Source organism: Hordeum vulgare, chromosome 4H (assembly GCF_904849725.1).
Source record: "Hordeum vulgare subsp. vulgare chromosome 4H, MorexV3_pseudomolecules_assembly, whole genome shotgun sequence".
Lineage (NCBI taxonomy): Eukaryota > Viridiplantae > Streptophyta > Magnoliopsida > Poales > Poaceae > Hordeum > Hordeum vulgare.
In genome coordinates this window covers 32,523,740-32,594,645 of record NC_058521.1, presented here as the reverse complement: position 1 = coordinate 32,594,645, position 70,906 = coordinate 32,523,740, and the positions used below count along the sequence as shown (strand labels likewise).

At 46.6% G+C, this 70,906-nt stretch overlaps 5 protein-coding genes across 6 annotated transcripts; 4 read left to right on the top strand and 1 right to left on the bottom strand.

Moving 5' to 3' along the window:
• Positions 1-28,886: 28,886 nt before the first annotated feature.
• LOC123447737 (probable E3 ubiquitin-protein ligase ARI1) lies at positions 28,887-34,526 on the top strand. Its single transcript, XM_045124383.1, has 5 exons — positions 28,887-29,126; positions 29,717-29,749; positions 30,160-30,463; positions 32,966-33,449; positions 33,556-34,526. Exons 1-5 carry the CDS (start codon positions 28,986-28,988, stop codon positions 34,205-34,207), a joined length of 1,614 nt encoding a protein of 537 aa, XP_044980318.1. The 5' UTR covers positions 28,887-28,985; the 3' UTR covers positions 34,208-34,526.
• Positions 34,527-42,790: 8,264 nt separating this feature from the next.
• Positions 42,791-44,385, top strand: LOC123451107 (DIMBOA UDP-glucosyltransferase BX9-like). The gene is made up of 2 exons (XM_045128117.1): positions 42,791-43,339; positions 43,505-44,385. The coding sequence occupies exons 1-2, from the start codon at positions 42,814-42,816 to the stop codon at positions 44,383-44,385; spliced, it is 1,407 nt and encodes a 468-aa protein (XP_044984052.1). The 5' UTR covers positions 42,791-42,813.
• Positions 44,386-49,900: 5,515 nt separating this feature from the next.
• On the top strand, positions 49,901-52,420 carry LOC123447736 (mitochondrial import receptor subunit TOM6 homolog). The gene is made up of 2 exons (XM_045124382.1): positions 49,901-50,222; positions 52,179-52,420. The coding sequence occupies exon 1, from the start codon at positions 50,028-50,030 to the stop codon at positions 50,196-50,198; it is 171 nt and encodes a 56-aa protein (XP_044980317.1). The 5' UTR covers positions 49,901-50,027; the 3' UTR covers positions 50,199-50,222; positions 52,179-52,420.
• Positions 52,421-58,309: 5,889 nt separating this feature from the next.
• On the top strand, positions 58,310-60,343 carry LOC123447734 (type IV inositol polyphosphate 5-phosphatase 11). 2 transcript variants are annotated; one of them, XM_045124380.1, is made up of 8 exons: positions 58,310-58,484; positions 58,594-58,747; positions 58,824-58,954; positions 59,048-59,124; positions 59,220-59,345; positions 59,511-59,698; positions 59,775-59,909; positions 60,012-60,343. In XM_045124380.1, the coding sequence occupies exons 1-8, from the start codon at positions 58,459-58,461 to the stop codon at positions 60,174-60,176; spliced, it is 1,002 nt and encodes a 333-aa protein (XP_044980315.1). In that variant the 5' UTR covers positions 58,310-58,458; the 3' UTR covers positions 60,177-60,343. The 2 variants fall into 2 exon arrangements, with proteins under 2 accessions (XP_044980315.1, XP_044980314.1); XM_045124379.1 differs by having other exon boundaries at positions 58,311-58,484; positions 59,772-59,909.
• Positions 60,344-60,780: 437 nt separating this feature from the next.
• On the bottom strand, positions 60,781-63,674 carry LOC123447733. The gene is made up of 9 exons (XM_045124378.1): positions 63,415-63,674; positions 63,258-63,319; positions 63,078-63,139; positions 62,124-62,979; positions 61,940-62,029; positions 61,750-61,842; positions 61,592-61,651; positions 61,339-61,499; positions 60,781-61,231 (listed from the first exon to the last, which is right to left on the bottom strand). Exons 1-9 carry the CDS (start codon positions 63,581-63,583, stop codon positions 61,150-61,152), a joined length of 1,635 nt encoding a protein of 544 aa, XP_044980313.1. The 5' UTR covers positions 63,584-63,674; the 3' UTR covers positions 60,781-61,149.
• Between the last annotated feature and the right edge of the window lie 7,232 nt (positions 63,675-70,906).

Here is a 70,906-nt window from a genome sequence, read left to right as displayed (position 1 = left end):
GTCGAGCTGTACGTGTGCTGAACGCGGAGGTGCCGTCCGTTCGGCACTAGATCGTGGAACTGATCGCGGGACGGTTCGCGGGGCGGATCGAGGGACGTGAGGACGTTCCACTACATCAACCGCGTTCACTAACGCTTCTGCTGTGCGGTCTACAAGGGTACGTAGATCGAACATCCCCTCTCATAGATGGACATCACCATGATAGGTCTTCGTGCGCGTAGGAAAATTTGTGTTTCCCATGCGACGTTCCCCAACACCATCGTCATCATCAACCTTCTTCCCTCTCCAATTCCATGAAGCTCTTCATCGTTCGTGGATAATCTATTCGTAGGCTCACTGGGCGGTGATGAGTAGGATGAGATCTATCATGTAATCGAGTTAGTTTTGACGGGGATTGATCCCTAGTATCCACTATGTTCTGAGATTGATGTTGCTACTACTTTGCCATGCTTAATGCTTGTCACTAGGGCCCGACTGCCATGATTTCAGATCTGAAACTATTATGTTGTCACCAATATATGTGTGTTTTAGATCCGATCTTGCAAGTTGTAGTTACCTACTATGTGTTATGACCCGGCAACCCCGGAGTGACAATAACCAGAACCACTCCCAGTGATGACCATAGTTTGAGGAGTTCATGTGTTCACCAAGTGCTAATCCGTTGGTCCGGTTCTTTATTAAAAGGAGAACCTTAATATCCCGTAGTATCTTTTTGGATCCCGCTGCCACGGGAGGGATGGACAATAGATATCATGCAAGTTCTTTTCCGTGAGCACGTATGACGACACACGAAATGCATGCCTACATCACATTGACGAACGGGAGCTAGCCACATATCTCTCCGTGTTATAACTGTTGCATGATGAATGTCATCCAACAAATCACCAATCCATTGCCTACGAGTTTGTCCCACTGCCACTGTTACTTGTTTTGTCCTCCTGCTGCTGCCACTACTGTTGCTACTACTATTACTTGTTGCTGCTGTTACTCGCTACTGCTGCTACTTGCTACTACTGTTACTCGCTACTGCTGCTACTTGCTACTGCTGTCACTACTGATGTTCCTTGCCACTGTTGTTACTCGTTACACTGCTGTTACCTGCTACAATACTTTTCTGGCGCCATTGATACAACAGTTAGGAATAGTCTGCCGTCAACAGATCGTTTTTGGAACCGTTGTTATCATACTACTTTGCTACTGATACTTTGCTTGCAGATACTAAGCTTTTAGGTGTGGTTGAATCTGACACATTCAGCTGCTAATACTTGAGAATATTCTTTCACTTCCCGTGGCGCGAACCAACAAATTTGGGTTGAATACTCTACCCTCGAAAACTGTCGCGATCCCACGCACTGGTGGGCTATTGCAAGACAATTTCTAATTGTTGAGAAATTGGGACGAGCTCTTTTCTAGCTCCGTTGCCGTGGAGGCATCAAGTCAGGAATAGTTGCATGTCAGCAGCATTTTTCTGGCGCCGTTGCCGGGGAAGGATGGCTATATTCTCTTAGTCACTTGGGATTTATATCTGCTGATCACTATGAAGAATCTGAAAGATCCAAAAACCAAAGTCTTGCCCTCAACTATTAGGGGAGGTAAGGAACAGCCATCTAGCTCTGCACTTGATTCACCTTCAGTTATGAGTAAGTTTGCGACACCACCTCCTGCTAGAAATCTTGATATGTCGCATGTGCTTGATGATGCTTATGATGCTACTGCTAGAGATACTATGCCTGATACTGCTAGAGATACTATGCCTGATACTGCTATCCATGATGTTATGCTTGATACTGTCTTGCCTGATACTGCTAGAGATACTATGCTTGATACTGCTTTGCCTGATGATGCTAGAGATGCTATTTTGCCTGATGATGCTATGCCTGATACTGCTAGAGATGCTATGCTTGATACTGCCTTGCCTGATGATGCTAGAGATAATATTTTTCCTGATGATGCTATGCGTGATACTACTAGAGATACTACTTTGCCTGATATGCCACTAGGGGTATTCCTTGATGCTCATATTTCTATAGTTACTGCCAATGCTCGTGATGCTTCTGAAACTGCCGATACTATTGAGATAGAACCTGCTTTTGCTCCTGCTAGATCTAGCTCTCCTAGATATGAATTGTGTGATATACCCGAGGGTTATGTTATGGAGGGAGAGATAGCTGAGGATTTTCTTGCGTGTAAGGATGCCTATGACGCTGAGAAATTACTTCTCAAGTGGAAGGAAAAAATCTCTGAAAGCTAGGATGAAATACGACCCGAAGTTTGCCACTTCACCTATCTTTATCACCGATAAGGATTATGAATTCGCTGTCGACCCTGAGATAATCTCTCTAGTTGAATCTGATCCTTTCCACGGTTATGAGTCTGAGATGGTCGTATCCCATCTTACCAAACTACACGATATAGCCACCCTTTTCACTAGTGAGGAGAAGATCCGCTACTACTATATCCTTAAGTTGTTTCCTTTCTCTCTAAAGGATGACACTAAAGCCTGGTTCACTTCTCTTGCTCCTGGTATTTAGTCAGGGTACTCGAGAGACTATTACTTTGCCTGCTCCTTCTTTGTTTGATCTTCATGCAGGCAGGTACACTACTATGTCCTCGGACATCTATGCATATTGGGGCTTAGCCCAACCACAGGTGCCCGTGCCCGAGCTGCTAGTCGAGTACCAGACGCCAGTTTATCAGTGGGAGCCACAGGAGCTCACACAGCAGTGGCATCCACAGTCCGCTCCGGAGTATCCCAGAGCTGGTTATTTCCTGCCTTGGGAGTAGACCAAGCTAGGCCAAAAGCCTAAGCTTGGGGGAGTACGTGTTCTCACCGACTTTACATTCATGCTTATGCTTTCACTTTGTTAGCCGGTGTTTACACTTTGCCACTGTATTATCCATGCTAGTTTATTTACGTTTTCTTGTTTTCTTGTTTTGTGTCCTTTTGAGAAAACCCAAAAAGATTTTCCTTTCTTCTTTTGCTTGTTGGGAACTTTCCCGTGTAAATAGTTTTCTTTTTCTTTAGGTCAAGGTAGAAGATATTGGTTACAATGTTTAGTGGCTCTTGCATGCATACCTGTTTAGCTTTCAAAGAGCCATATTACTTTGTCTTCTCCTTTGTGTTTGCCTGCAGATTCAGCTTAGTCCAATGCATGAGCACTCTTATTATTGTTCACATCGTTCGATCGTGCAAGTGAAAGGCAATAATGATGATATATCATGAAGTTACTGAGACTGGAAAAGCTGGTATGAACTCTATCTATTTTGTTTTTTGTAAATATGACTAGCTTGTCATCCCAGATTCAGCTTTGTTGTGAGAGAACCATGTTTGCAATGACAACTTAGAGATCATAGTTTCTGATGCCATGCTTAATTAGCACAAGAAAACAAACTACCACATCTTTAGGTACTGTAGCAATCTTGATTTCTATTTATATTGGTGTTGGGCTACTGTATTCTCACTTTTCCATGGCTAGTACCTGCTACTACAACAAAATACCTTCCAACGGCGCCAGAAATAAGCATGTTGATGGGAGACTATTCTTGTCGTGATACTCCTCAGCAACGGTGCCAGGAATCCTTCTGCTACGGCTACGCCTTTAGGGACTTCCTTGGCAAATATGCAAAGTATTCCCCCGTGGCCTTGGAGCCTTGCGTTGGTGTTCCCTCGAAGCGGAAAGGGTGATGTAGCACAGCGGCCGTAAGTATTTCCCTCAGTTTTGAGAAGCAAGGTATCGATCCAGTGGAAGGATTGCGTCAAGTCACAAGTACCTGCACAAACACAAAGAGCTTGCACCCAACACTATGAAGGGGTTGTCAATCCCTTATAGATTGTTTGCAAAGTGAGAGCTGAAAGCAAAAAGGAAACAAAGCAAAGTAAAAGTCAAAGTGGAAACGATAGTTGTGAATAGACCCCGGGGCGTAGTGTTCACTAGTGGCTTCTCTCATGAAAGCAAGTAGACGGTGGGTGAACGAATTACTGTCGAGCAATTGATAGAACCGCGCAAAGTCGTGACGTTATCTATGGCAATGATTATATCTATAGGCATCACGTCCAAAACAAGTAGACCGATACTTTCTGCATCTACTACTATTACTCCACACGTCGACCGCTATCCAGCATGCATCTAGTGTATTAAGTTCATGAGAACAGAGTAACGCCTTAAGCAAAATGACATGATGTAGATAGACAATCTCATATCTACGATAAAAGCCCATCTTGTTACCCTTGATGGCAACAACACGATGTGTGCCTTGCTGCCCCTTCTGTCACTGGGAAAGGTCACCACACGGTATGGACCCAAAACCAAGCACTTCTCCCATTGCAAGAATCATAGATCTAGTTGGCCAAACAAAACCCAAGACTCGGAGAGACTTACAAGGATATCAAATCATGCATATAAGAAATCAGCAAAGACTCAAATATAATTCATATATAATCTGATCACAAATCCACAATTCATCGGATCTCGACAAACACACCGCCAAAGAGGACTACATCAGATAGATCTCCATGAGGATCATGGAGAACTTTGTATTGAAGATCCAAGAGAGAGAAGAAGCCATCTAGCTACTAACTACGAACCCGTAGGTCTGAAGTGAACTACTCACGAGTCATTGGAGAGGCGATGATGTTGATGTAGAAGCCCTCCAACTCCAAACTCCCCTCCGGCAAGGCACCGGGAAGGGTCTCCAGATGAGATCTCACAAAAACGGAAGCTTGCGATGGCGGAAAAGTGTTTTCATGGATGCCCTAATTTTTTCTGGGATTTTAGGGAATATATAGGCGAAAGAGCTAGGGCAGAGGAGCTCCAGGGGGGCCACAAGCCTGGTAGCCGCCGCCCCCCCCCCCCCTGGTGGCGGCTACAGGGCTTGTGGGCCCCTTGTGGCTCTCTTGCCTTGGCCCTCAATTCCCCCGATCTTCTTCTGTTCTGGAAAATTTTATTTCGGGGATTTTATTCCGTTTGGACTCCGTTCCAAAATCAGATCTGAAAAGAGTCAAAAACACACAAAAACGGGAACTGGCACTTGGCACTGAATTAATAAGTTAGTCCCAAAAAAGAAATAAAAGGTATATAAAACATCCAAAGTTGACAAGATAACAGCATGAAACCATCAAAAATTATAGATACGTTTGAGACGTATCAAGCATCCCCAAGCTTAACTCATGCTCGTCTTCGAGTAGGGAAGTGATAAAGAATGAATTTTTCATGCTTTCATGCTACCTAGCATAGATGTCCTTCGTAACTCCTCTTATGTGACGTGAATGTTCGGATCCATTAGATTCAAAACAATAGTTTGCTATTGACGTGGAGACAATAATAATTCAAGCAAACTAGCAAGGTAATCATGAACTTTCAAAATAACAAGGCCAAAAGAAAGTTATCCCTACAAAATCATATAGTCTGGCTATGCTCTATCTTCCTTGCACAACGAATTTAAATCATGCACAACCCCGGTATTGGCCAAGTAATTGTTTTCACACCTTTACTTTCTCAAACTTTTTCAACTCTCACGCAATACATGAGCGTGAGCCATGGTTTTAGCACTATGAGTGGAATGGAGTGCGGTGGAGGTTGCAAGACAAACAAGGAGAAGATGGTCACATTAACTAGGCATATCAATGAGCTGCGGAGATGCTCATCAATAGATATCAATGTGAATGAGTAGGGATTGACATACAAATGATGCACTAGAGCTAAGAGTATGTGAAAGCTCTTAAAGAAAACTAGTGGGTGTGCATCCAACTTGCTTGCTCACGAAGACATAAGGCAATTTTGAGGAAGCCTATCATTGGAATATACGAGCCAAGTTATATAATGAAAATTTGCCACTAGCTATATGGTGGTGACAAAACGAGAGACTCTCAATCATGAAGATCATGGTGCTTAATAAGCACAAGTGTGGAAGGATAGTAGCATTGTCCCTTCTCTCTTTTTCTCTCATTTTTTTGGTGGGCTCTTTGGCCTCTTTTTTTATATGGGCTTCGCTGGCCTCTTTTATTTCCTCACATGGGACAATGCTCCATCAATGATGATCATCACACTTACAACTCAAAACTTAGAGCAATGATGACCCTATATGGGATGCCATCGGTAGTGTACCGTGACAATGATCTAGCATGGCATAGACATTAATGGAAACATCATGCTAGCTATCTTACGATCATGCAATGGCAATGTAGATGTGGTGGCACATGTCATGGTGGTAGTTGCATGGTAATATATCTCGGAATAGCTTTGTAAAAGCCATAGTAGGTAGGTATGGTGGCTGTTTTGAGGGAGGCTATTGGTGGGTTTTGTGCACTGGCGAAAGTTGCACGACACTTAAGAAGATAGTGATGGTGGAAGGTGAAAGTGCATCTAAACCATGGACTCAACATTAGTCATGAAGAACTCATATACTTGTTGCAAAAGTTTTAGTAGTAATCAAAATAAAGCATTCAACGCATACTCCTAGGGGAAGGGTTGGTAGGTATAAACCATCGCACGATCCCGACCGCTACACAAAGGATGACAATCAATAAACTAATAATACTCAAACTTCATCACATAGCGGTTCACCATACGTGCATGCTACGGGAATCACTAACTTTAACACAAGTATTTCTAGATCCACAACACCATACTAACATAACTTAAATATTACCACAGCCACATCTCAAAACTAATTGAGAGGAATCAAACTTCTCTAACTATTCAATGCACATGGAGATGGAAGTTTTCATATCCCTTTGTATAACTACCCCTTTTGACACTACTTTCTTAGCATAGATAAACTACCAAGCCACGCGCTTCTGTGCTCTAAAAGATATAAGTGAAGCATATAGAGCAAAATCAACTAGCTCAAAAGATATAAGTGAAGCACATGTGAGCTGAATTGTCTAACCAAAAGATATAAGTGAAGCTCGACAAAATCACGGTGAGTGCATGTCTATCTCTCTAGGTGTGCAGCAAGGAAGATTGTGACACAACAAAAATAAAAGACTCCTACGATACAAGACGCTCCAAGCAAAACACATAACATGTGGTGAATAAAAATATAGCCCCAAGTAACGTTACCGATGGATTGAAGACGAAAGAGGGGATGCCTTCCCGGGGCATCCCCAAGCTTAGGCTTTTACGGCATCCTTGAATCAACTTGGGGTGCCTTGGGCATCCCCAAGCTTGAGCTCTTGCGACTATTTATCTCTTTGTCCATAAGAACTTCACCCAAAACTTGAAAACTTCACAACACGAAACTTAAACAGAAACTCGTGCTATCATTAGTATAAGAAAGCAAACCACCACTTCCTTAGGTATTGTAGCAAACTTAAATTCCACTTATGTTGATGTTGGGTTACTGTATTTTCAATCTTCCATGGCTAATACCCCCCGATACTATCCATAGTTTCATCAAAATAAGCAACCAACTCAACAAAAACAGAATCTGTTAACACCAGACCAGTCTGTAGCAATCTGTATACTTAGTATACTTCTGGTACTTCAAAAATTCTGAAAAATTACTAAAGCCTGAAGAATTTGTGTATAAATCAGGAGCAAAAAAGAATCAACTCAAAATCTCTTACTGAAAAAAAATGAAAATTATTTTCGTGAGCAGAAAGTTTCTGTCTTTTCCAGCATGACCAAACGATCATCCCCAAGACTAATCATAACGGTTTCACTTGGCACAGACGCAAAAAGAAACACAAAAACACAATCATAACAGAATTATGAAACTGTGGAAAACACAAAACAGACAGAAAAAGGATAGATTCGTTGGGTTGCCTCCCAACAAGCGCTATTGTTTAACGCCCTTAGCTAGGCATCAATGATGCTCACACAAAAGACAAGAGTTGAAGCACAACGAGAGCATCATAAAGCATGTGAAAATCACATCTAAGTCTAACATGCTTCCTATGCATAGGCATTTTATAAGAAAACAAATTGGCAAGACAACCAATAGTTACCATATGCAAGGAAGAAGAAAGAGACAATAGCAATCTCAACATAACGAGATGTGATTTAGTGATACGAAAGTTTCTACCACCATATTTTCCTCTCTCATAATAATTACATGTGGGATCATATTCGAATTCAACAATGTAACTATCACATAGGATATTGTTTTCATGATCCACATGTATGCAAAGTTGACGCTCTTCAAAAATAGTGGGATTATCATCAACTAAAGTCATGACTTCTCCGAACCCACTTTCAATAATATTGCAAATATCATATTCATCATGAGGCTTAAACAAATTTTCAAGATCATAAGAAAAATCATCGCCCCTCTCATGATCATTGCAACAAGTAGTGGACATAGCAAAACTAGCATCCCCAAGCTTAGGGTTTTGCATGTTTTTAGCATGATTGTCACTAATAGAGTTTATAGTGAAACCATTGCAATCATGCTTTTCATCCAAGGAGCCCTCGTGAATCACTTCATGAATTTCTTCATCACGATTTTCAGATTCACGCATCTCAAATAAAACTCCATAAAGATAGTCAAGTGCACTCAATTCACTAGCAATTGGTTCCACATAAGTGGATCTCTTAAAGAGATTAGCAAGTGGGTGAAGATCCATATCACTAGATTTTCAGCAAGCGAAGATGCAAGCATATTGAAGGCAGATGGCACACAAGCAAACATAAAGCAAGCGAGAGAAAAGGGCGAACGAAAAAGGCAAACGAAAAAAGGCAAACGAAAAAGGCAAATGAAAACGGCAAATGTGAAGTGGGGGAGAGGAAAACGAGAGGCAACTGGCAAAAAAGGTAAATGCAAGAGATGAGTTTGTGACACTTACTTGGATAGATCTTGACTTGATCTCTCCTTCCCCGGCAATGACGCCAGAAATACTTCTGCTACTGCACCAAAAGACCTTCCAACGGCGCCAGAAATAAGCGTGTTCACGGGAGACTATTCTTGTCTTGATACTCCTCAGCAACGGCGCCAGGAATCCTTCTGCTACGGCTACGCCTTTAGGGACTTCCTTGGAAAATATGCAAAGGATTCCACCGTGGCCTTGGAGCCTTGCATTGGTGTTCCCTCAAAGCGGAAAGGGTGATGTAGCACAGCGGCGGTAAGTATTTCCCTCAGTTTTGAGAAGCAAGGTATCGATCCAGTGGAAGGATTGCGTCAAGTCACAAGTACCTGCACAAACACAAAGAGCTTGCACCCAACGCTATGAAGGGGTTGTAAATCCCTTATAGATTGTTTGCAAAGTGAGAACTGAAAGCAAAAAATGAAACAAAGCAAAGTAAAATTGAAAGTGGAAACGATAGTTGTGAATAGACCCGGGGGCTGTAGTGTTCACTAGTGGCTTCTCTCATGAAAGCAAGTAGACGGTGCGTGAACGAATTACTGTCGAGCAATTGATAGAACCGCGCAAAGTCATGACGTTATCTATGGCAAGGATTATATCTATAGGCATCACGTCGAAAACAAGTAGACCGATACTTTCTGCATCTACTACTATTACTCCACACGTCGACTGCTATCCAGCATGCATCTAGTGTATTAACTTCATGAGAACAGAGTAACGCCTTAAGCAAGATGACATGATGTAGATGGACAACCTCATATCTACGATAAAAGCCCATCTTGTTACCATTGATGGCAACAACACGATGCGTGCCTTGCTACCCCTTCTGTCACTGGGAAAGGTCACCACACGGTATGAACCCAAAACCAAGCACTTCTCCCATTGCAAGAATCATAGATCAAGTTGGCCAAACAAAACCCAAGACTCGGAGAGACTTACAAGCATATCAAATCATGCATATAAGAAATCAGCAAAGACTCAAATATAATTCATAGATAATCTGATCACAAATTCACAATTCATCGGATCTCGACAAACACACCGCCAAAGAGGATTACATCGGATGGATCTCCATGAGGATCATGGAGAACTTTGTATTGAAGATCCAAGAGAGAGAAGAAGCCATCTTGCTACTAACTACGGACCCGTAGGTCTGAAGTGAACTACTCACGAGTCATTGGAGAGGCGATGATGTTGATGTAGAAGCCCTCCAACTCCAAAGTCCCCTCCGGCAGGGCACCGGGAAGGGTCTCCAGATGAGATCTCGCGGAAACGGAAGCTTGCGGCGGCGGAAAAGTATTTTCGTGGATGCCCTGATTTTTTCTGGGATTTTAGGGAATATATAGGCGAAACAGGTAGGGCAGAGAAGCTCCAGGGGGGCCACAAGCTTGGTAGCCGCCCCCCCCCCCTCGCCCCTGGTGGCGGCTACAGGGCTTGTGGGCCCCCTGTGGCTCTCCTGCCTTGGCCCTCAAGTCCCCCGATCTTCTTCTGTTCTGGAAAAATTTATTTCAGGGATTTTATTCCGTTTGGACTCCGTTCCGAAATCAGATCTGAAAAGAGTCAAAAACACAGAAAAAACAGGAACTGGCACTTGGCACTGAATTAATAAGTTAGTCCCAAAAAGATATAAAAGGTATATAAAACATCCAAAGTTGACAAGATAACAGCATGAAACCATCAAAAATTATAGATACGTTTGAGATGTATTAGTACCCCCCCGATACTAACCATAGTTTCATCAAAACAAGCAACCAACTCAACAAAAACAGAATCGTATACTTCTGGTACCTCAAAAATTCTGAAACATTACAAATGCCTATGAAAAAATCATATCAACCAGTAGAAAAAGAATCAACTCAAAAGCTCTTTCTGAATAAAAATGAAAAAACATCTTGTGAGCGAAAAGTTTGTGTCTTTTTCCAGCAGGATCAAACAACCATTACCAAGACTAGTCATAAAGGTTTTGCTTGGCTCAAACACAAAAAGAAACAAAAAATACACAATCATAACAGAATTATGATGGTGTGGACGCAACAAAACAGAAAGAAAAATAAATAAATTCATTGGGTTTCCTCCCAACAAGCGCTATTGTTTAACGCCCTTAGCTAGGCTTAACGATTTCAATGATGCTCACACAAAAGACAAGAATTGAAGCACAACAAGAGCATCATAAAGCATGTGAAAATCACATCTAAGTCTAACATACTTCCTATGCATAGGCATTTTATAGGAAAATAGATTGTCAAGACAACCAATAGTTGCCATATGCAAGGAAGAAGAAAGAGACAATAGCAATCTCCACATAACGAGAGGTAATTTGGTAACATGAAAGTTTCTACCACAATATTTTCCTCTTTCATAGCAATTACATGTGGGATCATAATCAAATTCAACAAAATAGCTATCACAAAGGATATTCTTTTCATGATCCACATGCATGCAAAGTTGACGCTCTTCAAAAATAGTGGGATTATCATCAACTAAAGTCATGACTTCTCCAAACCCACTTTCAGTATTATTGCAAACATCATAATCATCATGAGGGTTAAACAAATTTTCAAGATCATAAGAAAAATTATCACCCCAATCAAGATCATTGCAACAAGTAGTGGACAAATCAAAACTAGCATCCCCAAGCTTAGGGTTTTGCATATTTTTAGCATGATTGTCATTAATAGAATTTATAATGAAATCATTGCAATCATGCTTTTCATTCAAGGAGCCCTCATGAATCACTTCTTAAATTTCTTCATCACGATTTTCAGATTCACGCATCTCAAGCAAAACTCCATAGAGAAAGTCAAGTGCACTCAACTCAATAGAAAATGGTTCAACATAATTGGACCTCTTAAAGAGATTAACAAGTGGGTGAGGATCCATATCACTAGATTTTCAGCAAGTGAAGATGCAAGCATATTGAAGGCACATAGCACACAAGGAAAGGAAAGCAAGCGAAAAAGGCAAACGAAAAAGGCAAATTGGTGAAGTGGGGGAGAGGAAAACGAGAGGCAACTGGCAAACAAAGTAAATGCAAGAGATGAGTTTGCGACACTTACTTGGATGAGTTTTTGACTTGATCCTCCCCGACAACGGCGCCAGAAATTCTTCTGCTACGGCAACAATAATCCTTCCCCGGCAACGGCGCCAGATATTCTTCTTGCTACCTCTTGAGCTTGCGTCGGTTTTTTTCCTTGAAGAGGAAAGGGTGATGCAGCACACGAGCAGTAAGTATTTCCCTCAGTTTGAGAACCAAGGTATCAATCCAGTAGGAGAATATTGTCAAGTCCAGAGTACCTGCACAAACACAAAGAGCTTGCACCCAACACTATAAAGGGGTTGTCAATCCCTTCAAGATTGATTGCAAAGTGAGATCTGAAGGCGGAAAGTGCAACGAAGAAAGAGAGTAAGGCTGAAAATATGGTGTGGAGTAGACCCGGCGGCCATAGTGTTCACTAGAGGCTTCTCTCAAAATAGCAAATATTACGGTGGGTGAACAAATTACTATCGAGCAATTGATAGAACCGCGCAAAGTCATGACGATATCTAAGGCAATGATCATACATATAGGCATCACGTCCGAGACAAGTAGACTGATACTTTCTGTATCTACTACTATTACTCCACACATCGACCGCTATCCAGCATGCATCTAGTGTATTGAGTTCATGACGAACAGAGTAACGCCTTAAGCAAGATGACATGATGTAGAGGGATAATCTCAACCCAATGATGAAAACCCCATCTTTTTACCCTTGATGGCAACAACACGATGCGTGCCTCGCTACCCCTTCTGTCACTGGGTGAGGTCACCTCACGGTATGAACCCAAAACTAAGCACTTCTCCCATTGCAAGAATCATAGATCAAGTTGGCCAAACAAAACCCACAACTCGAAGAGAATTACAAGGATATGAAATCATGCATAAGAGAGATCAGAAGAAACTCAAATAAGATTCATAGATAACCTGATCATAAATCCACCATTCATCGGATCTCGACAAACACAGCGCAAAATAAGATTACATCGGATAGATCTCCATGAGGATCATGGAGAACTTTGTATTGAAGATCCAAGAGGGAGAAGAAGCCATCTAGCTATTAGCTATGGACCCGTAGGTCTATGGTGAACTACTCACGCATCATCGGAGAGGTCATAGTGTTCATGAAGAAGCCCTCCGTATCTGAATCCCTCCTCCGGCAGGGCACCAGAACATGCCCCAGATGGGATCTTGTAGAGACAGAAGCTTGCGGCGGCAGAAAAGTACTTTCGATGATCTCCTGATTTTTTCTGGGATTGTAGGGAATATATAGGTGAAAGACCAAGGGCAGAGGTGGACCAGGGAGCCCACAAGCCTGGGAGGCGCGGGCCCCCTGGCGGCGGCTAGGGGGCTTGTGGGGTCCCTGCAGGCCCCCTGCCCTGATTCTCAGGCTTCCCGATCTTCTTCTGTTTCGGAAAAAATCTTTTTGGCAGTTTCGTTCCGTTTGGACTCCATTTAAAATCCTCCTCTGAAAGGGGTCAAAAACATGGAAAAAACAGGAACTGGCACTTGGCACTGAGTTAATAAGTTAGTCCCAAAAAATATATAAAAGGCATGCAAAACATCCAAAGTTTGACAAGATAATAGCATGAAACCATAAAAAATTATAGATACGTTGGAGACGTATCACCCCTACATCGACGAGACCCTACGATCGGCGGGCCCCACAGTCGACAAGACCGCAAAACCGACGGGCCCCATGACCGGCTAGAGAGGTTGCCAATCGGGGCCCACCCCCATTATCCTCGCATATTGTAAGCCGGGGGCTGGCCTATAAAAACACGTGGTAATCTCCATGTAGAGGGGTTATTCTCCCTTTACTCGATCACACACACACACAAGAGAGGTAGAGAGATAGAGCCAGCTCCTTCCTCCTCATCCGACAAACAGCTCAAGGAGCACCATTGTATTGCCTACCCACCATATACTTGATCCGGCAGGAATAGGGGTGTTACCTCCCTCGGAGGGCCACGAACCCTGGTACATCGTGTGTCACGCACCGCTTGTCCTCAATCTCGCCTCCGAAAACCAGCGACGCATTTTGGCCGCAACCACACTCGATAATCTATCTCATGGCATTTTCCATGAGAACACCACGACAACAAACATGCACAACGCAGCCTAGAAATCTCCGCCCGGTTAAACTCCCTCCAAAAGCAATTGTCTTCTTCGCCCTCTTAGCATGGAGCATGCACCTTGGCTTGGATTACAGTAATGAGTCACAGAAAGATAGATCCACTACAATGTCATAGGTGTCCCGCAAGCATTGAAACAAAACGAGGAGTTGAATAGGAGCATATCGGTCAAATTTCCCAGGACCTAACCCTAGAGATGAACTTGGCGTACAAAGAGCTCCATCTCCATGCCTACCATGGACACGTCGTCGTCCGTGCTCGCCTCCTCGTCCTTCCACGCCTACATATATAGCTCAAGGACAACGAGCAGGAACGGCGACGACAGAGCAAAGAGAGAGAGAGAGAGAGCGAAAGAGTGAGCTACGAGGGAGTGAGGGCAACAGGGCGATTTGTGAACTAGGGTTCGAGACAGAGAAGGTGCGGCGCGGTGCGCTCCAGGCTAGGGCCAATGCAAGCTGGTCCGTGCTGTTATGAGATAGGACAATCTAGTCAAAGACAAGGGCAAGAAGAACAGACCGGGCATTTGCCATTTCCGTGTCCTGCCGCTAGAGCCAGAGACAGCGACCGGCTTACCAACCTTCCCCGAAAGTACCAAAGCAAGAAGTAGTCCCCCGCCCTGACTGAATGGGCCTACAACTTCATGCTCGATGACTTGGAAAAACACATGACAACGCTTTGCTTTTGAGATCTTTTGGGTTTCTGAACAACCGAAACTGTATGCAATCAGGACAACTCCAGCCCGCGACCCCATCCGGACGTCTGTCTGGTCCGGATTTTGTACGTTTGGGACGACAATGGGGCTGCCCACGTACGGATCGGTCCGTAGCCGGGTTGGTGTGCCCAACGTGAGGCCGCACCCCAAGTCGTCTCGGACGGACAAGGCATTTAGAAAAACTAGAATAAACAAAAAAAAATCAAAAAAATGTAAATAAAACGCAAGCATTAATACTAATGCATTAATAAAAACATTGTTCAACGGCCCCACGACCCATAGTCCTTAATTAACATAATTTAAAAAACAGATAAAATGTGCTGCCCCGCGTTGTTGTCGTGTCGTCGCCGTCTTCAGGCGTCGCCGTTGTTGTCATCGTCTCCAGTGAGGTCGATGTACGGCGGCATCGTCCAGAGATGGGTCAGCGGCCCCTGGAAGTTGGCGGCGCCTGCACCACCTCCCTATGTGGCGATGACTCGCGCTCCGGTTACCGCGCCGGCGTGGGGCACTAAGGCTCGGCCCCCACTCCCTGGGCCATCTCCATGGCTGTGCACGACCACGTCCAGCGCTGGCCCACCAGATTCAGGGGGAACGCGGCCACTGGCTGCTCCTCGTGTAGCTCCTCCTTCACCGCCACGGGCAGCTCCTTCGGGATGGCCAAGTCACCGGCCGCGAGAGGGCCATCATCTCCTCCAGCCCCACCCACTTGCGCTCATTGTACGTGTTCATGGAATCTTCCATGACACGCTGGATGAGCCAGGCCTCCTCCTATTCGGTCATGCAAGGAGATGGTGGTGGCGACGGAGAGGGCGATGACGACGGGGTCGGCGTGAGGCCGTGCACCCGCGTACGCCCGCTGTTGGGGCATAGTTTATGCCTAAGTAATTTTGGTGATTGATGACAGTACCGTAAAGGACTAACCGTGTGTGTTAAGGTTTCAGATAACACACGTCAACGGCACAAGACAACTCGTCTCCTCATTCATGGAACGGAAGCACGGCGCTCTCTACGATTCTCTTTATTTGAGTCATAGGAAAGCCGTACTATTAAGAGGGGATCCGTAGTGGAAAGGTTTGGGTGGAATCTATCCTTGCACGCGCACACTTCACATATTCTCCCTTACCTTCATCTTTGGAGCGGCCCCCGCCACTGTGTTTCTTTCCTCCTTGCAAAATGGTCCCCAGCGGTAGTACCGCTGGCCCTAGCGGTAGTACCGCTGGAATGCTAGCGGTAGTACCGATGCAGCTAGCGGTAGTACCGCTAGCTGGCGGTAGTACTGCCCCTGGTCAGCGGTAGTACCGCTCCAGGAGCTTAGTACCGCTTGCCTAGCGGTTGTTCGTGGACGGACCTTTTTGCGAAGACTTTCTTGGCGGTAGTAGTGCTTTTGCACTACCAAGGGCCCAGCGGTAGTACCGCTCGGGCCAGCGGTAGTACCGTTGGAGTTCCAGCGGTAGTACCGCTGGAGTTCCAGCGGTAGTACCGCTGCATCCAGCGGTAGTACCTCTAGGCGGCGGTAGTACCGCCCCTGGTCAGCGGTAGTACCGCTGGAGTGCCAGCGGTAGTACCGCTGCAGCCAGCGGTAGTACCGCTGGAGCTCGGGCAGAGAGTGGGAAAACGGTCTGATTCCCCCCCCCCCACTATATAAAGGGTTCTTCTAGCTGTGGAACCATATCTCTTACCTCTCTAAGCTCCATTGTTGCGCCCCAAGCTCAAAAGTGCCCGATCTCTCTCCCTAGCCAATCAAACTTGTTGATTCTTTAGGGATTGGTTGAGAAGGCCTAGATCCAGACTTCCACCAAGAGAAAAGTTGATTCCCCCACCAATCCCTTGTGGATCTTGTTACTCTTGGGTGTTTGAGCATCCTAGACGGTTGAGGTCACCTCGAAGCCATAGTACATTGTGGTGAAGCTTCGTGGTCTAGTTGGGAGCCTCCAAGCTTTGTGTGGAGTTGCCCCAACCTTGTTTGTAAAGGTTCGGTCGCCGCCTTCAAGGGCACCTATAGTGGAATCACGGTACCTTGCATCGTGCGAGGGCGTGAGGAGAATACGGTGGCCTTAGTGGCTTTTTGGGGAGCATTGTGCCTCCACACCGCTCCAACGGAGACGTACTTCCTGTCAAAGGGAAGGAACTTCGGTAACACATGCTCGTCTCCATCGGTTCCACTTGTGGTTATCTCTATCCTTTACTTTGTATTTGCTTATGCTTGTGACTATATCTTACTTGTCTTAATAGCTCTCGTTGTTAGCTTCTTTAGGGTTCACCTCATTGTCGTATTATTTGTGAACCTGTATGTTGTTTACCTTAACTTGCTAAGATTAATTAAAAAGTGGTCGTTGTCTATTCACCCCCCCCCCCCCTCTAGCCAACCATATCGATCCTTTCAATTGGTATCAGAGCCACGTCTCTTTATTAAGGGTTTAACCACCCGAAGAGTATGGAAGGCGGAGAGGGAATTAACCATGGGAAACCCGAGGCCATGGACTTGACTTTGGTCACAAGGGACGACTTGAATACGGCTATGGCCGCCCTCAAGACGTCCTTGACGAACGAAGTCAAGACCATGCTTAAAGAGTTAATTGAGGGACTTAAAAGTTCACCCGAACCGGCTATAGTGGTTAAACCCACCGTCACCGATTCGGAGGCCAACTCCTTTAAGGAAGCGGCTAAAGGTATGTGACCTACCTCATCTCACGAAAAGGATGGGACTGGAACATATGCCTCAGTTCCACCCCCCATGGTCTATGGAGGATCCGTTCCCGCACCTCGTCTTAATCCTGTTGGTCCTCCTCCTAAGCTTGTTAAAGGTGACTTTGCTAACTGGGTATTTTCTATTAAGTCTCATTTGAATCACGGCTCAACAAACTTGTGGAGAATCATCGAGCAAGGATATTATCCCCATGACCCAAGCAACCTCACTCCAAGAGAAGATGCAGACAATCAATACAATCACTCTGCGTTGTTTATTCTCCAGTCTGCAGTGCCACCTGAAGATCTTCCCCACTTGCGTCCCTTCACGTTGGCCAAGGATTGTTGGGAGCATATTATGGTGTTGTACAAGGTAAGCTCAAGCATTCAACGATCCAACTATGAAGTGATACTTGATAAGGCCGATGAGTTTCTGATGAAGGAAGACGAGGACCCTCGTGATCTCTATCGGAGGGTGACTGCTATTGTTGTGGCGCTCAAGGATCATGGGAGCAAGGATGTGGATGATACATGGGTCAAGCGCAAGTTCCTCAAAGCCATCATGCCTTTCAACAAAGCCATGTCATCTGTCATTCGTCAGCGGCCAGACTTCCACTCCTTGTCTTCCAGTGAGGTGTTGGATGAGTTCATTGCAATGTCAATCATGAACGAAACAGCCGACAATGCACTTGCTCGTGTTCGATCAAAGACAACTTCACCCAACCTTGCGTTGAAAGCAAAAGCAATGCTTGAAGAAGAAGAAGAAGAAGAAGATGAGGAAGAGGAGAGCTGCCCTGAAGACACAAAGTATGCCTATCATGAGCACATGGCTCTTGCATCAAGGCAATTCTGGGGCAACAAGAGGAACTCAAGACCCACCTTCACCAAGAACAACTCGAGTGGATTCAAACCCAAACAACGAGTAAGGACATGTTATAACTGTGGTAACGTGAGTCACTTCGTGGCCGAATGTCCGTATGAGAAAAGGGAAGACAACGGAGGCAAGCTCATTCGCAAAGACAAAACCAAATCATTTCCAATCAAGAACAACTTTGTGAAGAAACCTCACCCAAAAGGGATGGTGGCCCTTGAAGAGTATCCTTCCGATGATGATGGTGATGATGATGATACAGTGGCAACGGCAACTGTTGCTATTGCCACTACCTCTTCCCAGAAGGTGTCTCTCTTCAACGCCCCCAACGAGAACCACATCACCAAGTGCCTCATGGCAAAAGGTATCAATCAGGTAACTCCCATCATTAAGACCAACATTGCTTCTGCTCCTTCATTGTTAAATTATGTTGAAGATAGTGATGTTGGGGAACTTAATGAGCATGATCTTGATAAGTTTCTGTGCACTATTAAGGGAGAACCCAAGAAGAACTTTGTTGCTCTCTTGGAACAACTGGGTGAGGCCACTGACCTCATTGAGTCTCATGAGGAGACCATCTCCGAGCTTCAGTGACATAGTCGTGACTATGCCGATGAAATTGCCGAATTATCTAGTGCTCTAGAAGAGGAGCGCACTCTTCGTTTGGCGCTTGAGGAGTCATATAACGATGACTGCGCTAAAATGCAAAAGAAACTAGATCATGATGTTGTTCTTACTCGTATGCTTAAATCTGAAAAGTATGCTCTTGGGGTTGGCCATGACAGACTCAAAGAGGAGTTTGACATACTTGACAAGGCCCACAAAGCCTTGAAAGATGCTCATTTCTCTCTGAAAGAGTCTCATGATCAACTCCAAGCAAAGCTTACCAAGGAGATCTCTACTTGTCCTCCCTTTGTGTTAATTGATAATGCTTGTGCAACTAACCCCTGTTGTGAGCATGTACATCTTGTGGAGGAAAATGCCAAGTTAAAGGAGAAACTTGAGAAGGGCATTGTGGCATGCATACAAGGTGAGAAGAGTCTGAACGATCTCTTGAGCACTCAAAAGGGTGTTGTAAGAAAGGAAGGACTTGGACTTACCTCCAAGTCAAAAGGTAAAAGGAGGAACAAGAACAAACGATCTCTCACCCTCATGGACAACTTTGTCAAAGAGGGTGAGGGGACTCAGAAGGTGAACAGGAACAAGGTGGACTATGGGAACCCCAAGAAGGGCAAAACCGTTCCTACTAACACAGCCGGCAAACTCAATTCTTCTTATGTTTTGTGTTGTGCTAGTGATGGGCATGTTTATGCCAGATTTGTTGGTTCCTACGATGAGGATATTGAATGGGCTATCTGGGTTCCTAAGACCCTTGTCTCTAACATGAAAGGACCCATTAAAAAATGGGTACCTAAAACCAAGCCTTGATCTATTGCAGGAGTTTGCTTCCGGTGGGGTGTCATGGTTGCTCGATAGTGGAGCAACAAATCGTATGACCGGAAGCAAGGACTTACTGGTGGATGTGCATCCTTCTCCATCTATGCCCACCCATGTCCAATTCGCCGATGCATCCTCTTCAAAGGTATTGGGATTTGGTAAGGTGGTCGTCTCTCAAGATTTATCTATTGAGAAGGTCATGCTTGTTGAGTCACTTGCCTACAATTTACTTTCGGTTCGTCAACTTGCAATTATGGGTTTTTCCACATTCTTTAATATTGACACTGTGGTCCTCCTGAGAAGCAAAACTCTTAAAGTAGCCTATGTTGGACATGTCGAAAATGGTCTTTATGTGGTGAACTTCTCAAAGCGACCCACTAAGACTGCGACATGTTTAATGGCTAAAGTTGACGTGGGCTGGCTTTGGCATCGCCGTGTAGCTCATGTCAATATGAGATCTTTGCAAAGTCTTCTGATAGGGGACCATGTTCGTGGACTAACAAATGTGAGCTTTGCTAAAGATCGTGTTTGCAGTGCCTGCATTGAAGGAAAGATTCATGAAACTGCTCATCGTCCAACGACTCTTATCTACACTAAGAGGCCATTGGAACTTCTCCATATGGATCTGTTTGGTCCTCCATCATTTGATAGTATTGGAGGCAGAAAGTATTGCTTGGTGATTGTTGACGACTACTCAAGATATACCTGGGTATATTTCTTTAAAAAGAAGAGTGAAACTCAACAAACGGTCATCAACTTTGCTAATGAAGCGCAACGTCAACATGAAGCAAAGATCTTGATGATTAGGAGTGACAACGGCATCGAGTTCAAGAACTACACCTTAGATGAGTTTCTAGGTGATGAGGGAATAAAACACCAATATTCTGCACCATATACCCCTCAGCAAAACGGCGTGGCAGAAAGGAAGAACCGGACCTTGATAGACGCTGCAAGGACAATGATGGCAGAATTCAAATCTCCATATAACTTCTGGGCAGAGGCCATCAACACAGCATGTCATGCATCCAATCGGCTCTACATCTGCAAAGGCTTGAACAAGACTCCGTATGAGATTCTAACTGGAAACAAACCCAATCTCAAGTACTTCCGGGTATTCGGTTGTAAGTGTTTCATTCTCAAGAAAGGAGCACTGTTAGCTAAATTTGATTCTAGAGCACATGAGGGTATCTTTGTTGGTTATGCTACAAACTCTCATGCTTACCGTGTCCTCAACAAGTCCACCGGACTAATTGAGGATACATGTAACGTAGAGTTTGATGAAAATAATGGCTCCCAAGTGGAGCAAAGTGGTCTTTGTGATGTAGGTGATGAAATTCCTCCCCAAGCCATAAGAAGAATGGGGATTGGTCAAATACTCCCCATTGAGGAACCCCTTGTGGCCGAAGGAGAAGGACAATGCTCTACTCAAGTGGAGCCATCACCTCCACAAGCCCCGCACGCTTCCAATGAACAAAGAGAAGACTCTCAACAAAATAAACTAGCTCAAGGTCAAGAGAAATTGCCCAACAAAGATGATGTGTCTCAGAATATTCAAGCACTACCCCAAGACTCCGAACCTGCTCATGATCAAGATCAAGTGCAACCCCGAGATCCAGACCAAGTAGAAGCACAAGATCAAGATCAAGAGCAACCACAAATACAAGAACAAACTAGTGAACCTGCTCAAGTCGAAGGACAAGATGATCAGGAGACTGTCTCACAATTCCCCTCTGGAGATCCAACAGCCGGCTCAAGACGCAAGGGAAAGCAAAGGAAACAAGTCGATGCTCCCCCGTTATCTAATGAAGAACTCTTGGAGCATCGAGCAGCCAAGAATGCGAACAAGCTGAGAGTCAAGTCACATCTTATGATGAATGTACTTGGCAGTATAAAAAGGGGAGTATCCACCCGTCAACAGCTTTGGAATTATTGTGAGCATCACGCGTTTGTCTCGTATTGTGAACCTCAACGGGTACAGGAAGCGCTCGATGATGAGGATTGGCTTATGGCCATGCACGAAGAACTTAACAACTTCGAGCGCAACCAAGTCTGGGATTTAGTGCCTTGGCCAACGGAGGAACATAATGTCATCGGGACCAAATGGATATTCAAGAACAAGCAAGATGCCAATGGAATTGTGATTCGAAACAAGGCAAGATTGGTGGCTCAAGGCTACTCCCAAGTCGAGGGTATCGACTACGGTGAAACCTTTGCCCCTGTTGCTCGTCTAGAATCTATTCGCATGTTGCTTGCATTTGCTTCTCATCATAACTTCAAATTACAACAAATGGATGTGAAAAGTGCCTTTCTTAATGGTCCTTTGAATGAGTTGGTCTATGTCAAACAACCCCCGGGATTAGAACATCCCAAGCTCCCCAATCATGTGTACAAACTCAATAAGGTACTCTATGGCCTTAAACAAGCCCCACGTGCGTGGTATGAGTATCTTACTGAGTTGTTACAAGATCGTGGGTTTGAAATTGGGAAGATAGATCCCACTCTTTTTACTAAGAGGGTTAAAGGGGATTTGTTCATATGCCAACTATATGTTGATGATATTATTTTTGGTTCTCCTAACATTTCCTTCAATGAAGAATTTGCTGCACTAATGACTGAGAAGTTTGAGATGTCCATGATGGGAGAGTTGAAGTTCTTCCTCGGGTTCGAGATTACACAAGGTCTAGAAGGGACATTCATCAAACAAGCCAAGTACACTCAAGACATGCTCAAACGGTTCGAGCTCGAAGATGTCAAACCGGTCAAGTTCCCCATGCCAACAAGATGCAAGCTTGACAGTGATCCCAATGGTAAAGCAGTGGATCAAAAGGTATACCGCTCATGATTGGATCCCTCCTTTACCTTTGTGCATCTAGACCGGATATTATGTTGAGTGTAGAGATATGTGACGGTTTCAATCCGCACCAAGAGAAAGCCATTACATGGTTCTTAAGCGAATCTTTCGATATTTGGCTCATACCCCAAACTTTGGCCTCTGGTATCCCAAAGGAGCAAACTTCAATCTAGTTGGCTATTCTGACTCAGATTGGGCAGGAGATTGTGTGGAGAGGAAGTCAACGTCTGGAGGATGCCAATTCCTTGGTCGCTCATTGGTAAGTTGGTCGTCAAAGAAGCAGAATTGCGTCTCCTTATCATCCATCGAAGCTGAGTATGTGGTAGCTGCAAGTTGTTGTGCACAATTGCTATGGATGAGGCAAACTTTAAAGGATTATGGTGTCACTTGTGACAAAGTGCCTCTTCTATGTGACAATCAAAGCGCTATCAAGATTTCCCTCAACCCGGTGCAACATAGCAAAACCAAACATATTGATATTCGTCATCACTTCATTCGTGAACATATCAAGCTAGGTGATATTGAGGTTCACTTCATCCACACTGAAGAGCAACTTGCAGATATTTTCACTAAGCCTCTAGATGAAGCAAGGTTCCGGGAGTTAAGGCATGAGCTAAATATCATTGATTTAAGTAATGTGGATTGAAACTAGGCATGTTGCACCTCACTTTGCATTCCATCTTGGTCTAGATGTAGGCATGGACATAGAGGGAGTGTTGTTCTCTCAATGAACTTTCCCTCCCCCCATTATGCATAAATCAATCTAGTCTTTCACTTTTTCCATTGTCAAATGGCACTTGTGCTTCAAAGACGAGCATTGGTCATGAACCCAAGGATAATTCTTCGCGGTGTCATACCATTGTCTCAAACATAGGTGGCATCGGCCACCGCCCCTCCCACCTTTCTTTTGTATAGAAGAAAGGATATACAATGACAAGTCAGTACATTTTTCTAGGTGCTATCTCGTTTTACTTACTTGTCATTTGCCCAAGTTCTTCTCTTATCCTAGGCCGCGTTGTGACATTTGCAGCGGTACTACCGTCAGGACCCCAGCGGTACTACCGCTAGGTATGGCGGTACTACCGCCAGGATTCCCATCTAACACGACCGGCCAGGAAATTTTTAGGGCTGTCTCAAGGGGGAGCGGTACTACCGCCAGGGGGAGCGGTACTACCGCCAGGACCCCAGCGGTACTACCACTGCATCCAGTGGTACTACCACCAGGCAGCGGTACTACCGCTAGGTCCTCAGCGGTACTACCGCTGGCCCGTACCCCTTGGGCTATATAAAGGAGGGGGAGCCCGTTTTCTCAGGTTCTTTCTTCTTTCTCGCGGCTCCTCCCTCCCCTAGCCCGAAATCCTCTTGTTTTCATCTCGTTTCGTGGAGCTCCTTCTCTCCGTTGGATTGGAAGGGTTGCTCCACCTCTCCTTCCTCCTCCAAGGGCCATGAATCCCGGTAAAGCTCCTCCCCTTCTTCTATTTGGTTGATGTTCTTGTTCTAGGGTTAGGAGCATTGGGGGATTGGATCCATGTCTTTGATCTTGTGCCTTGTTCTTGGATGGCATGAAGGAGATATTTGAGGGGAGTGTAGGTCCTATGAATCGTTGCTGATTATTTTGCCATGCCCTAGGATTTACTTGTTTTAGATCTAGCACTTGAACTATGTTTGGATTAGATCTAAAACTTGTTTTCTCTTGCCTAGGCATGTACTTATTTCGGTGATACATGTGATCGTCATGTGAGTAGGACTGGGGTGGAGTTCTTAGTGTTCATATACAGCCCATGCCCCTCGTAAAAATCGTGTAGCCCTATGCATGAGGTCTATTTTTATCTGTCAGATCTAAAAGTCAAACCCCAGCGGTACTACCGCCAGGGGTAGCGGTACTACCGCTAGGACCCCCAGCGGTACTACCGCCAGGGGTAGCGGTACTACCACTAGGCCCCAGCAGTACTACCGCCAGGAGGATTCACTGTGCATTCTTTTCATGTGCTTGGCAATGAGTGTTTATTTTTCTGCTTTTTCTAGTTCATTGCCTTGACTCTTTTTGTCGCTTCTTTTCGCTGTGTGTTTTGTGTCACAGGTAGTTCTCGCCGTTCGAACCCCCCACGGGACACGCAGTCAAAGCAGTTTCGCAACCCAGAGGCTCCCGAGGGGTCTGCCACCTCAGGTCTGCAACCCAAAAAGCAGTCCTTCAAGAAGTCCGCGCACAAGGATAAGGGGATCAATGTCCGAACAATGCCCCCCAAGGACTTTCTGCAGTTTCGCACTCAGAACCATTATCTCAAAGCGAAGGTTGTGATCAAGAATGTTGACCATGTTTGGGCAAAGGATCAGTGCAGGATCTACTGTGATATTGTCGCGCAGTTCAAGAAGAACTATGTCCCCGTTCAGTGGATTGACCTAGCTCATCTTCAGCAGAACCTGGACTATTTTGGTGATGCCCTCTCTCTGATTGACAAACTGGGCATCAAGGACATCATCACTTTCAAGACAGATTTTGACCCCACTGCTGTTGCTCAGTTCTATGTCACGGTCCACTTCTCTCCTGATGAAGAGCGCTCTATGGTGTGGATGACAGGGACTCAGAAGATGACCGGTTCCTGGCGTGAATTCATGCAACTCCTCAAGGTTGACTTCCAGGGAGCTGACACTCCACTTGGGTTGCGTCCTCATGCTGCAGCCCCCACCGATAGGCCCCCCGCAAAGGACAGATTGCAGAAACTCTATGTGAGGAAGGGTGTGCTCCCCAAACATCTGGACATCATGCATCGGATCCTTCGCAACACCCTCTTCCCTCGCATTGGTAACTTTGACGAGGTTCATGGCTCTTTGGCTGAGATGCTGTTGCTTTGTGAGGAGGCTATGACTAAGGAGTCTGCCCCTCTTGATATTTCTAATGTGATGTTCACGGAGCTCTGGAACTACATCATCATGTGTAAGGTTCCCATCTACGGGCCCTATCTGTTCGCTTATATTTGTCAGAAGTGGCAAGAAACTTTTCCAGAGGAGGTGCTCTACGCTCAGTCTGACTACATTGTGCACGACCCGATCAAGCTTCGCGTCAAGGAGAAATGGGCCAACCCATCAACTTCCTCTCAGCACATGGATACTGACACAGAGACTGCTGCTGACAGAGGAACGGCCTCTCAGTCCCGCCCTCCTGCCATGCCATCTTGGGCCATCAAACTGCAGGATAAGATGAAGACTCTATTCTGTATGCAGGCTAAGGGTCAGTACCAGACGCACGTGGCTCAGAAGGAGAGCCGCCAGAGGCACAAGCGCGTTCTCAGGACTCTTGATGTGGACATCTCCAGCGGATCAGAGGACGACATCACTCCAGAGGCTACTTGGATGCAGGCTCAAGGTTACCAGTGGTCTGGCGATGAGGAGGAAGAGGAGGAGCAGGACGATCAGGAGGGTACCGACGAGTCTGGCGATGCTGAGATGAGGACTAACTACCTGTGGCGTTAGGTGTGCCCCTTTTTGGTGTCTTGTGCCAAAGGGGGAGAGAGTCTAGGAGCTGGATTTGCTTTCATAGTTGAACTTCGCTTTGATTTGCTTTCTTTCGTGGTTTGCTTCGAACTTGGTTTGCTTCTAGTTTGCTATCGTTTGTGAGACATGAACTTATGTGAGATTTATTTCCATCATATGTTGTGAGTCATATGCCCCGTATTGTCATATATCTCTATCTTTTTGTTCTCATATTATTCTCTGTGCAAATCCGGTATTGTCATCAATCCACCAAAAAGGGGGAGATTGTTGGGGCATAGTTTATGCCTAAGTAATTTAGGTGATTGATGACAGTACCGTAAAGGACTAACCGTGTGTGTTAAGGTTTCAGATAACACACGTCAACGGCACAAGACAACTCGTCTCCTCATTCATGGAACGGAAGCACGGCGCTCTCTACGATTCTCTTTATTTGAGTCATAGGAAAGTCGTACTATTAAGAGGGGATCCGTAGTGGAAAGGTTTGGGTGGAATCTATCCTTGCACGCGCACACTTCACATATTCTCCCTTACCTTCATCTTTGGAGCGGCCCCCGCCACTGTGTTTCTTTCCTCCTTGCAAAATAGTCCCCAGCGGTAGTACCGCTGGCCCTAGCGGTAGTACCGCTGCAGCCAGCGGTAGTACCGCTAGCTGGCGGTAGTACCGCCCCTGGTCAGCGGTAGTACCGCTCCAGGAGCTTAGTACCGCTTGCCTAGCGGTTGTTCGTGGACGGACCTTTTTGCGAAGACTTTCTTGGCGGTAGTAGTGCTTTTGCACTACCAGGGGCCCAGCGGTAGTACCGCTGGAGTTTCAGCGGTAGTACCGATGCATCCAGCGGTAGTACCGCTAGGCGGCGGTAGTACCGCTAGGCGGCGGTAGTACCGCCCCTGGTCAGCGGTAGTACCGCTGGAGTGCCAGCGGTAGTACCGCTGCAGCCAGCGGTAGTACCGCTGGAGCTCGGGCAGAGAGTGGGAAAACGGTCTGATTCCCCCCCCACTATATAAAGGGTTCTTCTAGCTGTGGAACCATATCTCTTACCTCTCTAAGCTCCATTGTTGCGCCCCAAGCTCAAAAGTGCCCGATCTCTCTCCCTAGCCAATCAAACTTGTTGATTCTTTAGGGATTGGTTGAGAAGGCCTAGATCCACACTTCCACCAAGAGAAAAGTTGATTCCCCCACCAATCCCTTGCGGATCTTGTTACTCTTGGGTGTTTGAGCATCCTAGACGGTTGAGGTCACCTCGAAGCCATAGTCCATTGTGGTGAAGCTTCGTGGTCTAGTTGGGAGCCTCCAAGCTTTGTGTGGAGTTGCCCCAACCTTGTTTGTAAAGGTTCGGTCGCCGCCTTCAAGGGCACCTATAGTGGAATCACGGTACCTTGCATCGTGCGAGGGCGTGAGGAGAATACGGTAGCCTTAGTGGCTTTTTGGGGAGCATTGTGCCTCCACACCGTTCCAACGGAGACGTACTTCCTGTCAAAGGGAAGGAACTTCGGTAACACATGCTCGTCTCCATCGGTTCCACTTGTGGTTATCTCTATCCTTTACTTTGTATTTGCTTATGCTTGTGACTATATCTTACTTGTCTTAATAGCTCTCGTTGTTAGCTTCTTTAGGGTTCACCTCATTGTCGTATTATTTGTGAACCCGTATGTTGTTTACCTTAACTTGCTAAGATTAATTAAAAAGTGGTCGTTGTCTATTCACCCCCCCCCTCTAGCCAACCATATCGATCCTTTCACCCGCGCACCTGGGGAGGGCTCGGAGGGCGCGCCCAGTGCTCTGCACGTGCCCGCCGTGGGCTGTTGTGTTCGCCGGTAAAATAGGACGCGTGTCGCACGTCGTGCTACCACGGAACCAAGTGTCCCGTACGGGGGAATCCACGGCATACCTCGGATTGTAGTAGAGGTCGTCGGGGGGGCGGCGTCGACAGTGTTGGATGTCGTCGCGGCGGGCATGGCCGCTCATTGGCACCGGCAGGATCGACACCCGATCGGCGGACAGGTGCCAGTTGTTCGGCAAGTGGATGTCGCTCCAGGAGAGCGGGGTCCTTGTCTCCCAATAGCGGCGGCACACATCCGCATGGACGTACTGCGGGGAGCGCGCCGGGGCGCCCGGAGGGGCAATGGGAAGGCTGCTGGAGCAGGCCGTAGTGAAGGATAAGAACGACGCGGCTCGCTTGCGGTGCAGCGGCGGCCGAACGAGGACCCAACCTCGTGGTCGTGCGCCCCCTTGCCCTTGTCGCCGGTGCTCCACCACCCCATTGCTATCGGAGGACGGAGAGCTCGAGGGAGGGGGAGAAAGCTAGGGTTTGGTGTCGGTCCCAAGGAGGCATTGGAATGGGCGTGTGCGCTGTGCGGTGTCGGTCCACGGCTTCCCTATTTAAGAAGGACGATGACCGCCCGCCTAAGTGGATGACAGGCGGGGCCTACCGGACGTGCGCAGTAAATACGAGCGGTGAGAGATAGGTGACCGCCTTCCACGCGTCCCGAACGCGAACGAGAGGAGGGCTCGAGCGCGTCCGCTCGCTGTCCGTCAGAATCCAAACCGAACACATGTTTACGCCGAAAAATGAGTCGGCCCGGACACAAAACGGGAAAGATGCGTTCAGAACGACGCGTACCGGGCCGTGGGGTTTGTTCGTTTTGCCCCAAACGAACAGGACCGGACCGGACGAGGTAGTGCGGCCTCACATTTGGGCATGTACATGTCGGATGCCCACGATCGACGGGTACAGCCGGCGGCGGTCCGGCTCGAACCAGAGCCCGACTTCAATAACCAACTAAGCCAGCCAAACAAACGTATCGCGCACGCGCGCGTGACGCTAGAGTCAAGTCAAACGAGTCCCCACAGCCCAGCCCGAGCCACCATCCCTCCCCTCCCACCCTATCCCGCTGGCTAAATAATTAACTAACCCTCCGCTCTCACTTGGCCGCCCCCGCCTTTCCCCGCCCGCCATCGATCGCCATGGCCAGCGACGACGAGCCCTACCTCTACTACGACGAGGACGAGGCGGCGGAGGAGGACGACGGGCTGGAGGCGGACGAGGACGACGTCGGGCTGTTCGAGGAGGCCGCGCCGCAGCCGGAGCGCCGCGCGGATCACTGGGTAAGCGATAGCGATCAGACCAGGGGACTCGTAATACAGTAGTACAGTAGTATCTCGTCTATCCGCTCGCGCCAACTCCAATCCAATCGCGCGATAGCTCCGCGACGATGCCCCCGCCGGAATCGGCGCCGGATCGTCGGATCGCCTCGGCGAGGGTTTGGTGCGGTTTACTGCCCGCGGCCGGCCGGCCGGTTTTACAACCCTAGTAGTTAATCAACCAATGCGATCTGGAGTAGTATTATTTCTGGAACGAAACAGCGTACAGCTGACCAACGCGGTCCGGTCTGCCGTCTTGATGACGCAAAAGAAAAAGAAATTAGTATTACTATGGTCAATCAATTCAGTTGCTGCAAGAAAATCTTGCATGCGAAAACCGCCAGTTCGATTCTGCATTCGCTCGCTAGATGGTGCCCTGCTGATTTTGGCTGCCGGTTTGTGTTGCTGAGCTGCATCGGAAAGAGAAAGAAAATCCTCTTTGTCCATTCCCAAAAGGGAGAAAATCAATCTACTGATTTACTACTAGCACTGTCATTTTCGTAAAACATTACCGATGATTAAACCGATTTAAGCTCTTACTTTCATTGCTGCAGGCCATCACGAGGAAGTCCCTATCAGCTGCCCAGGTGAACTGAACGGCCGGCATTGGCTAAGAATTTAGACCATACGTACAGCCAGCTCATAACTAAGGCCCTGTTTGGTTTCAATAAATCACCTGACTTATAAGTCAGGTGACTTAAAACCAGTGACTTATAAGTCACGCCTGTTTGGTTGTCATCTGACTTATAAGTCACCTTTTCATGTAAAAGTGGGTGACTTATAAGTTTTAAGTTGGGGTGGAGCAACTTATGACTTATAAGTTGAGGTGACTTATAAGTTGGGTCTGTTTGGTAAAATAAGTCACTTTTTGCACTTTTTAACTTATAAGTTGGTGACTTATTTGAAACCAAACAGGGCCTAATCCCACTCCCACATCATGCCTGACATTGTTGGCCTGACTGCCACTCTTCTTCCTCATATCCACCCTTTCCTGCAGCAACAAGATGTGTCCATGGTCATGAACCTGGTGAACGTAGCGCGGCACAACGCCCGCGCTCTTCTCATGCACCACCGGTGGAAGATGGACCGCATCCACGACTTCCTCGAGCGCAGGGGGCGGGAGGGACTCTTCAGGGATGCGGGGATCGTGGTGCCGCCGGAGGACTGTGGCACGGCGACTCGTGCAAGGGCGGCGCCTCACAAGAGGCCCCGGATTGTCACGTGCAACGTCTGCTTTGAGGACGTCGCCCGGCCGTCCGATGTCTCCACCATGGACTGTGGGCATTGCTTCTGCAACGACTGTGAGTGCCCCTCCCCTGTTTTGTGTTGCCCCCCAAGCAACTGTTTTCGTGCGGTTACTTTGCTTAACTGGAACCTACATTTGGTGGGATTTAGCATTACTTGTGATTTCCTTGTCATCATAAAAAATTATAGAGGAAACAAAGCTTTGATTGGTATTTGGAGACCCTAATTTTCGCGCAAAGTTAGACTTTTATCCTAGTTTTTTAAAACAATTTAAATTTCATGCATGGCCTAAGCATTCAGGATAATTTCCTTTATGTCCGAAATATTGAACGCAGGCTGCATCATTCCGACACTCCAACCCTCCTTTTCAAACTCGATATTAAAGAGGCATTTAACTCGATTAGGTCGGAGTTCTTATTGGATTTACATCAGAGGCTTGGCTTCCCTTGCGCTTCAGAGATTGGTTGGCCGCCCTTCTCTCTACCTCCTTGAGAGTGATCCTAAATGGTGTTCCGGGACAGCAGCTTGTTCATGTCGGTGGCCTCCGGCAAGGAGACCCTTTTTGGCCGTTGTTATCCGTGCTTGCGGATGACCCTCTGCATCGTATCTTGAAGGCCGACACGAACGTTGGATGGACAGTTGCACCGTCTCCGTGGGTGAGGTCCATGTCTTCGCACCTCGCTTTATTGCCTCCGCCGGCGTAATTTTCATTGCGCCTTTCTAGGCGGACATTGACAGGCTGATTCACATTCTCTCTGAGTTTGGGTCGTACACCATCTCATTCCTCTTCGCATAAAAAAAAAGGGGTCATGCAGGACACCAGCAAGATCATGAGAGCTTTCCTTTGGTCTGGAACATATAGTCAGTGGAGGAAAATGCAAAGTAAAATGGGACATTGTTCGTCGCCTTGGTGGGCTGGGCATTCTTCATTTGGAAAAATTCTCTTGAGCCCCTACATTGAGGTGGGTGTGGTTGGAATGGAAGGAGTCTGGGAGGCCTTGCTTTGGGCTTTGCTTGCCTTGTGATGAGGACAATTGGAACCTTTTCTATGACGCTACCACCATCACCGTTGGAAACGGAAAGATGGCCAAGTTTTGGCACTCTCCTTGGTTGAGAGGCCATTATCGAAGCACATTGCTCCGTCCATTTTCTCCATCTCCCGTGCCACCAATGGTTTGGTCTCTAAAGCCCAACTGGATCCGCTTGATCGACACTTCAAAGTATCTACCATTCGATATCTTCGTGAATTTGTGGACCTCTCGGAGAAGCTCGCAAATTTGCACTTGGATTATCATGCCCCGAACGGCATCATCTGAAGGCTCACTACATACGGCTCTTATGACACAACCTCGGCCTATCGAACTCAGTTCGTGATTGTCGCAATGACGTCCATGAACCCGACGGTTTGGAAAAAGTCCCCCCCCCCCCCCCCCCAATGCAAAATGTTTGCTTGGTTGCTGATTCAAGATAGAATTTGAATGTTGGATATACTGTAGCGTTAGGGTTGGCCAAATTACGGCCTTTGCCGGCTCCGCAAGCTGGATGAAGAATTGCCTGCCGCCTTCTCTTTGAATGTTGTTTTTCCATGCATATTTGGAACATCACCAAATCTTGGCTTGGCATGGATAGCGTGGATCTTACCTCCTCGGGAAATTGTGTCTCGGTCAAAGATTGATGGCCGCCGGTATATCCTCCGGATGGCATTCCCCGCAAAGGGTTGGTGCCTCTTCTCATGCTTGTGTTTTCCGTAATTTTTCGTCTATGTGTGCCTCGTCTCGTCTTCTCCAAGATCAAGATCAAAGCCTCTAACTCGAACCTTGCCGGCATCAAACATTAGATCATTGATGCCGCAAGAGTAAGGCCTTTTTTGAGTTGTATGGGGTCATTTGTTCCTACTTGCCTTGTTAAACTCCTTATTTAATATATGGGGCAAAGCTTTTGACCCCGTTTAAAAAAAAGAGTAGTGGGAGCCCACTGGTGTCAGCTTGTTTTCCTGTAAGCACCCCACCACCACAGTCATCACTAATAGAAGTCTTGAGGAATTCTTAACACCAGGATGTAGAGACGCCCATAGAAAAAACTGAGGATGTAGAAGTTAACATACTTTCCAATTCAAATTTTGTCCCACAAATTTGAGAAACAAAAAGGATAAATTTGAACTACCTATGAATAGAATTTTGATTTAAATCTATGGTATGTTTGATGCATATTCAGTTTTTTCGGATTTATTTAAAGTCTTGTAGCACCACAAGCCCCATTGTACCACCATGGGGCTAATTTTTCTTCATTTTCCACTGAAATTTGGGGTTTGCACCATCATGACACTAAATAAATGATGGTTTATGAACAAACAATGCCTTAATACTGTGGGTTAACTGAAATATTGACAGAAACTTTCTCCGTAGCTTTGCTACTCACAAGCATTTTTACTCAACGCCTATTTAATCTTGAGGAAAATGCAAAAGATGGATTTGTTTCTATGGCTACGACAAACAGGGATTGTACATTCAAATTTGCTTATTACCGTGACATGCACTTAATTATGAATCTATGTTCAGGTTGGACGGAGCATTTCTTGGCGTCGGTGGGCAACGGCAAGAAGCACATCCACTGCATGCAAGTGAAGTGCCCGGCCATCTGCGACGACGCCACCGTGCGGCGGCTCCTTGGCCGCAAGTACCCCGACACCGCCAAGCGTTTCGACAACCTGGTCCTCGACTCGTACCTGGACAACAACGCGTCGGTCAAGTGGTGCCCGAGCACCCCGCACTGCGGGCGCGCGATCCGCATCGTGGACGCCAGCGAGCGGTACTGCGAGGTGGAGTGCCCCTGCGGCGCAAGCTTCTGCTTCAACTGCACGGCGCCGGCGCACTCGCCGTGCCCGTGTCCCATGTGGGACAAGTGGGACGCCAAGTTCCGCGGCGAGTCGGAGAACCTCAAGTGGATCGCCGTCAACACCAAGAGCTGCCCCAACTGCCTCCGGCCCATCGAGAAGAACGGCGGCTGCAACCATGTCAGCTGCCCGTGCGGCCAGCACCTCTGGTACGTACTTACGTAGTGACGATCTCTTCGTCTTCTTCTCTTCCACCTTGAGCTTGAGCTGGTACGTAGGCGAATGAGATTGCTGATGGTGACTACGTACATACAGCTATGCGTGCGGCGGGCAGCTGCATCCGCTGCACAGCTGCAACCGGTACGACGAGGCCGGCCACGCCGCCAACTACGACAGCATCAGGCGGCAGATGCTGCGCTACACGCACTACTGCGACCGGTTCAACGTGCACGTCAACTCGCGCAAGGCGGAGCAGGCGGAGCTGTGGCCGGCCGTCCAGAGGCGGGCGGTGCTGCTGGAGTCGGCCACCGCCATCCGGCCGCTCATCAGGGAGGCCAGCTGGCTGGCCCGCGCGCACCGGGCGTTGCTGGCGTCGCGCCTCGTGCTCGCCCGCTCCTACGCCTTCGCCTACTACATGTTCGGCGACGAGGTGCGCATCTACCCGTCGGAGAAGGCCAACCTGGCCATCGCCAAGGTCCTGTTCGAGCACCAGCAGTGGCAGCTGGAGGAGAACGCCGAGCGGCTGTCCAAGGTGCTCGCCGCACCGGGCGTCAAGCCCGTGCTGGCCGAGGACGAGCTCCTCCGGGCCATGCAGGAGACCTCCAACCTCGCCAAGATCGTCGACACGCACTGCAGGGAGATGTACAAGGTCATCCAGGACGAGCTGCTGCCACTGCTCCTGGAGCCCATGACCATCGCCGCCTACCGCCCCGACGGACCCGACAAGGCCAAGGATCTCCCGGCCTGAGATCGAGATGGATCATGGGTGGGCGCTTCCCACTATATATGCAGGGCTGGCTGCTGCTTACCTTCCTATGGAGCTCGATCGGCGACAGCAAATTAGGCAGGCCAGCGCGGGCGCGATAATAAAACTCCCTGATTAGCTTAAGATAGAATGCATCATTGTCTGTTGAGTGTTGAAATTGGTACTGCGAAAAGACGGATGAAATCGGATGAGTGTTGGAGGAAACTGATACTGAAAAAGACTTTGGCTTATTTGTTTTCAGACTAGGTTTTGTGTTACTGAATTTCAATACCAACTAGTAGAGAAGTTAAGCCTTTTATTATTGATATTCAGTTGTATTTTTTAGGCTAGGTTTTGTGTTACTGAATTTCAAAACTGACTAATAGAAAAGTTCAGTCTTTGATTGTTGATACTGAGTAGTACTTTTTAGGCTAGGTCTTGTGTTACTGAATTTGAAAACTGACTAGTAGAAAAGTTAAGCCTTTAATTGTTGATACCGAGTAGTAATTTTTAGCCTAGGTTTTGTGATACTGAATTTGAAAACTGACTAGTAGAAAAGTTAAGCCTTTGATTGTTGATATTTAGAAAAGAACACTAATAAAGGTGCTTTGGCTCAAAATTGTTGAAAATACTAAAAAATAAAAAAAATCCATTTCTTTGTGGAGAAAGATGATTGAGTGTGTGATGTATGTGCCAAATTTCAAAGCATTTGAATGTCTGAGTAGCTCTCGGCAAAAAAGACAAATTTAAGGTCTGTGATTTTTTTTTACTGTTTGTATCCGATTTTGTTGTTTTTTAAAAGACCTACTCAGATGTCCAAATGCTTTGAAATTTGACACACACATGACACAGTAAAATATCTGACAGGCAATATTTATTTGGAATTTTTTGAATTTTCTAGTATTTCTTTTAATTTTACTGTCCATTGGATGCATGTGAGTCCGGGCTCATAATTGGATATTTGAATACCAATGCCACTTCCTTTTTTGTTTATTTATTTATTTATTAAGGTGACACCACCACAAGTATAGAACTTTAGATGACTTCACTTTTCTTCTTCTTTTGGTTATCGGGTTAATGAGTTTTTATTGTGCTTTGTTGTTGCCTCAGCCCAAGAACAAACGTGTTAACAAGTATTGCGCTTAATTTTATCTTACAAACTTGAAATGGAACTAATATGTTAATCATCTTTTGCTATTTTTCGATTACCTGAAATATTTTTTCGGTTCAGTTGATTTTTCTTGTCTGGCTTGGAGGAACCGGCGATCCACACACAAAAGAGGCTAGCTTAGCAGTCCATGGTCCAACGCTTACCGATTAATTAATCACACTGCTTGACCAAATCCACTTACAAAGAATGCTCGATCAAATCGGCTGAAAGAAATTTGTGGCCAGTCCACTAACCCAAAAAACAAAGAAAAAGAAAAACTAGTCGAACGTCCTGTAGTCAATCCCTTCGATTAGTTGTTATTCTTTTTCATTTATTCTTTAAGGTGGCACTACCACAAATATTAGAATTTTAGACGACTTATACCTTTCCCTTTTTTGGTTATCGGGCTAACAAATTTGTATGCTTCTTTATTGTTGCCTCGGCTCAAGAACTACCGGGTTAATGAGTTTGTATTGCGCACAGTTTTGTGTTACGAACTTAAATCGGAATCCATATGTTAATCATATTTGCAATTCTACGGTCACCTGGAATCTTTTTTTTAGTCTCAGTCGACTTTCTCGTCTGAGTTGAAGCAGCATGTAATCTACTCCCTTCGTTTCTAAATATAAGTCTTTAAAAAGGTTTTATTAGTGGACTACATACAGATGTATATATATAGACATACTTTAGAGTATAGATTCACTCATTTTGTTCTGTATGTGGACTACTAGTGAAATATCTTAAAAGAATTATATTTAATACGTTAGCAGTATTGGACTAAAGCGGCCCTGTAAATGCTTGGTCGATTTATTAAGGAGAATGCTTGACCAAATCCACCTACAAATATGCTTGAGCAGATCGGCTGAACGAAAATTTGTGGTCAGTCGACTGACAAAAAAACAAGAACTCAGTCAACTTTGGATGTAGTCAACCCCTCAAGTTAAATATGAATGCTGGGCAGGGCTGCCGCGCCACCGCACCCTTCCACCACCGAAAGTACTACTCTGACGACGACGACACGGATGACGGCAGCGGTGCCGTTGGCCAGTCGGCAAACATACACAAATGTTTTACGTGCCCATAAAATTTGATCTTAAACATCCATGAAAGTCGTGGCAAGAAAAATAAAATCAGCATTCTAAAATGCTTTTGAAAGTAACATTTTTAAAGCCTCAATTTTTCTTTTTGTCGTGACTTTCAGGAATGTGATTTCAAGATAAAATGTTCTGAGCATGTAATTTTTTTGTCAATATTTTTGACAAAAAAATATAAAATGTCATAATACAAATGTTGAATATCTTTTATGTCATAATATATTCAAAAAATTCTGCTTTTTTTATTCTTTTCCAATTTTACTGTTTACCGAACTAATTTAAGGTCGAGGGCCACTTCCCAAAACAACGGACATCCTTAGGGCATTTCCGTCAAAAGGAAATGGAAATAGCAGCCATAATGCAAAGCAAAGTGTACTGGATATTATATCTCAAACAATCCTTAGCATCCTTAGGGCATTTCCAACGCAGGTTCTTAAACCACCTGCAACCGTTTGTCATTTCAACCCGGTACCATCAATCCATGGAGCAATCTGGATTTATGTTTTAGCGTAAATCGGATGCAGAGCGAGGGTTTTTGCGGGGGTCAGGACCATTGCCGCATACGGACCCGTCACTCCGGTCTCTTTTAAAACCCTTTCCATCCAAAAAACCGTATCTGCATGAAATGGCTGTCGCGCTTTCATGCTAGTTTGTGTCGCTCCAAAGCGGACGTGCTTCTACGACATTCATGCCAAGCGATGCGACTGGGGCGACAAGGTCGTTAAGGAGGAGGCGCTGTCGGCGACTACGAAGGCGCACGAGAACTTCCTCCACTACCTGAGCCCGCAACCAGCCGCTCACCACCACGGAGACGGTTGCGCGACCCTGTCGCCACCTTGACTAGGAGCTTGTTAAACTCGACGAGGAATGGTCACTCAGCGACATTTCTGTTGGAAGACGTCCACGCCCGCAACCTGACCGGGTCTAGCGGGAGGAGATGCGCCCGCGCACGTCGCCCCGCATGCGCACGTCGCGCCTGCATGCGCTAGTGCCGTTACACACTCCTGCCACCTCCGGCGCTAGTGCCATTGTAGCACTCTGTGTATATATATGTGTGTAACAGCTGATGATGAATATACAGTAAATATCTCCTTTCATCTTGGTAATCAGAGCCACACCTTCTTTTTTTTCGGCCATGGCCTCTGATGCGCCCTCCGGCGATCTCCCAGGCGACTCCCCTCCCGCCACAAACCCGGTGCTCTCCTCGCCTGAGCCCGTCTCCCCCGTCGCCGCGGTCCCCCCAGCCATAGCCTCCTCCGCCATGACCCTGCCGGCTACTCCCCTTCTTACCGATGCCACGGCCTCCTCCTCCGCCGCCACCGTCCCCTCCATCCACTCTCTCCACAACATCGGCAATCTCATCCCCTTTAAGTTGGACGTCCAGTCCGGCAGTTACTCCAAGTGGCGCGAGCTCTGGCGCTGCGTCCTTACCATGTACGCCGTGCAGCACCATGTCGCCAGCTACTCCGCTCCCGACCAGCAGACCCCCGCCTGGCGCCACACCGATCTCATCCTCCTGCTGCTCCTCTACACCACCATCACCGATGCCCTCTACGAGGTCATCCGCGGGGACGCCAACACCGCCTTCCTTGCCTGGAACAAGCTCCAGGAATTCTTCCTCGCTCACCAGCCGGCGCAGGCGGTCCACCTCTCCGCCGAGTTCCGCTCTCTCTCTCAGGGCGACCTCCGCATGGCCGAGTACTGCGCCCACCTCAAGGCGCTGGCCGATGCTCTGGCCGACGTCGATGAGCCCGTCAAGGATCGGACCCTGACACTGCAGCTGCTCCGAGGCCTCTCCCGCCGCTATCAGGTGATCGCCACGGTTCTGCCCATGCAGACCCCCTTCCCCTCCTTCAACGAGGCCCGCTCGCGCCTCCTCCTCGAGGAGATCCAGCAGGACGCACGCGACCGCTCCGACGGCTCCACCGCCCTCTCCATCGGCATCGGCGGCGGCGGCGGCCCGTCCACCGGCACCGGCTCCTCCTCGAGTGCTCCCCACTCCTCCAGTGACCGCGGTGACCGCGGCAAACAACCGACCGATCCCGCCCCTCGCGGCGACGGCACCAACCGCGGACGCGGCCAGGCGCGCGGTCGCGGACGCGGCAACGGGCGTGGCGGCGACCACACCGGCTGACGCGGCCAGCCGCATCTGGCTCCCAGGGGGCACACCCCCTGGATGGGGTACTTTGCACCGTGGGGTGCACCTTTCCCTCCCGAGGGCCGTGCGCCCTGGGTACCTCCCAACGCCGCCGGGGTGCTCGGGCCCCGTCCTGGCAACCCCGCCCACGCCTACCCCGTCATCTACCCCGGCGCCCCCACGTCCGCCAACACTCCGCCACCTTCTTCGTGGGACCAAGCCGGCCTCATCGCCGCCATGCAAAACATGACGATGCAGCAGCCTCACCAACCCGGCGAGTGGTATCTCGACTCCGGCGCCTCGTCCCATGTCACCGGCAACCCAGGTAACCTCGACTCGTTCTGTTCTCCCCCTAAGCACTCCTCTCGCAGCATCATTGTCGGGGACGGGTCTCATCTTCCCGTTGTTGCCACCGGCTCTGCCAAACTCACCTCTCACCCGTTTTACCTCCGCAACATCCTCTACTCTCCTCACGTTGTCACCAATCTTATTTATGTCCGTCGGTTTTGTATTGACAATTCTGTCACCATTGAGTTTTACCCCTTTGGTTTTGTTGTGAAGGATCTAGCAACTCGGACCCCGCTCATGAGCTCCAGTAGCTACGGCCAGCTGTACTCGTTCTCCGGCGGCAACACCACCAACACTGCCGCGTTCTCCGTGGGCGTCGGCACCCTCTGGCATCGGCGGCTCGGCCACCCCAGCGCCGCCTCTCTTTCACATTTAGCAAAAGATTTCTTACCAACTTGTAATAAACAACTTCACCCGCGTGGTGCTTGTGATGCTTGTCAATTAGGACGTCAGGCCCGTTTACCCTTTCCCGAATCTACGTCCTTTACTACATCTCCGTTTCAACTCATACATTGTGATCTCTGGACTTCTCCCACTGCGAGTTTCTCTGGTTATAAATATTACTTGCTTGTCCTGGATGATTTCACGCATTTTTCATGGAGTTTTCCCCTCCGCAACAAGTCTGACGCTGCTGCCACCCTCGAACGTTTCTACACATATGCTCTCACCCAGTTCCACGTCGCCCTCCGGTGTGTGCAATGTGACAACGGCGGTGAGTTCCTTAAAGTTCGCCTCCGCACCTTCCTCTACGACCGCGGTGTCACCCTCCGTCTCTCCTGCCCCCACACCTCTCCTCAGAACGGGAAAGCAGAACGCGCTATTCGTTCCACCAACGACATCCTCCGCACCCTTCTACTCCAAGCACACATGCCACCCCCCTTCTGGGTTGAATCCCTTCACACCGCCACTTACTTACTCAATATCCGACCGTCCCATGCCATCTATGATCAAATACCCTACTATCTTCTCTACCGCACCTCCCCCAACTACTCCTCCCTACGCGCCTTTGGGTGCTTGTGCTCCCCAAATCTCTACGCCACCATGCCGCACAAACTCGCCCCCGCTCGGTCCGCTGCGTCCTTCTCGGCATGCCCCTCGAACACAAGGGATATCGGTGCCTCGACCTTCAAACCCGATGGGTTATCACCTCTCGCCACGTCGTCTTTGACGAAGATCAGTTTCCCTATGCTGCCTCACCCATCGGCCACACCACTGCACGTGAACTCACCCCCCGGCCACAGACAATCCTCAACGCTTCCACTTCGGCCCACCTGCACCACCACCTGCGCCACTTGCGCCCCTGACACCCGCATCCCTCCCGGATCGCGCGCCTCCCTCTCGCGCGGCTTCTGCACCCCCGGGCCCAGCTCATCCGCTCCAGCCCCTGCGCCTGCCGCTCCGGGATTCGCGCCTGTCGCCTCGCCAGGACCCAGTCCCTCGCCTCCGGGATCCGCACCTGTCGCGCCGCCAGGACCTCGTTCCCCGTCCCCGGGTACCGCGCCAGCTACCAACACACCACCCTCCCCCCTGCATGCACGCGCCTCCTAGTCGCCCGTCCGCACGGCGCCCCCGCATGCAACCGTACTCCCACCCCGCGCAGTGCCTATCGCTCCACCGAAAAACCTTCATCGCATGCGCACCCGCGCCAAATCCGGCTTCCTCCAGCCCAAGAAACTCATGACCGTTTCGACAGCCACCACCGCCGTCTCTCCCATCCCTGCCAGCTACAAACATGCCCTCAAAGACCCCAACTGGTACAATGCTATGCTTGAGGAGTTTAACGCTTTGGTGGCAAACAAAACGTGGTCTTTGGTTTCTTGTCCTGCAGGTGTCAACTTGGTGACCAGCAAATGGATTTTTCGCCACAAGCTTCACCCTGACGGCTCGCTGGCCCGGTACAAAGCTCGCTGGGTGCTCCGCGGCTTCACTCAACAGCCTAGCATCGACTACGGGGAGACTTTCAGCCCCGTCGTCAAGCCGGCGACCATCCGTGTCATCCTCAGCCTCGCCGTCAGCAACAAGTGGGCTATCAACCAGCTCGACGTCAAGAACGCCTTCCTCCATGGCACTCTCGACGAGGTCGTCTACAGTCAGCAGCCGGCCAGCTTCCTCGACGCTGCTCGCCCCTCCGCCATGTGCCAGCTTCACAAGTCCCTGTATGGGCTCAAGCAGGCTCCGAGGGCGTGGTTCCAGCGCTTCACCACGTTCCTCCTCTCGCTCGGCTTCGTGGCATCCAAGTGTGACTCCTCCCTGTTCATCCTTCGCCGCGGTGCTGCCATGGCCTACCTTCTCCTGTATGTAGATGATATCATCCTAACCGCTAGCTCCTCCACGCTGCTTGCCTCTATCACCACGTCTCTCACATCGGAGTTCTCCATGACGAACCTTGGTGCCCTCCACGACTTCCTCGGCATCAATGTGCAACACAGCTCCCACGGCTTGTTCCTCTCGCAGCAGCAATACGCGCTAGAGATCCTCGACCGCGCCTCCATGCTCAACTGCAAACCTATCTCCACTCCCGTTGACACCAAAGCCAAACTGTCTGCCACCGCCGGCGCCCCCGCCACTGATCCCTCTCTATTCTGCAGCCTCGCCGGTGCCTTGCAGTACCTCACGCTCACACGCCCTCACATTGCCTACGCCGTCCAACAAGTCTGCCTGGTCATGCACTCGCCGCGCGTCCCGCATGTCGCCCTTCTTAAGCGCATCTTGCGCTACCTGCGCGGCACCACTCACCTCGGGCTTCATCTCCGCCCCTCCGCCTCGTCCCAGCTGATCGCCTACACTGACGCCGATTGGGCGGGTTGTCCTGACACTCGGCGGTCAACCTCTGGTTTCTGCATGTACATCGGTGACAACCTTGTGTCCTGGTCCTCGAAGCGGCAAACAACCGTGTCCCGGTCCAGCGCGGAGGCTGAATACCGCGCGGTGGCCAATGCAGTCGCCAAATCGTGCTGGCTTCGACAGCTCCTCCAGGAGATCGGGCGGCCACCGGAGCGCGCCACCGTCGTCTACTGCGACAATGTCTCGGCCACCTACCTCTCCTCCAACCCAGTGCTCCATGAGCGCACCAAACATGTGGAGATCGACCTCCACTTCGTTCGTGACCGCGTCGCCTTTGGAGATGTCCGCGTTCTCCATGTCCCCACTACGTCGCAGTTCGCCGACATCTTCACCAAGGGGTTGCCCACGAGCGTCTTCATCGAGTTCCGGTCCAGCCTCAACGTCGTCGCCGACCCCGTTTCGACTGCGGGGGGCTGTTGGAAGACGTCCACGCCCGCAACCTGACCGGGTCTAGCGGGAGGAGATGCGCCCGCGCACGTCGCCCCGCATGCGCACGTCGCGCCTGCATGCGCTAGTGCCGTTACGCACTCCTGCCATCTCCAGCGCTAGTGTCGTTGTATTTCTATGGTCGTCGACAAATGCAAGGTTGCCCGGGCACCCGGCTAGGGTTGGCATTGGACAAGGCGGCCCTTCACACGACACATGAGGAAGTGGAGCTGCTCCTCCGCGAGCGCCAGGTAAATGATGGGTAGGGCTGCCGCGCCACCGCACCCTTCGATCGATGGAAGTACTACTCTGACGACCACGACACGGATGATGGCGGCGGTGCCGTTGGCCAGTCGGCCACGCGTAAGAGGTCGTGGTCCGCTCCAAGGTAGTTTAGCTTTTTCTTTTAAGTTTTAGTTAAACGGATGAAATATCGTCCCATTTTTACGATAGGTGGACACTTGGCATCAACTACCCTTCACACGTGTGTAAGAAGTCAGAACACGTGCGTAAGAAATCATAACCGTGATTGCTCATAAATACTCTCATGCAAAATTTGGCAATTCCAGCTTGCTAAAGACCGAATCGAACCGCGCAAGCATCAGGAAAAATGGCCGGTGTCCAAGAACTAGAAGCATCACATTCTCATGGCGACGTCCGGCGACAAGAACGCGCGCGCCGGGTGCTGGTGTTCCCGCTGCCGTTCCAGGGTCACATCAACCCGATGCTGCAGCTCGCCGACGTGCTCCATGGCCGAGGCCTGGCCGTCACCGTCCTCCACACCCAGTTCAACGCGCTGGACCCCGCGCTCCACCCCGAGTTCACCTTCGTCGCCGTGCCCGACGGCATCCCCGCCGACGTCGCCGCCTCGGGGAGCATCATCCCCATCATCCTCGCCATGAACGCCGCCATGGAGGCGTCGTCGGCCGTCCACGACGTCCTCGCGTCGGTCCTCGCGGACGACGGCCAGCCCCCCGCCGCGTGCATGTTCATCGACGCCAACCTCCTCGCCGTGCAGAAGGCCGCCTCGGCGCTCGGGCTCCCGACCATGGTGCTGCGTACCGGCAGCGCCGCCTGCTTCAGCTGCTTCCTAGCTTATCCCATGCTCCACCACAACGGTTATCTGCCTCCAAAAGGTCAGTAAAAATAAATAACACCCAATATAATTACTAATTCGTCCGTCCGATCGTCTTAAATTTGTCTAGATCACTAAATATTTAATATTCCATAAACGTTCTGCATATTAAGAATTTGCTGAATGTTTGTCATATCAAACTTCTGAAAATATCCATCTGTTTCAGAATCACAGCTCTACACGCCGGTGAAAGAGCTGCCGCCGCTGCGTGTGAGGGACCTGTTCGTCACGAGCAGCAGCGACCACGAAATGGTGCGCAAGGTTCTATCCCGAGCCTCTGAAACCGTGAGGAACTCCTCCGGCCTTGTCGTCAACACGTTCGACGCTCTCGAAGCCGCCGAGCTGGACAGGATACGCCGCGAACTGGACGTGCCCGTCGTGCTCGCCGCCGGCCCGCTCCACAAGCTCTCCTCCCGGAGCACCGGGAGCAGCCTGCTGCGCGAGGACCGTAGCTGCATGGAGTGGCTGGACAAGCAGGCCGTCGGGTCCGTGCTGTACGTGAGCTTCGGGAGCCTGGCGTCCATGGACGGCGCCGAGCTCTGTGAGGTCGCGTGGGGTTTGGCCGACAGCGGGCAGCCGTTTCTATGGGTTGTCCGACGGGACCTCGTGCGGGGATCGGACGGACCAGGCCTGCCGGAGGGATTTGATCGTGCGGTGGAGGGCAGAGGCAAGGTGATCCCGTGGGCCCCGCAGCAGGAGGTGCTGGCCCACTTTGCAGTGGGTGGGTTCTGGACCCACAACGGCTGGAACTCGACGCTGGAGGGCGTCGGCGAGGGTCTCCCGATGATCTGCATGCCCCACTTCGCGGACCAAATGATGAACACGAGATACGTGGAGGCAGTGTGGGGCGTAGGGTTTGAGCTCGAGGGCAAGAAAGAGAGAAACAAAATCGCAAAGGCAATTCAAAAGCTTATGAACGAGAGGGAAGGAGAATTGGCTAGGGAAAAAGCAAGAGAACTTAAGAAAAAGGTGGCGGCGTGCTTGGAGAGTGGCGGGTCTTCTATGCTAGCCATTGATAAACTTGTCGAGCATATATCGTCTCTATAATTTTTGTGTTGTGTCGATGTATGAAATAATGTATTACTCCCTTCGTTTTTAAATATAAGTTTTTTTTAGAGGATTCACTACATACGGATGTATATAGACTTAACTTAGAGTATAGATTCATTCATTTTGCTTCGTATGTAGTCTCCTAGCGAAATCTCTAAAAAGATTTATATTTAGTAACTAAGGGAGTATAACTTGTAACTGGATAGTTGGTGTTATTGTCATTGATGTACCACAACATTTTCAATATCAAAGGCTTTTTGTAAACTGAACTTTTTCATCAATTAAACGAGATCACTTCAGAATCTCAGTCATAAGAGCTTGACTTCTATAGAAAGATTTTTTTCGTAGGGTGCGAATCCATTTGAGCTAGCATATGGCTTACATGGTTTTGCTCTCCTCATTTCGTATAGCTCCATACCTAACTGCGGTAAACGCTTCGTGACACCAACAAGGATGCCATCGGGATCTATTGGGGCTAGGTACGTATAAGCTATCATGTCAGCAAAAAAGACGTAGTCTATTTTAAAGATGAATGGGTCTGAGCTCCACTCAAGGGCCGGCGCAACGCCCTTCATGCCTACCACCATTTCCGCTTCCAAAGGACCTGAGTAGGTATACATGAAACAATATGAAGTGAAGGTCGCCTCTCCTTTGTTGTTATGGAGAATAGTCCTACCACCACCCCCGATTCCATCTTCTTTGAGATATGCATCGTCGACATTGAGTTTAGGCCCAGCCCGGGGGAGGGGGGCTAGGGACAGTTTGCACGATAGTTTTATCTTTCTCGACGACAACATATGATCATAGGTCACCGTCTACTTCCCTTTAGGTGGATCGGCATCGAGGTGTTGGCAGATTTCCAGAAGTGTGTCGATGTAGCTCGAAGGAAAGCGTCGAGACAATTTGGTCGTTGGAGCCCGCTTCAGGTGTGTGATCTCGTTGCGGACGTGCCATGCACGACACATTGTCATAAGCATCGAAAGGTGCTCATCGGTAGTGCACCAGTCACGAAGATGTAGCAGCTAGTATGGCCCTATGTTGGTGGTGATTTCCACGACTCGCATTCATCAAAAATCACTCATGGTGTTCCAGAGGTCGCTTGAGGGCTTGTGCAGAATATACATGTCAAGAAAGGTTTCATCTTGATTCACCCCACAAGAGTATACATGCCAAACTTTTTGATTTTGCTTTTTGTTTTATTTTTCATAATAGACAAAGTGCTTATCACAACTCGCCATGCAAATACTCATACCTTAGAGCATGACTAATAGTATAGCCAACTGCTGTCTATAATCAGTCTTATAGTCCATTTTATAGCTAGTTTGTATTATAGTTAGCTACAAAAGAGTACTATTTTTATCATATATGACCCACCTTTCATTCTCACAAAGCACCTAGGAGCACGTGCTAGAGCCGGCTCTTCATGAAGAGCCCGCTTTCCTTCTCTCTCCCCTTCTCTCTCATTCAACTCAGCAAAAATATAGTATTTTAATTCTTACAGCCTGCTGACTGTACCTTATTGCACTTGCTCTTAGGGGAAGCGGCGTACCCCCATGACATGTCTCGATCGGGAATTGTTCCCTGCTCATGTCGCATGATGATGTGCGATTATGTTCCTCGAGGCCGAGACGAGACGAACTGCATATGGTGAAGATACTTTTCTGATCAGGGCACTCGTGCGAACATTTTCTTAAATTCACAAACAAAATTTTAAACTTTGTAACCTTTCTCAATTTGTGAACATTTTTTTTTGAATCCATGGACAATTTTCAGATTTTTAAAGTATGCAGACTAAAATATTCTCCAATGTTTTTCTTAGAACCGGCTTGAAATTGAGCATGCATGTGCCAGCCGTGTTTCTTTTTTTTTTTTTGAACGGAAAGGCGAGAGTGGCCCTTATATTTCATGTGATAAAAGGGTTACATCATTTGCTAGAGTATCAATGAGGAAGCCAGGAGGCTCCTCCATCCACTTTATAGTTTTAGTGGGTTCAACATATCTAGCTAAAGAATCTGCAACCATATTTGCCTCCCTAGGACAGAAATTAAAATGAATAGAGCTAAAGTTCTTGACAAGAAAAGAGCATTCTTCATAAATTGCAGCAACCGGCCCGAGAGAGTTGACATCGTGTACCATGGTATCGATCACCTCCATGCAATGGGATTCGACCACAAGCTTCTGCACTCCCACCTCACTCGCCAAAATAAGTCCATCTATGAGTGCTCTTGCTTCGGCTGAGCTAGCGTCTTCAGCAAAAGGAATGCCACTGCATGAGCTGGCGATAAAATTACCTCTGCCGTCACGCAGAACCGCCCCTGTGCTACCAGTCCCCGAGTCGCGAGAGAAGCCAGCGTCAACATTAAGCTTATAGAGGCCCTCGGTCGGCAGCTTCCATCCATGACGGATGACTCCCGGCTTCTTACCCCTGGCCCTGGTGAAGTTCTTTGCAAGAGCTAAAATGGCATCTGCCGATCTGGGTGGTTCAGATATTTTCTCGCCATGGGTGAAGCTCCTTCTTTTTCATCAAACATACCAGACTATGGTTGCGATCAGCTCACAATGGCCAACATCCGATACGTCTGACCTAATTGTGCTCTTAGATAAGAGAAGTTTCGAAAGGATGGCACTCCCATTTTGCTCCAATGTGCCAGCCGTGTTACGGAGATTGCTTCGCTATCGTGGTTGATCGATTCAAGTCAACGACGGGAGAAGACCGAAACATGGTAGTGGGCCATCCTGTGTAGTAAGGAGATGTGCGTGTTTGCTCGAGACTCGGTGTGTATTGCGTCAAAGGCCAACCTTATTCGTCGCCTATGCGCGGCAAACAAACACTGCAATGCCCATTGGCAAATGTGAGTTGGGTCAACCCTGTTCAGGGTTTTTTCTAGTTTTTCCTGTTCTGTACTTCCGCTGCAACTTTTCTGATAGTTATTTTTCATGGTTTTATTTCTTTTTTTCCTTTCTTCTGTCTTTTCAATACACTATGTACAATTCTTTAATATATGATGAAGATTGTTTTAATGCACACTTATTACTTTTTGTAGTATACATTGAACCTTTTTAATACTATAAGATGATTTTTTGTAATTTTTATGATGAACAATTTTAATACGTACTGAACATTTTCTAATATAAGGCGAATTCTTTTAATACGCATTGAACCTATATAAAAACACACAGTGAATTTTTTATGAAACATTATATTATTTTAAGAGTTTTTAAAATATCTAGCTCTTTAAAAAAATGATAACATTTTTATTTTTGAAAAACTGACTAAAAATGAAGAGAAAGAACAAAAAACTATGCTTGGCAAGGAGAGCCTCTCCTATTTGCAAAATATAAAAAAAACAAATTGATGCTAATGGGCGTCCAATATGTTGTCTACGTGGCAGATAGGAGCGCTCCTGGACGTGATCACTTATTTCACGCGTTGCCCAAGGGAAACCGAGTAATTGTGCAATCCCGGCTCCCTAGTCCCCTGTCCTTTTTTTTCTTTCCCTAACTGTGAAAAACGCTCATGAATCTCATATGCAAAAAAAAAAAAACTGATGAACTAGGAGAATGTTCTGAATTTTTAAAAAAGTTCAAGGATTTTAGAAAATATTCTCAGATTCCAAAAAAACTTCACAAATTTGAAGTATATTTTCGAATTTACAAACAATGTTCACGAATATCTTTATTAGCATTTCAAAATGTTCATGAATTTGGAAAAAAGAGACAATAATTTAAAAAAATGTTCTCAAATTGGAATAATTCGTTTACATTTACAAACGTGTTCTTGAAATGCAAAAAGGGGTTCCAATTTTTTTAAACTCCTCACCTTTAAAAAATGTTCTTGGACTTAGAAATGTTTACAAATTTTAAAATTCTTCCGTATTTCAAAAAAAATGTTCGAATAATTGAAAAAATATTCATGATTTTTCGAAATATTTCCTATTTTTATTTTATTTCAACAGTTTAGAGAATGTTCGCGATTAAGAAATATTTTAGTGAATTCAAGAATTTTTCATGATTTTACATTTTTTATTTTGTTTAAAAATGTTCGTGAAATTGAAAATAAAAATAAAAAACAAAAAAAATGAATGAAAAATGAAGAGAAGAAGAAAAAAACAGAATAAAAACACAGAAATGAAAGAGAAACATACGTGGGAAGGTTATAGAGGGGAAATATCTGGTGCTACTAACAATATTACATCATGCTATAAAATTTTCAGATCTAAAGTCGAAACCTACTATGAGAAACGAAAATATAATTTTTTGTTGATGATAAGAAAATGGACCGAATTCAATCCAATTAACATTAGCTACTGTTCACACTTTGATTTCTTCCTTTTGTTTCTAGATATTTATTTGAAATTTGGATGTGAAACTTTATACCATAGTACTTCCTCCGTTTTTAAATATAGATATTTTTAAAGATTCTACTATGAACTACATACGAAGCAAAATGAGTGAATCTACATTCTAAAATATGTCTATATATACATATGTATACAATCCATAGTGGAATCTCTAAAAAACTTATATTCAGGAACGGAGGGAGTAACACATATGTATCGAACTTACATCTACACCATTCTTCTTTGTGTTTTTAAATGCTACAAATGTAAGTCATAGTGATCGCTGCACCGATAAAACCAAATGCCCTAGTGCACACGATAGACAACCATTTTTATAGAGCCTTTCGAAAACTGGCGAGAAGCACATATAAAACAATGGAACCGAACTGGCCCAACATGATTTGTGCGTTACGAGATATCCCATCGACCTACGCAAGGAATCTCCTGTTTTAGACAAACTCGCTAAGCTTTATTCACCTCGATACAATATTTACAGGTAAGAAACGAAGCTCTCCCGACCGGCCTAACCATACATGACGAGCAAGCCCCGAGCATTAAAGAGTGCTTAGCAAGATTGTGAGCCTCGAAAATCGAGCTCATATACTCCTGGGCGAAATTACAAGAAACAAAACTCCAATACCTATCTATTATTTCATGTACTATGTCACCATACGCCAACGAAGTTCCATTCTTGATAGATGTCATCCACGACAGTTTTGGAGTTTGAGGCAACATGCACGTTTTCTTTGCTCGTATAAATCATCAGCTAAAGCCAAACCTTCCGTCAAGACCATCGCTTCAAGAGTAACTGGATCAACAATATTTCCGAAGGTAATCGAAGACGCTCCCGATTGATCTTGGCACACTGCCGCGACTGCTCTTTATCCCTCACCGCTCGTTACGGCCCGCGTCAGAATTGATTTTAACATGGCCTGCCTCTGGTGAAGTCCATGCTGCTGGCCTAATTACCCCGGCTGTTCTGCTTAATGTTTGATTGGGTTTTGCAGTTATCTGTAGACCCCTCAGAAAATAAGTAGGATGAATCTATTAGTATTAGTTTCCAACCAGCGGGCTCTCAAAGATTTCTAACTCAAAACCGTGGTAACTGGGCCGGGCCCATCGTGCGCCGTCGGGTTCCCCAGGGCCACGGACGTAAATACGACCGACCCAGGGACCTCGCCGGTTTCCTCCCTAGAGCCACCGCAATCGCATCGCGCTAGGGTTTAAGCAGCAGCCTCGCCGCCTCCAGATCCCCAACCCTCGAATCCGGAGAGGAGCTCGCCGCCGGCGGCAGCCAGGATGTTTCTAGGCGCGGTGCCGCGGAAGCCGAGCAAGGAGGCGGCGTACAAGGAGCTGCGCTCGCACCTCTACATCATGGCCGGTTGCATCGCCGCCATCCGCGCCGCCCCCTACATCCTCCACTTCCTCAACCGCGAGCCCGGCATGACGGAGCTCAAGCTCGAGCTCTAGCTCAGCCCCCCGCCCCCCCCTGAGGTGAGCACCATCCCGCCACACGCTCTTCCTCTAGGGTTTGGTCGATTTGGGTGCGGTGCGTGTCAGCGTGTGTGATCCCGTTCTAGGACCGCGCGGTTTGGTCGTAGGGTTTGGTACTCGATCGGTTTCGATGTGAGCCTGCATGTTTGGATTATTCGCGGTCACCCTGGACACCGTGGGTACCAATCCGTATATGCTGCTGTGTTGAATTTAGTTAGATTCGTGGTCGTTTGTTGGGAGCCAGATTCAGTGTTTCATGATGCTTGGTCCACTCCGCTTTACTGGTATTTCGGCAAGTTAAGTGGGGTAGATTTCCCAACAAAAATAGCGGTGAATTATGTGGTCATCGTTTGATTTGGTTTACATCATGAGTGTCCTTAATATTCTAGGGATGGTAATGCTTTTAGAATTCTATGGTTTCGTTTGTAAAGCAGGTGATCTGTCTTTTTTATTTATGATCTTGAAGTTTAGGAATGCTGATTTGCAAATCGAGAAATTATGTAACCTAACTAATGACCTTCAACATGTAGATAGAAAGGATTTTTTTTTTCATAACAATCTAATTAAGTAATTATTATAGCATAAAAAGACAAAGATAGTCGTTTGGCCCAAAAAAGATTATACCATGTTTTAAAGAGTCCAACTAGCTTTTAGATAGGTTGTGACATTGAATTGGTTATCATCTTTAGCTGATTTACCATTCTCAAACTGTGTTATGATCTCTTGTTTAGCAGTATTGTTAGTGTGTGATTGGAAGATTGCTTAATTGGTTTATATCCCTTTTTTTATTAAATGCAGTCAGTTTGAGTATTTATCTGTTTTGATCACAGTTGCACTTCTTGCTGTCATCTGTTATCTTTTTAAATTTTGGCCAATGGATAAGAAGTTTTTTGTTTTAGATGATAATTACATATGTTGACCTTAAATCGATGGTACTTGGCTCCTTTTGAGAACAATGATAACTGTATTTTATGGTTTCGTTAATGCAGTATTCAGTATGTTCTGAATATTATTTTTCCTTTTTAGCATTCTGTTCTACTTTGTGGTGCATAAGCCGAGTCTTCCATTGAAGGGAATCAAATGAAATGCTTTCATAAAATTCTTGTAGAATTGACTTTGTGGTACATAAGCTGAGTCTTGCATAATGGTTGTTATTTCTTGACATTGCTTCTGAAGAAGGAATGGTGGAATTTTGTCAGTTATGCTTATGCATTTTTTTTTTGTGTGGATTGTATAGAATAACAGTCTTAATGCTTTCTTAAGATTGTGCTTAGCTTTCTTTTAATTGACCATTGCAATTAGGATTATTCATTCATATGTTTGAATGATACCTTCTAACCATATCATTATGATACCAGCAACACATCAGCTGCAAAAACTGTACTGTATTTTAAGTTAGGAAGAAGCTAACTACTTTCTGCTTTAGAAAGAACTAAAATTCATATTTGAGGTTGGTCTTGATTGGTCATATGTTTACTAAACATTCTGAGTTGTTGAAACAGACATAGTGATTATGCCCAATTCATTTTAAGTGCCAAGGTTTAATTGAATTGAATTACATTGACAAGGCCAGTGTCTTGTCCCTGCCCATTAGTCTGACTATGATGATAATGTGTTTCTGCATTGCTTGATTTCTGACGTCACTAGACATATTTTTTCTTCCCCAGTGATCTGCTTTGTAAGTTGCCGAGATTTGTTATTTTTTTCATTATATTATTCATGGTAGGAAGTTATGTGGACAAAAGCAAACTACTCAGTTCTGGCACCACTTCCAGTTTCAATAGCCTTTTATCTCTTGGTATAAGTTATTGGTAACTCAATTAACAGTTGGTTGCACTGCAAGATTTTGTTCTGTACTTTGTATATTGCATTAACCTCTTTGAATTCTTATGTTTTGCGCCTACTATGGATTGCAGTAAGCCACTTGCTGATTATTTGTTTTATCCTTGTTATTAGGTATGACTGGGATGGTGAAGTTACTCTCAGGATCAGGCTTTTGAAGTACCTTGTGAAACATGAAATTAGTTTTCCTTGATAGTATTTTGTCTTTCTGTAGCATGATAATTCAATGACAGTGTTCGCATAAACTCTTGTTGGTTATGGTTACCACTGCCCCGGCAACTTTGTGGGTTTTTAACAATCAGCGATGCGCGCCTTACATATTTATAATATTGCTGCGATGTGATTCATCGTTGCTACACTGAATGTGCAACTTTGTGGGTTTTTAACAATCAGCGATGCATGTCTTACATATTTATAATATTGCTGGGATGTGATTCATCGTTGCTACACTGAATGTGCTCCTGTTGTTCCCTCTTGCCACTAGTAGCCCTGTCTTGTATGCGACTCAGATATTAGTACAAGCAGCATCTTTGCAATCTCATGATCATTTCTTGAGTTGGTTTTGCCACCTTGACCTTCATTTGAAGCACACACCAATATGAACTGTTGCCCCTTGAGGATTTTTGAGGCACAATTAAGAAGAATTGTAAATCTGGAACAAAATAATTTCTTTCCTCTTTTTCGCTTCTCTTCCCCTCTCAGACACGTGTCGTTTGCCCGGTGGGGTGAATGTCATTGTGTCTGCTGAGGCTGAACAAACTTTTCTAAGCAGTTGGTGTAGACCAGGATGCAATGGCTGCGAAGCAAATTGCAGCCCCGAAGAAGAAAACATGTAGAAACTTTGAAGACAACAAAAGCTGGCTGAATACAGATAAATCCATCGAAAACCTGCGTGAAATGGTGAAAGAGCTGTGTGATCACCAACCCTACCGTAGAGCACCGCCTGACGAAGACCGGACGACGACCGTCACTCATGCGCATGTCCCCTTTCCCATCCACTTGCAGTCCTCCAACAACTCCAAACGCAAGCCGCCATATATATGGAAAATACAAAGGAGAAGTTGGGCGCCAACATATGAAAAGAAATAGTAATTCAAAAAAGTTCAAAAAATTACAAATCTTTCTTGGGATCTCAGTTGAATGATCAATTATAATTATCAATTATAATTAAAATATTTATAATAAATCTAAACTATATTAAGTTATAAATTCAGGTTTTAATGTTGATATACGTGATTACGTATACGAGTAAATACAAACTTATTTATTTATTTTATATTATTTTTAATATGAAGTGTTTTTAAATTATTTCGCTTATATTGCAGGATCTTTGAGGGGCTATCGAGGCCAACAAGACGACTGAGGTGTACGCAGTGATGTAATATCCTACTCAGTACTCACCATATTTATCATTATGTTGTTTCAGATGTAGCTAAGTTCGTTCACTTGATGTTTTAGTTACAAATTTATGGAGTAAATTCCTATCGTCTTCCCAGGCAGTTCCATCCAAAGGGAACACTTCTCTACGGCCATAAGGTTCTCATTCAAATGCCATAAAAGGCTACACAGAGAACTACCGGCAGAGTTTTCTCCTATAGGATCCTTAGCATAAGAACTCGTTCTATAAATTCAAAAATAAAATACCAAGTGAAAACACGAAACTACATCATTTCCACAACATAATTTACATATGGTTTTCCCTTTCGGGAACCCCCGAAGGGTTTACACAAGGGTAAAGAAATTACCTTCTAACTACCTTCGCGAGCTTACAAATGCTCTAAATATTGTAGCTCTTTATTACACGATGAGGAAGTACTACTACTACTACTACTGAGCAAAGAGCTTGCTAGCTGAGTTGTAACTCTGTGCTCTATCTATGGCTGGTTCTTCTCCGTCTGGTGTCTCTCTTCGCAGCAAGGCTCCTCCTTTTATAGGCAAGAGACCACCTCTTGGATGGCTTCCGGAAGAAAGGCTCCTCTATTATTTCCTCCTTCTTTCTCCTTGTCCATCATGCACCTAGTTTTTAGGCCTTCTAGGCTTTATAGGCTTTGTAGCCATTATAGCCCTTCTTTCTAGGGTATTGAGTGCATGTTGGAGAAGTTTGCACACCGTGTCTTGGCTGCCAATGGAGGTGGCATTGTCTTCTTTTTTTTGATTTTCTTCTTCGTCATGATTTTGTCTTGGACTTTAATCTTCAGGAATATTACAATCTTTGGATATGCATGTGCCCGTACACTGCCTGCTGATATGTGTATGCGGGCATACTTGGCTGGAAACATGCACATGAAGATTTTGTACATGTGCATGTTTCCAGCCAAGTATGCCCGCATACACATATCAGCAGGCAGTGTACGGGCACATGCATATCCAAAGATTGTAATATTCCTGAAGATTAAAGTCCAAGACAAAATCATGACGAAGAAGAAAATCAAAAAAAGAAGACAATGCCACCTCCATTGGCAGCCAAGACACGGTGTGCAAACTTCTCCAACATGCACTCAATACCCTAGAAAGAAGGGCTATAATGGCTACAAAGCCTATAAAGCCTAGAAGGCCTAAAAACTAGGTGCATGATGGACACGGAGAAAGAAGGAGGAAATAATAGAGGAGCCTTCTCCCGGAAGCCATCCAAGAAGTGCTCTCTTGCCTATAAAAGGAGGAGCCTTGCTGCGAAGAGAGACACCAGACGGAGAAGAACCAGCCACAGATATAGCACAGAGTTGCAACTCAGCTAGCAAGCTCTTTGCTCAGTAGTAGTAGTAGTACTTCCTCATCGTGTAATAAAGAGCTACAATATTTAGAGCATTTGTAAGCTCGCGAAGGTAGTTAGAAGGTAATTTCTTTACCCTTGTGTAAACCCTTCGGGGGTTCCCGAAAGGGAAAACCATATGTAAATTATGTTGTGGAAATGATGTAGTTTCGTGTTTTCACTTGGTATTTTATTTTTGAATTTATGGAACGAGTTCTTATGCTAGGGATCCTATAGGAGAAAACTCTGCCGGTAGTTCTCTGTGTAGCCTTTTATGGCATTTGAATGAGAACCTTATGGCCGTAGAGAAGTGTTCCCTTTGGGTGGAACTGCCTGGGAAGACGATAGGAATTTACTCCATAAATTTGCAAGTAAAACATCAAGTGAACGAACTTAGCTACATCTGAAACAACATAATGATAAATATGGTGAGTACTGAGTAGGATATTACACCACTGCGTACACCTCAGTCGTCTTGTTGGCCTCGACAGCCCCTCAAAGATCCTGCAATATAAGCGAAATAATTTAAAAACACTTCATATTAAAAATAATATAAAATAAATAAATAAGTTTGTATTTACTCGTATACGTAATCACGTATATCAACATTAAAACCTGAATTTATAACTTAATATAGTTTAGATTTATTATAAATATTTTAATTATTCTGTAATATTAAAGTCCAAGACAAAATCATGACGAAGAAGAAAATCAAAAAAAGAAGACAACGCCACCTTCATTGGCAGCCAAGACACGGTGTGCAAACTTCTCCAACATGCACTCAATACCCTAGAAAGAAGGGCTATAATGGCTACAAAGCCTATAAAGCCTAGAAGGCCTAAAAACTAGGTGCATGATGGACAAGGAGAAAGAAGGAGGAAATAATAGAGGAGCCTTCTACCGGAAGCCATCCAAGAGGTGCTCTCTTGCCTATAAAAGGAGGAGCCTTGCTGCGAAGAGAGACACCAGACGGAGAAGAACCAGCCACAGATAGAGCACAGAGTTGCAACTCAGCTAGCAAGCTCTTTGCTCAGTAGTAGTAGTAGTACTTCCTCATCGTGTAATAAAGAGCTACAATATTTAGAGCATTTGTAAGCTCGCGAAGGTAGTTAGAAGGTAATTTCTTTACCCTTGTGTAAACCCTTCGGGGGTTCCCGAAAGGGAAAACCATATGTAAATTATGTTGTGAAAATGATGTAGTTTCGTGTTTTCACTTGGTATTTTATTTTTGAATTTATGGAACGAGTTCTTATGCTAGGGATCCTATAGGAGAAAACTCTGCCGGTAGTTCTCTGTGTAGCCTTTTATGGCATTTGAATGAGAACCTTATGGCCGTAGAGAAGTGTTCCCTTTGGGTGGAACTGCCTGGGAAGACTATAGGAATTTACTCCATAAATTTGCAACTAAAACATCAAGTGAACGAACTTAGCTACATCTGAAACAACATAATGATAAATATGGTGAGTACTGAGTAGGATATTACACCACTGCGTACACCTGAGTCGTCTTGTTGGCCTCGACAGCCCCTCAAAGATTTAAAAAGCCCCTGTAATTTTTGTTATTCAACCCGCGCTCCATCATTTATCTACAACGCAAAAGGAAAAAATGATTCGCTGTAAAAATTATACTCGTACGCATCGCCTCCTCCCGTCGACCCTGGGCCATCCTGGCCTGTGCCCAGGCCGCCGCCACACCACTCGCCGTTGCGGCCGACCTCAACCGCCACCATTGCCGATCTTAACCCACCCGCCTCCGCGGCTGTACCTCTCCCCGCTCACTGTCCCCGTTGCGGCGCTCGAGCGCATCGCGTCGACCCTGGTCCACCCTGGCCTGTGCCCAGGCCGCTGCCACACCACTCGCCGCCGCGGCCGACCTCAACCACCACTGCTGTCGATCTCAACCCGCCCGCCTCCGCGGCCGTCCCTCTGCCCGCTTGCTGCCCCTGTTTCGGCGCTCGAGCACAGCTTCTGGATCAAATCAACGCGACAACTACAACGACTTGGATGATGCGTCTGCTCGATGCAGAACGGCGGCGGCGCGCGGATAAGGCGTGGCGGAGCGAAGTACTTGCAGGTGGAGGCGGACCTCCATGGCTCACACGGGGAACTCCGAGGTTATGGCGCGACAACGGCGACTCCTTATGGCCAGATAGAGGCGCCTAACCCTTGCTCCCCTCATCTTATCCCCTCCTCCGGCAGGAACTCATCATCTGGTGAGATCCCCTCCCCATGCCTCCAACCGTGTGCCAAGCACCGGCAAGAAATTTTGTTTTGTGAGAATTTGTTTGTTGATGAATGAATGTATTGAATGTAAGATTGCATTGTTGTAGAGAGAGAGAATGGAACACCACCTTCAGTTTGTCATCTCATCCCACATTCTCTACCCCATGGTGAAATAAGATAACAGTCCCTTGATCAATTCACGTAGCCTCTTTGTTTTGCTTTGCTTGTCCCGCTCAATTTCTCATCATGGTGGAATTAACAATGGATGGGTTGATTTCTCAACAAAATAGGATAGGACTGACTACATTAGTTAGTTAGCTTATTATTTTAATAAACCAAAATGATTATAAAAGATTAAAAGCGTGTGGTATTTTTTTCTCCCGTTGCAACGCACGGACCCTTTTGCTAGTAAACTTATCATGTCCCTAAGTCGTTGAAAATCATTTCTTGTCCAAACTTTTTATACGAATATAATACTTGATGATGTTTGATTCCAAAAAAGTTTTATATTTTTGTGATTTTTTTTTGAATTACCAGTTTTTTTGGCGCATATAGGGTGCACGGGTACCGAGAGCATCGAATTCCCATCCCCATATATATATATACTATTCACAATACTAAAGTTTCAGTCTTCATCTTGCAGTAGTCCATCTGATTTAACTTCATTGAGGGCGCTACTGATTTTACTGCGAAACCTGTTCTGACATGCATTTCTGTTGCTTTGAAAATCGAAATTAACCGGACAAGATACCCCCCCCCCCCCCCCAAAAAAAACAGTGCAATGCATTTCTGCTCATTTTTAATATACGCGAGATAAAACGAGAGCGATATCGCTTTCACAAGGCGGTTGTTTTTCCTGCCTACATACCTACCTCCTGATCAGTGATGCACAAGGCTCCCATGGTGAAACTTCAGCAGCACAGCAAGTCCAGCATGTTCCCCAATTGAACTCCTCCATCAGAGAACTCATGGTCAACCAAGTTAGCTGCTAAGCAAAACTGTGGCCCTGATTGTCTCCAAGCATCATTATTTGGCAGCAATTCCGCTGGTCCTCTTTATGTGCCTGGTCTATTTCACATGTGCGCTCTTTGTGGAGTGCAGCAGCAGCCCTTGCAACGATGCGACGGCAAGCGCGATCTTGTTGTCGCATCAAAGATATCCAGCACCTAACTACCCAATCCATGTTAACCAAGTGGTTGGTCCTCGGCATTCCACTTGTCTTTTTCTCTCCACTGCCATGTTGAAACTTGCACAATAATTGCTGACCAGGAAAACGTGATGACCAGAAGCATCTCAAAATCTAATCAATTTGGTTTCCGCGAAGAAACGTCGAACTTTCGGAACAGATCTTGTATAAAAAGTCCCCTTTTGTAATCTTCTTCTTGTAAGATAATTGGAAGAGAAGGGCTCAGCCAACATAGACATGGGCAACTGCAGCAGCTTCAGATGGTCAGTATTATATTATCCGTTTGAGATAACAAAAGTTATATACATGTCCAGTCTTATTAAAAGTTTCTTTCCATGTGATTGATGCATGTATATACTAATGGGATCGCAGGAGATTCAGTGAGCTGAACAGCAATGGCATGGTTTCCATTGAAGAGGATGGAACTCATGAAGGCATCAAGACGATCCGGATTCAGAAAGCCTGTGAGTTCACCACCGGCTCTGTGCTCTGTGTCTGCATTATCACATGGAACATGAACGGCAAGGTGCGTCGTATTCTTGGCTGTGTTCTTCTTGATGGCTCAATCATATTCCTTTGGTTTAATATCTGTTTTTTTTAAGATGTCTGTGGAGGACATAAGGAAGCTGGTGAGCTCCAACAGGAAGTTCGACTTGCTGGTCGTTGGGCTGCAAGAAGTCCCGAAATGCGGCGTCGAACAAGTTCTGCAAGAAGCCATGGCTGATACACACATGTGAGGAATCTTCAAGGCGAACCTTTTCTTTTATGAACATTCTGAATGTTTTCACCATATTCTGGAACACATCAATGGTTGCCGAAATTTCAGCTTGTTATGCCAGAAGGCCATGCAGTCGATTCAGATGTTCCTTTTCGGGGCAAAGAGTTCAGAAGCGTACATCAAAGGTGATCTTGTTATTATATAGTTGAGTATTCTTGATGTTGAAAGAGCACTTCTAATCTGATTGAATAAGTTATGTTTAAATTCTGAATTTGGACAGAAATGAAGGTAGATGAACACGCAGTTGGAGGCTGCGGTGGCGTAATTGGGAGGAAGAAAGGAGCTGTGGCCATGTATGTAAACTTCAGCGGGATCCAGATGGTATTTGTGTCCTGCCATCTTGCAGGTTGATTTACAACTTCCGGTCAACCCATTTCTTATTAGTATCACTAATATTGTGGGGTGTTATAACCTCAGTGCAAATACTGAAAGCAACAATAATTCAGTAATTTAACTGTTGTCTTCAAAATGTTGTTACAAATAACTAACAAGGTGTCTTACTAAAGTGTAGCCCATGAACGCAAGGTGGAGAAGAGGAACTCTGAATGCCGGCATATTTCGCACTCGCTGTTCTCCAAGAATGACATACACTACGCCAAATCTGCAGACATAACAGTTTGGCTTGGTGACTTGAATTACAGATTAGAAGGAATAAGTTCGTTACCAGCAAGGAAGATGATCGAGGAGAATCGTCAAAGTGTAAGTGTATACCAGCATGGAACTATTTATATTTTACATGACATAAATGCCTGATATATATGCGCTGTTTCAGAAGCTAAGAGACAGAGACCAGCTGCTGCAAGAAGCCGAGAAGGGTCAAGTGTTCAATGGGTACTGTGAAGGGACCTTGTCTTTTAAGCCAACATACAAATATAATGTCGGAAGTAGCAACTACGATTCAAGTTACAAGGTACCTTCAATTAATATCATGTTAGGATGTCAATTTGTCTGAAAGAAATTGCACATATTCTGGAAACTTAATGCCTTATGCATATACTCTTCACTTCCTCAGATCAGAGTACCATCTTGGACAGATAGGATATTGTTCAAGGTTGACCATTCTTCTGGCTTGGACGCCGTCTTAAGTTCATATGAAGCACTTGATTGTGTTAGCAGCTCGGATCACAAGCCTGTGAAAGCTCATCTTTGTCTGAAAGTACGTGGTGGCAATTCATAGATTTATGTTACAGTTGACAACCGCAAGTATATTTAGATGACTGATTTTTTTGTAACAACAATTGTAAAGGCAAGTAGCACAGATCATTATCTATCCTCTTAAAATGATTCTGCTTGATGTAATTTGGTAAAGTCAAAATGTCAACCTTGTATTCATGTTGTTTTGTACCCTCGTGATGTTATATGGTGACGCAGATTTTTCGAACTGATCGGCAGGCGTTCTACAAACAACTTCCTGATGTGTTCTTATAGTAAGGAAAAAGAAATACCCAGCATGTACAAACACCAGTTAATACGCATACTACCATGTCAAATATATGTCATTGACATAGCAGAGCAGATTCTTTATTACTGAACACACTTTTTCCCATTGATACGCGGGATGAAATTTGTTACACCGACTAGCAATTGTGATCAACACATTGTTCATATCGGCGCTATTGTGTGCAGTTATAAAACTGAATCATGAAAAATATGCTGGGTATTCTTGTGTTTATATATTCAGCTACACAATTCTTAACTTACTTGCATTTTTGTGTTTTCAGTACAGACTTTTGCATTTGCAATAAACGTCTAGTAAGGGTGTACAAAACAAAAGTTTCACCTTTCTCATAAATTTCATGGACACACTTCCATTTATAATAAAACTCTGAAAACCAATTCAACGACATAGATACACATTTCACCGCTGAATGAAATTTCTTCCGGGCTTTCAGCTACAAAAGAATATCTAGTAAAGATGATACATAACAATAGAGTTTTACTAATCACACCAATTCCATGGACAAAAACTGGGAAACCTGACAGAACCCTGTTGGTGTGAGAGTTCCTGGCCAACCCCCTCCTTAGTGTACACCTCTTGTTGACAAAACTCACAAAACCAGTTCGACGCCATAGATACACGCACAGTCTTTTGGATGGAGCAGACAATATAATCGTTGTCCTCTTTCCTTTCTTTTTGCCACATGTTCTAGTCAAGCTGCCGCTGTTTGGAGCCTGGATGTTTTCACGGGGGCCTTCCTCTTTTCTCCAATTCGAGAGGGTGCGGTGGAACCACTGAACACATGGAAAGGAAAAGATATCATGATGCGCTAAAATTCAGAAATCAATGTGTAAATTCGGTAGTTCAGAAAGGGATACAAAACTGATTTGGTTTTCCAAACCTTGTTATTTTGGCTGTTCTTGTTGATGACGCTGCCCTCTGTGATTTCTCTACGGTTTTGCCTTTAGTCAGCGCAGGCCTCGCATTGTTGGGACGGATACTACTCAAAACCGTTTTAGATTCACCAAGCCGACTCGTGGCAGCGTGTGTAATTTGTTTCCTCTGAATATGCAACATGGACAGATGAGCAATTCAGCATCTGTGTTTCTGAATTGTACTACTGCTAAATTGATCTGGACCGGAGAAATGCTCACCTGCTTGTCGCCACAAGTCAGTTTATCTCTTTCCTTACCATCAGGGCATCTTCCAGTTTGCTGCATCACATCACAGCAGTACATAGAACAATGAGTAACCATAGGTGGTAGTCGAAGAAATCTGAAATGTCAGGTTGTGCTCTCTTGATTTAACCTACCATCACTCGCCTATTTTCATCCTTTGGCATGGTGTTCTTCTCGGAGGCCGTAGGTTTTCTTTCTGGATTTGCATCTTTCAACACCTGTCTTTCCTAAAGGCAGCACAAAGAGTGAAGTCCTTTCAGCAACTGAGTGGAATATCCTTAAAAAAAAACAAGCAATGTGTGATGCAATGCACTCATAACTCACATCAGTCCTTAGCCTGAATGGCCTTAGGATGGTATTTTTCTTAAGCTTCCCTCCCTGCTCTGCATTCACCTTGTTCTGCCTTTTAAGCACCTGCATTTAGTCATGGCAGCATTTCATTTCAGGTTCCACATATCTTACCCTACAGCTAAAAACTATGGCAAACCACACTAGTCAGTTTCAGTACCTTGCGAGGAGCATTCTCATTGTTCTCCGACCGCTTGCTGTTTTCATCTTCTTCTTCTTCTTCCCGAATCAAGGCTTGCTCGGCGAGCTGATCGCAGCACGGTGCATTCTCCTTGTCGTCGCCATGAATGTCGGGCTGCAACGGTTCCACCACCTCAACCCGTGACTCCTGCAGCACCTCCTTGGGTTCTTCCCCCCAATTGCGCCTCGCGGTTCGTTTACAGGAGTTCTCATCCTTGTTGATGTGCTCACGGCCACTTCGGTTCTCTTGGTCTGCTTCGGCATTGGCGCATTTCACTAAACAGCCTAAGATCATCTTCTTCCCGTTCCTGGGCTCCTGCACCCTCTTGGCGATCTTCACCGCCGCCGTCTCCTCCTCGCACTTGTTGGCGACCTTGGGAGTGGGCAGCTGCGACAGGTACCTGCTAGGCACCTCCCGGCACGCCAGGTTGAGCTTCTTCATCTTGGAGCAGACCTCGGCCACGGGACGAGGCTGGCTCTTGGCCGGCGTCTGCCGCCCGGCCTCCTTCCTGGGCGTGGTCATGAAGAGCGCCTTGACCACGGTGCCCTTGATCTCCGCCGCCGCCGTCGCGACCGGCGCCTTCTGGTGCTTCACGCTGAGGAAGGGCTCCTGCCTCGGCCGCGCGGTCTTGCTCCTGGGCGTGGTGAGAGCCTTCTTCCTCGCGCTGGACGCGTCGACCCTCGCCGCCTTGATCCGGACCGGGGAGTCCCGCAGTCCGCGGATCCGGTGGCCCTGCAGCCTGGCCCGCGCCGCCTCCGTCGCCAGGCTCAGCCTGGTCATCCGGGTCCTCGGCGGCTTCGCCGGCGCAGAGTGAGGGCACTTCGGCAGCATCGAGCTGCACGACACCACCAACAAATCCGATCTAAGTAACAGCCCGATTCAGGTCGGCGGCGGGCGAGAAAGGGGAGGAATTCGGATCGGAGACGCGCGCACCTCTGGTTTCTCCTGCTGATGGCTTTGTGCAGCCTCACGTTGGGGCTCCTCGCCGCCATGACCTGCGGGTGGGGGGAACAACGGATCACAGCTCGGTTCCGTCAGCCGTCGAATTCGGCCGCGCATCAATCAAACAAGGCAAGTCGCGAGGTTCGTGAGAGCGATGGATGGATTGATTACCCGCATGACGAAGCTCCTGTGCAGCGCCTCCGGGTCGACATGCTCGTGGCTCTGGTCGCAGCCTGCGTATCACACGCCGCGGTCGCGGACCATCAGCGCCGGGCCGAAAGTTGGCGTCTTTTGCTTCTCAGATTCGAGGACGGATTGATTTGCTTACCTACGCGGATGCAGAACCAGGAGGGGTCGTCGGCGGGACAGGAGTCGTCGGGGGCGGTGAGGTCGACGAACTTGGGCGCCTCGATGTCCTCGTAGAAGACGCTGTCGTACTCCTCCTCCTCCTCCTCCCCCTCGTTGCCATGGACGCCGAGGCTGCGTGGGATCTCCATATGCGCCTGCGCCGGCCGGCGGGATCGACGGTCTAGCGGTGGCGGGCGGGCGTCGGAGATGGTGTGTGACGGCGCGGCGGGGTTGTGGCTGCTCTGGCTGTCGGGCGATGGATTTTTGAGTGCGGTCCGGGAGCGGCTGGGGGAAACTAGCCGTTGGAGCGGCGGCGTTTTCTTTCCTTTTTTTTTTCTCACTCTCTTTTGAACCCGTTGGCGATGTGGCAGTAAATAAACAACCACGGGAGTGAAGGTGTGTGAGACCCGGCCGTGCACGAGTATTTACCAAATAAGAAAACAAATAATAAACGCCACGATTTTTCTTTGGATGCTGATAACGCTCATGGCAATACCCACTCACACGTCTATAACACATACCCCATCCGTTCCTAAATATAAGTCTTTCTAGAGGTTTCATTGGAAGACTACATATGGATGTATATACACATGTTTTATTCATTTTCCTCCGTATGTAGCCCCTTAATGAAATCTCTTTAAAGACTTATATTTAGGAACGGAGGGAGTAGTAGATTACAGTCACGTCACCACATGCATTTATGTAAAAGTCTTTTCGGATTTTCAATTTTTAAAATATTTTATCTTTTAAATAAAAAATCTGATTGAAGATCTGTTTTCATCATTGCGGCGAGATCTTCGAAACTAGATCTCATATCAATATGTTTCAATGATTTTTTGTTAAAAGTTGTCATGTCTATTGCACATGAATTGCCATTGTGTTTACACTGAAGTTATCATGATACATTTAAGCTATTTTTTCTTCTACCTTTAAAATTAAATTTTAACATATTATAAAACAAGGAATTAAGAAACTAGACTTGACATGAACCATAAACTAAAATTGTCATGGTGAATTATTATTTTTAACACAGTACAAACGCAAGCGCTCATACATACGCGCATACACTTACATGATGATTTACTTAAAATTTTCATGATACATGCACTTAAATTTGTCATGGTTCATACAAAAAATAATTTTCATGGTCAAAGTACTGGAATTTTCATGGTCAAAATACTAAAAGTGCCATGATTTATAAACTAAATTTGCCAGGATGAATTACTAGAAATTGTCATGATTCATGCATTAAATTTGCTGTGGTTAATTACTAAAAAATGCAATGGTCAATTAATAAAATTGCTGTAAAAAGTAGTTGAAAATATAATGGTAGCTTTAAATTAAAAAAAATAGATAGTACATGTCATGGCAACTCTAGTGTAAACACTATGGCAACTATTGTGTAAACATCATGGCAACTTTTGGATAATTTTTTTTTCATCGAAACATATCAGCATGAGATCTAGTTTTGAAAATCTCGTCGAGACGAATTTAATGGTGAAAACAGATTTTTAATTGGATTTTTTAATTACAAGATAAAACATTTTTAAGCCTAAAACCAAAAAGATTTCCGCGGATGTTATCTGTTTTGACGTGGCAAAATGGATGATAATGAAGGCGTTTGGGACATGTTATTTTGTGCCACACGTGTGAGAGTTAACATTAACGTTTTTTTTATAGACTCGGCGGATGCCTCCTTTGCGAGTACTGTATATCCGAGTCGGTATTAGACTTTCATGTGGAAGTACGTTTTTTCTTCTTCTGAAAATCTAACTTTCACGTATATTTTTCCCTTTATTTTGCTCGGTAAAATGTTATCATGTACTCCCTCCATCCTAAATACTCTCTCTATACCTTATTTTTTTCAACTACAATTATTTAGGTACAAAGGGAGTATAAGTCTCTCTAAAGATTTCAATAAGAATGACATATTGATGAATATAAAAATATTTTGGAGTATAAATCCGCTCTATTTGCTCCGTATGTAATCTTCATAAAGACTTATATTTAGGAACAGAGGGAGTCTATGATACATAAGGGAAACTCCAAATAGGTGACCCAAACACACACAAAATATGTCCCATTTTTGTGCACTTTGGCCGTCAAACGGACATGCACATACGCGAGTTCGACTGATGCACCCAATGATGCTACCCCAATTGGCGATGATGACATCTTCCGCATTTCGTCCAACACCTAGCTGGGATGGACAACGGTTGTCGGCTCCACTACCCTCGGTGTTGGCGTCGCCGTCGAGGGAGGAAGCGTTGGATATGCCTAAGGATGGATGCGGGCACGAGGAGGAGCTGAAGCTTGATTACGACACATCTCAAGATGGAGCACAAGCAAAAACAACTGAAGTAGCACAACATAGCACACGCGTCACCTCTCGTGCTCGTCGATCGCGAGCACGAGTGCCTAGCTACCGCTGCTGTAACCCCGACGTCGAAAGGCGAGGCTAGCTCACGATGCAGGGAGCTCGCGCTCGAGCTTGGGCCGCCGCTAGCATGGACCTTCTACACCCATCCGCTCATGACAGGCCACCTCTGAAAGTGCATCTAATCCCCGGGTGGTCTTAGTACTTCATAACAATTAACAACATATATCTCACTGAACTAATGCCTATTCAAAATAATATTTCGTGAAAGTTCAATTAGGTCCAACAAAGGGATATGAAAGTGGACCCCTCAAAATGCTAAGGACAAGTGTTGGTCAAGCATCAAGATCGTCCTGAATGGATCATGCATCCTCTTTCCAAACACCAAATGGGTCGGCCCGTCAAACAAATCGTCCCTCCGCGGGACTCGAGTCACTCGAATATGTGCAAAGGTGGCCAGGTAAACCCCACCGGGATGCGAATGTGATCCGTCCTAACTTTCCCCTGATCACTCGGAGCCCCGGGCTCATCCACATCTGAGGCATCAATCCATATCCCCGAGAGATGAGTAAACATCACCGAATGAAGACATACATGTTGGGGAACGTCGCATGGGAAACAAAAAATTTCCTACGCGCACGAAGACCTATCATGGTGATGTCCATCTACGAGAGGGGATTTCCGATCTACGTACCCTTGTAGATCGCACAGCAGAAGCGTTAGTGAACGCGGTTGATGTAGTGGAACGTCCTCACGTCCCTCGATCCGCCCCGCGAACCGTCCCACGAACCGTCCCACGAACCGTCCCGCGATCCGTCCCACGATCTAGTGCCGAACGGACGGCACCTCCGCGTTCAGCACACGTACAGCTCGACGATGATCTCGGCCTTCTTGATCTAGCAAGAGAGACGGAGAGGTAGATGAGTTCTCCGGCAGCGTGACGGCGCTCTGGAGGTTGGTGGTGATCTAATCTCAGCAGGGCTCCGCCCGAGCTCCGCAGAAACGCAATCTAGAGGTAAAACCGTGGAGGTATGTGGTCGGGCTGCCTTAGCAAACGGGCTGCCAAGTTGCTCAACCTGATGCCGCGCCACCCCCGGGACAACCGCCCGCTGCAGCAGTACTGCCGGGACACCGTCATGACCATCTGGCACTACCATGGCGGCTGCCACGTCGGGCCCGTCGTCGACACCGACTACCGCGTCATCGGCGTCGCCGGCCTCCGCGTCGTCGACAGCTCCACCTTCAAGTACTCCCCCGGCACCAACCCGCAGGCCACCGTCATGATGCTCGGCAGGTCAGTCAAACAAACACACAATATTCTGTTTTCCTTTTCCCGCAAAAAAAATTGGCAAAATTATTTCTTGATGATTTGCATGTCTTAATTTGGATGATGAAACACGGTCCAACAGGTATATGGGGCTCAAGATACAGGAGGAGGGATGGAGACCAGGACCAAGAAATTAAGCAAGCATTCGTCCGTTCCTTCATTCAACCGTTCATGCTTTCTTCATGCCGTGGGCTGCTTGGGTGATCCGGATTTCTTGTTTCTTTTTTCTCCAGAAGATTGTTTTGTGTACCGGTTACATACACATTGTTGTTACATAATGTAACCGTTTGTTACACCGACAGTGTTTTGTCTAACGTAGCGGGTGGTTCATCTCCTAGCGCAGCATTAAGGACATAATCCTTCTTCCCAGCTTGTAGGATCAACTTAAGATTACGAGCCCAGTCTACAAAGTTGCTTCCATCATCTTTCAACTTAGCTTTCTCTAGGAACGTATTAAAATTCAGGGTGACTGTCGCGTGAGCCATGATCTACAACACAAATATATTCAAAGTGGACTTAGACTATGTTCAAGATAATTAGAGTTTAACTTAATCAAATTACTCGCTAAACTCCCACTCAAAAAGTACATCTCTCTAGTCATTTGAGTGGTTCATGACCCACTTACACTAGCTCAAGTCCGATCATCACGTGAGTTGAGTATAGTTTCAGTGGTAAGCATCCCTATGCTAATCATATCAACTATATGATTCATGATCGAACTTTCGGTCTCATGTGTTCCGAGGCCATGTCTGCACATGCTAGGCTCGTCAAGCTTAACCCGAGTGTTCCGGGTGTGCAACTGTTTTGAACGTTGAGTCTATCACACCCGATCATCACGTGGTGTCTCGAAACGACGAACTGTAGCAACGGTGCACAGTCGGGGAGAACACAATTTCGTCTTGAAATTTTAGTGAGAGATCACCTCATAATGCTACCGCCGTTCTAAGCAAAATAAGGTGCATAAAAGGATTAACATCACATGCAATTCATAAGTGACATGATATGGCCATCATCACGTGCTTCTTGATCTCCATCACCAAAGCACCGACATGATCTTCTATGTCACCGGCGCCACACCATGATCTCCATCAACGTGTCACCATCGGGGTTGTCGTGCTACTCATGCTATTACTACTAAAGCTACATCCTAGCAATATAGTAAACGCATCTGCAAGCACAAACGTTAGTTTAAAGAAAACCCTATGGCTCCTGCCGGTTGCCGTACCATCGATGTGCAAGTCGATATTATCTATTACAACATGATCATCTCATACATCCAATATATCACATCACATCGTTGGCCATATCACATCACAAGCATACCCTGCAAAAACAAGTTAGACGTCCTCTAATTTGTTGTTGCATGTTTTACGTGGTGACCATGGGTATCTAGTAGGATCGCATCTTACTTACGCAAACACCACAACAGAGATATATGAATTGCTATTTAACCTTATCCAAGGACCTCCTCGGTCAAATCCGATTCAACTAAAGTTGGAGAAAACGACACTTGCCAGTCATCTTTGAGCAACGGAGTTACTCGTAGCGATGAAACCAGTCTCTCGTAAGCGTACGAGTAATGTCGGTCCAAGCCGCTTCAATCCAACAATACCGCGGAATCAAGAAAAGACTAAGGAGGGCAGCAAGACGGACATCATCGCCCACAAAAACTTTTGTGTTCTACTCGAGATTACATCTACGCATGAACCTAGCTCATGATGCCACTGTTGGGGAACGTCGCATGGGAAACAAAAAATTTCCTACGCGCACGAAGACCTATCATGGTGATGTCCATCTACGAGAGGGGATTTTCGATCTACGTACCCTTGTAGATCGCACAACAGAAGCGTTAGTGAACGCGGTTGATGTAGTGGAACGTCCTCACGTCCCTCGATCCGCCCCGTGAACCGTCCCACGAACCGTCCAGCGATCCGTCCCACGATCTAGTGCCGAACGGACGGCACCTCCGCGTTCAGCACATGTACAGCTCGACGATGATCTCGGCCTTCTTGATCTAGCAAGAGAGACGGAGAGGTAGATGAGTTCTCCGGCAGTGTGACGGCGCTCCAGAGGTTGGTGGTGATCTAATCTCAACAGGGCTCCGCCCGAGCTCCGCAGAACCGCGATCTAGAGGTAAAACCGTGGAGGTATGTGGTCGGGCTGCCTTGAAAAACTTGTCTCAAATCAGCCCTAATAGCTCCATATATATAGGAGGAGGGAGGGGAGGCTTGCCTTGAGGCTCAAGGAGCCCCAAGGGCTGCGCACCAAGGGGAGGAGGAGCCCTCCTCCAATCCTAGTCCAACTAGGATTGGAAGGTGGAGTCCTTCTCTCCCTTCCCACCTCCTTTTTTTTTCTTTTCTCTTTGATTTTCTATCTATGGCGCACAGGGCCTTCTTGGGCTGTCCCACCAGCCCACCAAGGGCTGGTGCGCCACCCCAAGGCCTATGGGCTTCCCCGGGGTGGGCTGCCCCCCCGGTGAACACCCGGAACCCATTCGTCATTCCCGGTAACTCCGAAAACCTTCCGGTAATCAAATGAGGTCATCCTATATATCAATCTTCATTTCCGGACCATTCCGGAAACCCTCGTGACGTCCATGATATCATCCAGGACTCCGAACAACATTCGGTAACCAACCATATAACTCAAATACGCATAAAACAACGTTGAACCTTAAGTGTGCAGACCCTGCGGGTTCGAGAACTATGTAGACATGACCCGGGTGACTCCTCGGTCAATATCCAATAGCGGGACCTAGATGCCCATATTGGATCCCACATATTCTACGAAGATCTTATCGTTTGAACCTCAATGCCAGGGATTCATATAATCCCGTATGTCATTCCCTTTGTCCTTCGGTATGTTACTTGCCTGAGATTCGATCGTCAGTATCTGCATACCTATTTCAATCTCGTTTACCGGCAAGTCTCTTTACTCGTTCCGTAATACAAGATCCCGCAACTTACACTAAGTTACATTGCTTGCAAGGCTTGTGTGTGATGTTGTATTACCGAGTGGGCCCCAAGATACCTCTCCGTCACACGGAGTGACAAATCCCAGTCTCGATCCATACTAACTCAACGAACACCTTCGGAGATACCTGTAGAGCATCTTTATAGTCACCCAGTTACGTTGCGACGTTTGATACGCACAAAGCATTCCTCCGGTGTCAGTGAGTTATATGATCTCATGGTCATAGGAACAAATACTTGACACGCAGAAAACAGTAGCAACAAAATGACACGATCAACATGCTACGTCTATTAGTTTGGGTCTAGTCCATCACGTGATTCTCCTAATGACGTGATCCAGTTATCAAGCAACAACACCTTGTACATAGTCAGAAGACCCTGACTATATTTGATCAACTGGCTAGCCAACTAGAGGCTTGCTAGGGACAGTGTTTTGTCTATGTATCCACACATGTATATAAGTCTTCATTCAATACAATTATAGCACGGATAATAAACGATTATCTTGATACAGGAATTATAATAATAACTATATTTATTATTGCCTCTAGGGCATAATTCCAACAATACAGACTAGTCTGATCATTCAGAATATTCTGGTCCTCAATCCGTAGTGGCTTACTGCGAACCCGAGTGGAACAACCCCGAGCTGCTTTCCCGGTGTCTCCGAGACACCGATGACACTACAAAAAGTGTCTTTCACTCAACCAGTCAAACCTCGACCTATTCGAGGACTACTGATGGGGTTGCCTACTAAGGGTAGGGCCATGGACCTACTATACAGGGCCCACCTAGG

Coding starts and splice junctions, on each gene's coding strand:
- LOC123447737 (XM_045124383.1), top strand. CDS start 28,986: ATGGCCAGCGACGACGAGCCCTACCTCTACTACGACGAGGACGAGGCG. Junction 29,750..30,159: donor AGTCCCTATCAGCTGCCCAG/GTGAACTGAACG, acceptor CCTTTCCTGCAG/CAACAAGATGTGTCCATGGT. Junction 33,450..33,555: donor CCGTGCGGCCAGCACCTCTG/GTACGTACTTAC, acceptor ACGTACATACAG/CTATGCGTGCGGCGGGCAGC.
- LOC123451107 (XM_045128117.1), top strand. CDS start 42,814: ATGGCCGGTGTCCAAGAACTAGAAGCATCACATTCTCATGGCGACGTC. Junction 43,340..43,504: donor CGGTTATCTGCCTCCAAAAG/GTCAGTAAAAAT, acceptor CATCTGTTTCAG/AATCACAGCTCTACACGCCG.
- LOC123447736 (XM_045124382.1), top strand. CDS start 50,028: ATGTTTCTAGGCGCGGTGCCGCGGAAGCCGAGCAAGGAGGCGGCGTAC.
- LOC123447734 (XM_045124379.1), top strand. CDS start 58,459: ATGGGCAACTGCAGCAGCTTCAGATG. Junction 58,485..58,593: donor AACTGCAGCAGCTTCAGATG/GTCAGTATTATA, acceptor ATGGGATCGCAG/GAGATTCAGTGAGCTGAACA. Junction 58,748..58,823: donor CATGGAACATGAACGGCAAG/GTGCGTCGTATT, acceptor GTTTTTTTTAAG/ATGTCTGTGGAGGACATAAG.
- LOC123447733 (XM_045124378.1), bottom strand. CDS start 63,583: ATGGAGATCCCACGCAGCCTCGGCGTCCATGGCAACGAGGGGGAGGAG. Junction 62,030..62,123: donor ATGAGAATGCTCCTCGCAAG/GTACTGAAACTG, acceptor GACTAAATGCAG/GTGCTTAAAAGGCAGAACAA. Junction 61,500..61,591: donor TGACTTGTGGCGACAAGCAG/GTGAGCATTTCT, acceptor TTGCATATTCAG/AGGAAACAAATTACACACGC.